This window comes from Dasypus novemcinctus, chromosome 25 (assembly GCF_030445035.2).
Source record: "Dasypus novemcinctus isolate mDasNov1 chromosome 25, mDasNov1.1.hap2, whole genome shotgun sequence".
In the NCBI taxonomy this organism is placed as follows: domain Eukaryota; kingdom Metazoa; phylum Chordata; class Mammalia; order Cingulata; family Dasypodidae; genus Dasypus; species Dasypus novemcinctus.
The window spans coordinates 46,730,346-46,802,434 of record NC_080697.1 but is presented as its reverse complement, the minus strand read 5'-3'; the positions used below and the strand labels follow the sequence as shown (position 1 = coordinate 46,802,434).

General features: G+C 37.8%; 1 non-coding gene across 1 annotated transcript; it reads right to left on the bottom strand.

Moving 5' to 3' along the window:
* Nucleotides 1–47,606: 47,606 nt before the first annotated feature.
* Nucleotides 47,607–47,798, bottom strand: LOC111762808 (U2 spliceosomal RNA). Its single transcript, XR_002795829.1, has one exon. It is a non-coding gene; the product is annotated as a U2 spliceosomal RNA (small nuclear RNA).
* Nucleotides 47,799–72,089: the final 24,291 nt, after the last annotated feature.

Sequence of the window (72,089 nt, the reverse complement as noted above, 5' to 3'; positions counted from 1 at the left end):
ATTGCCTCTCTTTTCTCTTTTACTCTCTCATAAAAACACTAGCCTATTAATTCATACCATATTCCACCCATATTCAGTCGACTACCTCATTATAGGTTCTCTACTTACTGCTATAACTCTACACAGCTTACATGAATCTAATATCCATCCTCCCAGATCTCATATTGTTGCTCTGTTAACATTTATAATCAATAATACTTTAAACATTTTCCTTTCTTACATGATTGCCTTTCCCTGGCTCTAATACTTTCCTTCAAAGTGAACTCAGCCAGCAATAAGAAATTAGAATAAGAAGAACAAAGTGACAAAGAGAAGATATAATACTTACACAAAAACAACAGCTAATTAATCCCCAAGACTAGACAAAGAAGCTAAGGAACTGATTAAACCCGTCAAGATAAAATGATGACCAGACAGCAACAAAAATCTACAAACCAAACCAGTAATCAGGAAAACATGGCTGAATCCAACGAACAAACTAAAAACCAGGAAGGGGAGCAGAACTTCGCACAAGTAATTAAAGATCTCAGAACATTTATCACTGACAAATTTAATGAAGTAAAGGAAGAGGTTAATAACATGAAGACAACACTTGGAGGGGAAATTTCAGACATACACAAAAAGATAACAGATATGATGGGAATGAACACCACAGCTCAAGAAATCAAAAATACACTCACAGCAAATAACAGCAGATTAGAAGAGCAGAGCAGAGAATTAGTGATGTGGAAGACAGTACATCGGAAATCAAACACATAGTAGAATTTTTTTTTTTTTGATGTCAGTGTCTTTACTCAATAGTCAAACGTGGAAGCAACTCAAATGTCCATCAACGAATGAATCAACTAAATGGTATACAGAGGCAACAGAGAACTCTAGAGCTGTAAAAAGGAAGGCAGTTCTGTAAAGAGCTGAAATATGGACGAACCGTGAAAGCGCTGTGCGAACTGAAGTAAGAGCAAGGAAAAGCACTGCAGAACTGCACTGAAAGCAGCTGGGTAAATGGTGAACTCCACAGAGACAAAATATCGATGACCACATGGACTTTGGGCAGGCGACAGGCAGTAAAGGATTTCCGTTTTGCGTGATGGGACATGTCTGGTAATGGTGGAAGGGGAAAAGAGCACAGCATTGTGAAGGTTAACAAGATGACAGTGTCGTGTGCTGTACTAATCAGCCAAAGGGGTGCTGATGCACAATTCCACAAGCCTGCTAGTTCCCACAAGAGGTATTGATATCCAGTAGGAGGTTACAGATACCAGGCCGTAATGCCTAAGATACTTCCCTCGACAAAGTCTGCTCCCATGTGTTGGAGCAAGAGGACTGGCAACATCAGCCAGGGCCAGGCTTCCTGGCTTCCTCTCTTCCCAGGTCTTGCTTCTCTCTGGGCTAAGCACCTGTTTGCTCCACAAGGGCAGCTGTGGGCTACGAGGCTCTCTAGGCATTGTCTCTCTGCACAAGGTCAGCTGAAAACAATCAGGTGAAGGGTTCTGCTTCTCACTCACCACAGGGATTCTGGCACGTTGAAGGAGCTGTTTCTATTCCTCTGTGTTCTTCCCCTGCCTCAAGTCCTGTCTTCCTGAGGCTTGCTTCTCTTTCCTCTCTGAGCTTACTTCCCAGGATTCCAGCTAAGGCTTCAGCATCAAACTCCAACTTTAACTCTGTCCTTTGCCATGCCTTTTCTCTGCCGTCACCACTGCCCATGGGATGGGGTCTCCGTGTCCTACTGATGTGGCCCAATCAAAGCCCTCCTCATACCTTAGTCTTTCCCAGGTTCGGATCAGATGACAAACACATTCCGATATCAGTTTTTGGAATTCATCATAATAGCGAACTTCTGAAGTGGAATCTGCTCACATGGGACAGCTCTGATTGTGGAAAAGTTGTGACAGGCAGCCAAAAGAGATTCAGACAATGCAGGTGGCTCCACATGCTATGAGTAGGCCCCACAGTGATAAAAGAGATCACTGACATGGAAGGAGTCTGTTGAGTGGAGCCTGGGGTTGAAGAGAACCTCTTCTATTGTGTCTTGTACTGTTGTTTTCTAATATCTGGTTGTGAGACTTTTCAGTGGAGATAATTTCTGCTCACTTGAGTCACTACGGTCAAGTGGGATTACAGGTCCTTGTGTTCCGTGTACGAGGTACATTATAAGAAGCCATCATGACCGTCAAAAGTGGTTGTATGGGTTGCTTTGGCATTGACTTGAGTAATAATGATCAGTTTCTTGGGCTGATGTCCATCACGGAAGGTATTGCAGCAGAAGTGGCAGCAGTTCTGTCCCTCCTCAGCCTCTTTCCAGTCAGGGCAGAAAGGCAGCATGTCTGTCACTTCCCTTCTCATCATTTGCGGCAGTCCCCCAGATAGTAGAATTGATTGAAAAAAAGGTAGAAAAAAATCCAGCTAGGACTTAGGGACCTGAATGACAATGCAAAATGAACAAACATACATATTATAGGCATCCCAGAAGGAGAAGAGAAGGGAAAGGGGTCAGAAGGAGTGTTGCAGGAAATAATGGCTGAAAACGTCCCAAATCTACTGAAAGAGACAGATGTACATATCCAAGAAGCACTGCGCACCCCAATCATCATAAACCCCAACAGGCCCACCCCAAGACATACACTTCTCAAATTATCCAACGCTCAAGACAAAGAGAAAATTCTAAAAGCAGCAAGAGAAAAGAAAACCATCACATACAAGGGAAGCTCCATAAGATTAAGTGCTGATTTCTCATCTGAAACCATGGAGGCAAGAAGGCAGTGGTATGATATAGTCAAGGTACTAAAAGAAAAAATTTCCAACCAAGAATGCTCTATCCAGCTAAACTAGCATTCAAAAATGATGGAGAGTTCAAAATATTCACAGATAAACAGAAATTGAAAGAGTATGCCAACAGGAAACCTCCCCTTCAAGAAATTCTAAAGGAAGTTCTGCAGGAAGAAAGGAAAAAACAGGACAGGCAGAGTTGGAGGAGGGTGTAAGAGCAACAAAGAAGACAAAAAGAGAAGAAAAAACAAACAAACAAAATATGACAAACACAAGTCCAATCAAAATATGGCTAACATAAATAATTCCTTGAAAGTAATAACACTGAACGTCAATGGATTAAACTCACCTATCAAAAGATTCAGACTGGGACATTGGATAAGGAAATATGACCCATCTATATGCTGTCTACAAGAGACACATCTTAGACCCAGAGATTCATGTAGGCTGAAAGTGAATGGTTGGAAAACAATCTTACAAGCAACAATAACCAAAAAAAGGCAGGAGTAGTTATATTAATATCAGACAAAATATAGACTTTAAATGCGAAACAATTATGAGAGACAAAGAAGGATGCTACATATTAGTGAAAGGGACAATCTCTCAAGAAGAAAGAATAATCTTAAATATTTATGCTCCTAACAAGGGCGCTTCTAAATACATGAGGCAAATGCTGGAAAAAGTAAGTGAAAGAATAGATGCATCTACAATTATAGTGGGGGATTTTAATACACCACTATCAACTCTGGACAGAACATCTCAAAAGAGAATCACTAAAGAAACGAAATATTTGGGCAGTGTATTAGAGGAGCTGGATCTAATAGACATATACAGATCATTACACCCAAACACAGCAGGATATACATTTTTCTCAAGTGCACATGGATCATTCTCCAAGATAGACCATATGCTAGGCCACAAAAAAGGCTTAATGAATTCAGAAAGATCGAAATCATACAAAATAATATCTCTGACCACAGTGGAGTGAAGCTGAAAATCTGCAAGGACCATAGGCCCAGATTTCACACCAAGATATGGAAATTAAACAGCACACTCTTAGAAAAACAGTGGGTCAAAGAGGAAATCTCAAAAGAAACCAATGCCTACCTTGAAACAAATAATAATGATAACACAACATACCAAAATTTATGGGATGCAGCAAAAGCGGTACTGAGAGGCAAATTTATAGCCATAAATTCATACATCAAAAAAGAAGAAAGAGCAAAAATTGAAGAACTAACAGCACATTTGGAGGAATTAGAAAAAAAAACAACAAAGTAATTCCACAGGAAGAAGAAGGAAGGAAATAACAAAGATAAGAGCAGAACGAAATGAAATAGAAAATAGGAAAACACTTGAAAAGATAAACAAGACCAAGAGCTGTTTTTTTTGAGAAGATCAATAAAATTGACAAACTTTAGTGAGACTAACAAAGAAAAAAAGAGAGAAGATGCAAATACACAAAATAAGAAATGAAAAAGGATATATCACCACTGACCCCACAGAAATAAAGACTATCATAAGAGGATACTTTGAAAAACTATATTCCAACAAAAATGACAATTCAAAGGAAATGCACAAATTCCTAGAAAAACATAAACAGACTATATTGACGAAAGAAGAAATTGAAGATCTCAACAAACCAATCACGAGTAAAGAGATAGAATCAGTCATTAAAAACCTCTCAACTAAGAAGAGCCCAGGGCCAGATGGCTTCACAAGTGAATTCTATAAAGCATTCCGGAAAGAACTAACACCAATCCTGCTGAAACTATTCCAAAATATCGAAACAGAAGGAACATTGCCGAACTCCTTCTATGATGCCAACATTACCCTAGTACCAAAGCCAAACAAAGACACCACAAGAAAGGAAAATTACAGACCAATTTCTCTAATGAACCTAGACGCAAAAATACTTAACAAAATACTTGCTGGTCATGTTCAACAACACATTAAACAAATTATACACCATGACCAAGTGGGATTCATTCCAGGTATGCAAGGATGGTTCAACATAAGAAAATCAATCAATGTAATACACCATATAAACAGATTGAAGGAAAAAAATCACATGATTATATCTATAGATGCAGAAAAAGCATTTGACAAAATACAGCACCCTTTCTTGATAAAAACACTCCAAAAGATCAGAATACAAGGAAATTTTTTGAACACGATAAAGAGTATATATGAAAAACCTACAGCCAACATTGTTTACAATGGAGAAATCCTAAAATCCTTCCCTCTAAACTCAGGAACAAGACAAGGATGCCCATTGTCTCCGTTCCTATTTAACATTGTCTTAGAAGTACTTGCTCGAGCACTGAAGCAAGAACCAGATATAAAAGGCATTCAGATTGGAAAGGAAGAAGTAAAAATTTCATTATTTGCAGATGACATGATCCTGTACATAGAAAACCCTGAGAGATCTACAACAAAGCTTCTAGAACACATAAATGAGTTTGGTAAAGTCGCAGGTTATAAGATCAATGCGCAAAAAATCAGTAGCATTTCTATACACCAATAATGAGCAAGATCAGGAGGAAATCAAGAAACAAATACCATTCACAATAGTAAATAAAAAAATCAAATACGTAGGAATAAATTTAACTAAAGAGGTAAAAAACTTACACACTGAGAACTATACAAGACTGTTCAAGGAAATAAAAGAAGACCTAAATAAATGGAAGAATATTCCTTGTTCATGGATAGGAAGACTGAATATTATTAAGATGTCTATCCTACCAAATCTGATCTACACATTCAATGCAATCCCAAAAAAAATCAACACAGCCTTCTTTAAGGAACTAGGAAAACTAACTATGAAATTTATTTGGAAAGGAAAGAGGCCCCAAATAGCCAAAGACATATTGAAAAAGAAAAACGAAATTGGAGGAATCACACTACCGGACTTCAAAACATACTACAAAGCTACAGTAGTGAAAACAGCATGGTATTGGCATAAGGAGAGACACAGAGAGTAATGGAATCGAATTGAAAGTTCTGATATAGAACCTCACATATATAGCCACATAATATTCGATAAAGCCACCAAACCCTCTCAACTGGGAGAGAATGGCCTATTCAACAAATGGTGCCTGGAGAACTGGATAGCCATATGTAGAAGAATGAAAGAGGATTACCATCTCACACCTATACAAAGATCAACTCAAGATGGATCAAAGACCTAAATATAAGAGCCAAGACCATAAAGACCTTGGAAAGCAGTGTAGGGAAACATCTACAGGACCTTGTAATAGGAAATGGCTTCATGAATATCATGCCAAAAGCATGAGCGGCAAAAGAACAAATAGATAAATGGGACTTCCTCAAAATTAAAGCCTCTGCACCTCAAAGGAGTTTGTCAAGGAAGTAAAAAGGGAACCCACAGAATGGGAGAAAATATTTGGCAACCATATATCTGATAAGAAACTTATAACTTGCATATATAAAGAACTCATATATCTTGAAAATAAAAAGATAAACAACCCATTTAAAAATTGGGAAAAATATTTAAACAGACACTTCTCCAAAGAAGAAATACAAATGGCTAAAAAGCACATGATAAAATGCTCCAAATCTCTAGCTATCAGGGAAATGCAAATCAAAACTACAATGAGATACCATCTTACTCCCATAAGATTGGCAGCTATGAAAAAAACAGAAGAATACAAATGCTGGAGAGGATGTGAAGAAAGGGGAACACTCATCCATCCATTGCTGGTGGGAATGCAGAAGGATCCAACCATTCTGGAGGACAGTTTGGTGGTTTCTCAAAAAACTACCATAGATTTGCCATATGACCCAGGAATTCCTCTGCTGGGTATATACCCAGCAGAACTGGAAACAAGGACACAAACCGATATATGTACACCAATGTTCACAGCAGCATTGTTCACTATCGCCAAAAGTTGGAATCAACCCAAATGCCCATCAACAGACGAGTGGATCAATAAAATGTGGCATATACACACAATGGAATACTACTCGGCTGTAAGAACAAATACACTACAAACACATGTGATAACATGGATGAATCTTGAGAACCTTATATTGAGTGAATCAACCCAGGCATTGAAGGACAAATACTACATGACCTCAATGATATGAAATAAGCAAGCTGCCTCAGAGAGCTAGAGACTGGAAGATAGGCTTACAGGAAATCAGGGGGTAGAGGAAGCTGATATCTACATGGGTGAAATCTATGATAAGCTGGAGGTAGTATGTGTACAAGGAAGGGATAAAATGGGGCATAGGGATACCTTTGGGTGGGGCTTTGGGGGTTTGAGGGGGGTTAGGGATGGGTGGATGAGTAATATTGCCCAAGAAATTGGGGGGAGGGTGGGGCAACACACGAACATAGGAGATTGTCAGGTGTTGGTTGAGAGTATAATGCTTAGAAAACCTTTTCAAAATGTCATTAGGAAAGTTAACTGTTTAAGATACTCAAAGGGGATAACCTGATGCAGGACAGTCTCCTAGGGAATATGCGAATGCTCATTTTGCCAGAGTGGGTTATACCATTGGGTAGAGACCCATATAATGAGAGTGAAGGTAGACCCACAACCTGGGGAGGACTAATGCCATCAAATAGAGTGAACTGTACCTCTCAAGAGAAATGGTGGCTCCCAGGGCATTAGGGCAGTTGAGTGGGTCAGGCCCTCAGCACTGTTGCAAGTGCAACAGTGGCTCCTCAGGAAATGAAGATTGACTGTCACTGTGGGCCCCAAGGGGAGGGGGAAATAGATATTAAATAGATGGAACCAGAGTAAATGTGAGGGGAAAGGAAGTGTTTCACAAGAGTGCACAAGGATGGATAAAAAACATGTAATATTACACCAAAAACATACAGGGGACGACAGACTAAAAATGTAAACCATAATGTAAAACATAGGATAACTAAAAAATTTAGAAAACTGTATAGCTAGAGTATAAAACACAATGTAAACACAAATGTTACCTTGTTTGAAAGCTATTGTCTCAATATCTGTACATCAGTTTCAGTAAATATGATATGAATAAGTTAAAAGATTATCTCTGTGGAAGGGAAAAGGTTTTATAATGGATATGTGGGAGTACTGTATATTGTATAGATGAATTACTGTGATCTAAGGCTCTTGTGAAGAGAAGCTCAATAATTAGGGAGAAAAGAAAAGAAAAAGATAGGATGCAGAATTTTTCCAAATCAATATATATTCTATATATCTAACCTTTAAACTCTTCGCTACATTCCATTTTACTATTAAGGGAACCTGACATTATATTGGGCTTCACTGTTCAGGAAGTTTTGGATCACAGAGTGGTTCAACAATGGCAGTGGAGGAATACTGGTATGGGATGTTATTGACAGGGGACGTATGGTTGACAGGGAGTTATACAGGGCATATGTCCAGGGTGCAAGGAAATGTTTGGATATACTCATAGTGGAAACAATGAAAAACAACAGCTGGGGGTGGGGGTACTGGGTTCCTGGCTGGGGAGGGGTCTCTGTCGTGGTCCCTAGGGGAGCAGCGGCAGTCCCCCAAGTGCAACGGCAAGGACCAGGAAGGAATGAGGGTCCAACAGCAACCCCCTGATACTAATGACTATGCTTGTGAACCTATACAACTGAAGTAAGAACAAGGCCTAGAGCAGCACTGTGCCTAGGGGTTCCCTCCTGACAGCCTCTGTGTTATTCAAATGTGGCCAGTCTCAAAGCCAAACTCAGCATGTAAATGCACTGCCTTCTCCCCAGCATGGGACATGACACCCGGGGATGAGCCTCCCTGGCACCGAGGGATCACTACCAAGTACCAGCTGATGATGTAACTCGAAAATGACCTTGAATTAAAGGTTCAACTCAGACCAGCAGAATATCCCTGTCTACATATAATAACAGGAGTTAAAAATGCTGTTTGATCTAAAGTAAGGGGGAGATGGAAAGGACAAATGAGTTTATATGGCTATGAGTCTCTAAAAAAGAGTCTGGAGATTGTCAGAAGGATTGCCTTATGCACACCTGAGCAGAGTCCCAGAGACAGATAAAGTAGATACAACCCCAGGAATTGGTTCTTTTGAGGACTAAAGAGACCCACAGGTTCTATGGTCATGGCAGATGGAGTTCACTGCCATGTCGGTTGGCCCTTCTTTGGAGCTGGTGTTTCTGTGTGATGGAACTGGACTCAGATGTGATCTCTTTTCACAAGCCTTTCATGCTACTTTACTGGAATTGTATTTGGTGCTGGGGTTTAAGATATATCTAGGGGATTTGAATCTCTGGACTGACAATATGATAGCCAGGCCCTGAGCCTCAACAGACTTCAGTTCCTACACTCTGATTTATTGGACTTACCCCACTCAGCTAACATGGAGTTGAAGAATATCAACCACCACACCATGGAGCCTAGAGTGCTTACAACTGAAAGCAGGAGAATTGCATCCAGTACCCATGTGGAATCTAAGCCCCCTCTTGACATAGACGTGGAATGGACACAACCAAGCCAAGGTCCACAGGAAGGAGGAATACAGTAAGGGTTAGAGTGGACTTACTGATATTCTATTCATGAACTATTGTGGTTAATAATCGAGAAAATGTGGCATTGGTGTGGAAAAAGTGGCCAGGGTGGCTGCTGGGGGCAGGGAATGGGAGGAAGAGATGAGATGTGGAGGCATTTTCGGGACTTGGAATTGTCCTGAGTGGTGCTGCAGGAACAATTGCCTGACATTCTATGTCCTCCCATGGCCCACTGGATGGAACGTGGGACAATGTGGGCTATGGTGTGGACCACAGGCCATGGGGTACAGCGATGCCCAGAGATGTACTCACCAGATGCATGGATGTGTCATGATGATGGGGGAGAGTGTTACTGTGGGGGGAGTGATGGGGTGGGGGGGGTGGGGGTGAATGGGGACCTCATATTTTTTGAATGTAATATTTTTTTAAAAAATGAATAAATTGAGTAGAATTTTAAAAAATAAAATAAAATAAATAAAATAAAAGTAGTAATTGTTAAAAAAAACACTGCAAAATAGGAATAGGAGGAAACTTCTTCAACATGATAAAGGATATATATGAAAAACCCACAGCAAACATCATATATAATGGTGGAATTTTGAAAGAATTCTCTCTAAGATTAGGAACAAGACAAGGATGCCCACTATCACTGTTTCTATTTAACATTGTGTTAGAAGTATGCTCAAGCACTTAGGCAAGAAAAAGACATAAAAGGCATCCAAATTAGAGAGGAAGAAGTCAAAATTTCACTATTTGCAGATGACATGATCCTACACATAGACAGACCTGAAAATCTACAACAAAGCTTCTAGAATTTTTAAATGGTTTCATTAAAGTCAGAGGTTATAAGACCAGTGCACAAAGCCAGTAGCATTTCTGTACACCAGTAATGAGGAATCTGAGAAGGAAATCAAGAAAAAACTCCCATTTACAATAGTAACTAAAGAATCAAATGCCTAGGCATAAATTTAACTAACAGTGTAAACGTCTTATACACAGAAAACTACACATCACTGTTAAAGGAAATCAAAGAAGACTTAGAGAATATTCCCCATTCATGGATGATAAGACTAAACCTCAATAAGATGTCTATCCTACCCAAACTTACCTATGAATTTAATGTAACCCCAATAAAAATCATCAATCATTTTTTACCAAAGCACCATGTCACACCTTATACAAAAATCAACTCAAGATGGATCAAAGATGTAAAAATAAGAGCCAAGATCATAAAGACCTTAGAAGATGATGTGGGAACTATCTAGAGGACCATGTAATAGGATATGGTTTCATGAACTTCATACCCAAAGCATGAGCAGTGAAAGAAAAAATAGATAAGTGAGAACTTCCCCAAATTAAAACTTTTTGCACCTCAAAGGAGTTTGTCAAGAAAGTGAAAAGACAGCCTAATCAATGGGAGAAAATATTTGGTAACCATATATCTGATAGGAGCCTATTAACAGGCATATATAAAGAATTCCTGTATCTCAAAAATAAAGACAACCCATTTAAAAAATGGGCAAGTGATTTGAAAAGACACTTCTCCAAAGAAGAAATACAAATGGAAAAAAATAACGTGAAAAGATGCTCAACATCACTATCTATTAGGGAAAAGCAAATCAAAACTACAATGAGATACCATCTTACATCCATTAGACTGGTGGCCATTAAAAAAAACAGAGTACTACAAATGTTGGAGAGGATGTGGAGGAATGGGTACCCTCATCTACTCTTGCTGGGAATGTAGAATGGTCCAGCAGCCATTGTGGAGGACAGTTTGGTGGTTCCTCAAAAAACTTACTATATATCTGCTATATGACACAGTCATTACATTGCTGGGCATATATCCAAAAGAATTAAAAACAAGGAAATGAACAGATATATGCACACCAATGTTCATAGCGGCATTATTCACTATTGCCAAAAGTTGGAATCAACCCAAATCTCCATCAACAGATGAATGGATAAACAAAATATGGTATATACATACAATGGAATATTACTGAGCTGTAAGAAGGAATACAGTACTAACACACAGGATAACATGGATGAATTTCTTTTCTTCTTTATTTTCTTTTAGATATTACATTAAAAAAATATGAGTTCCCCATATACCGCTCACACCACTCACACCACCCTTCCCCCATCAACAAACTCTTCCATCACTGTGGCACATCCACTGCACCCGGTGAATACATTCTGGAAAACAGCTGCAGCACATGGACAGTGGTCCACATTGTAGTCCACCCTCTCCCCCAGTCCACCCACTGGGCCATCAGAGGACACACAATGTCCAGCACCCATCCCTGCAGCACCACCTAGGAACACTCCAAATCCTGAAAATGCCCCCACACCATATCTCTTCCTTCTCCTGACCATCAGCAGCCATAGTGGCCACCATCTCCACATCACTACTACAATTTCTTCCCTTATTAATCACAATATTTCCCCAGCAGAACACCAGTAAGTCCACTCTAATCCATACTCTATTCCTCTGTCTTGTGGACCTGGGATGACTATGTCCAGTCCCCCTCTACATCAAGAGGGGGTTTCAATTCCACATGGATGATGGATGCAATTCAACATGGATGAATTTTGAGAACCTTATGTTGAGTGAAGCAAGCCAGGTATTGATGGACAAATATTACAAAACCTCTCTTATATGAATTAAGAAAATTGAGCAGACTCAGAGAGCTAGAGTCTGGAAGATAGTTTTATAGGAAATAGAAAAGGGAAAAGAAGGCTGCAAGCCAACGCCCATACAAGCGAAGTCTATGATAAGGTGGAAGTGAGTAGTTGTTCCTTGAAGAGATATGACAGGGGTGTAGTGATACTATTGGGTTGAGTAGTGATGAAAAGCAAAACGTCCAATTTTTAAAAAATATTTTCCATTATTTTTTTAATATCCCAATTTTTAAATTTTATTTTAGTTTTAATTTTTCTAAATTATTGTATATTTTATTTCTTATGTTTAAACCTATCATTTTTATTTCATTTTCCAATTAATTGCATTGGTGATATTCTTGGCTTCATTTTTGAAGAAGTTTTGGATCACAGAAGGGCCACAACCATGGCAAGGGAGGATCATTTGTGTGGGGGGTCAGTGATGGGGGATACATTTGAAGAAGTTCACCTGGACATACGTATAAGTGTATAAATGTGGTCAAATATTCATGGGGTATTGTCACAGTTGGTGGAGATTCACACAATAACTGAAGGAATATTGAATTCCCATCCTGGGGAACTCTGCCACATTCTCTAATGGAACAGCAACAATACCCCAAGTGCAGGGGCAATGACTAATGAAGAAGGATGGTCCGTTGATGGGTCCTTAATATTGACAGTTATGTTTAAGAGCCTTTGCTCTTGAAATTGCACCATAACCTAGTGCTGTAGGGTACCTAAGAGTTACCTCCTGAGAGCCTCCATGTTACTCAAATGTCACCTCTCTCTAAGCCAAAGTCAGCATATAAATGAATTACCTTCTCCCAGCATGGGACATAACTCCCTGGCACTGAGGGATTACCAGCAAGGATCAACTACCTATGCAACTGGAAAAAGACCTTAAAAAAAGGGGGGAAAGATAAAGACATATGAGTTTATATGTTTAAGAGACTTCAAAGTTAGTCAGGAGGTCATTCCAGAGGTACTTCTTATTCATGTCTCAGCAGGATCTCATACATGGCCAAAGTAGATACTACCCCAAACAGTGGGGCTCCTGAGGGCTACAGAGACACCCACGTCCTATGGTCATGGCAGATAGCTCCAGGGTTTGGTGCCTTGCCAGTGAGTCCTACTTTGGCCTTTGTGATCCTGAGTGTGACAGAGTTGGACTCAGTTGTGACTTCTCTACACATGCCTACACATGCCTTTTCTGTCCCTTCTATTTGAACCTGTAGTTTGTTCTGGAGTTGGTAGGTGTACATCCAAAAGATTTGAACTTTGGGCTTTCCATGTCCCAGCTGGGCCCTGAGCCTTGGTGGAGTTGCAAAACCTACTATACAGTTCATTGCACTTACCCAGGACAACTAACAAGGGGGTGAAGAGGGATAACCACCCTACCAATGAACCAAGAAAGTCTACAACTGTAAGCAAGAGAGGCTCACACATCCGCCAAATTAGATCAAGGCTCCCTCTCAATTAGAGATGAAGTGTGCATCACCATCCCAGAATCCTCAGGACTAAGGAATAAAATATGAACTAGAGTGGACTTATTGGTATCTTACTAAAGTCTTATTGTGATTCTAGCAATGAAAGAAATTACATCATTGATGTAGAAATAGTGGCCACTGGAGGTGCTGAAGGCAGGGAAAGGGAAAAAGAGGTATAATATGGGGCATTTTTAGGAGTTGGAATTGTCCTGAATGACATTGCAATGACAGATACAGGCCAACACATATCCTGCCATAACCTGAGTGGGAGAGAGTGTAAACTACAGTGTAAAGTATAACCCAGGCTTACTGGCAATGCTCCAAGTGTTTTCATCAATTGCAATGAATGCACCACACTAATGAAAGAAGCTGTTAATGAGGGGAAGGGTGGGAGGTGTGAGGAGTGAGGCATATGGGAATCCCTTATATATTTTTTATGTAACATTTCATGTAAACTACATATCTTTTAAAAATATATACACATATATATTTAAAAAAGAACAAATTCACTACTCCAAAAAGAAAGACTCCCCAATGCTTAGCATTCCTTCCCCAGCCCTACATAATCAGTAATCAAATTTCACCTTTATATATTGATTTATATTTACATTTTATATAAATGGAATCCTAAAATATGTGGTAATCTGTGTCTGGTCTCCTTCACTTAGTATAATGTGGGGTTTTTTTGTCTGATATTAACATTTTGTAGTATTAACCTACATTTGTTGAGCATCAAAGAAAAATGGTCTTTCTTGTGCAGTTTTATTCATATCATATTTCATATAAAATATGTATATTTCACATAATATAGTTAGTTCATAACAGTGCAATCATGAAGTATTTGTCCTGTTGGGTCTGGCTTGCTTCACTCAGCATAATGTCCTCCAGGTTCATCCATGTTGTCATATGTTTCACAACTTTATTTCTGCTTATGGCAGCATAAGATTTCATTGTGTGTAAACTCCACAATTTGTTATACATTCATAACTTGATGTACACCTGGGATATTTCCACCTCTTGGCTATCATGAATAATCCTGCTATGAATATTGGTGTGCAGATGTCCATTCATGTCACTGCTCTCAGTTCTTCTAGGTATATATCTAATAATGGTATTATTGTGTCACACAGCAAGTCTATATTCAACTTCCTTAGAAACTGCCAGACAGTCCTTTACAGTGACTGTACCATTCTACATTCCTACCAGTGAATATGCATTCCTACATCTCCACATCCTCTCCAATATTTAAGTTTTATGACTTTTAATAGCTGCCAGTCGAATAGATGTGAAATGATATCTCATTGTACTTTGATTTTACATTTTCCTAATTGCTAGTGATGTTGAATATTTCTTCATGTGTTTCTTAACCATTTGTATTTCTTCTTTGGACAGTTGTCTTTTCAAATCTTTACGCATTTTTTTATTCGGATACTGTGTCTTTTCATTGTTGAGTTGTATGATTCTTATAATCATAAATATTAAAGCCCTATCAGATATGAGATTGCTAAATATTTTCTCCCATTGAGTCAGCTGTCTTTACACCCTTTTGACAAAGTCCTTTGAGGTGTAGAAGTGTATTTTGAGGGGGTCCCATTTACCTATTTTTTCTTTTGTTGCTCGTGCTTTTGGGTTTAAGGTTTAAAAAACCACTGCCTACCAAAAGATCTTGAAGATGTTTTCCTACAGTACCTTCTAGAGTTTTAATGGTTGTTGTTTTCATATTTACGTCCTCAGGCCATTTTGAGTTCATTTTTGTGTAAGATGTAAGATAGGGCTCTTCTTTCTTTCTTTTGGGTATTGCTATCCAGTTCTCCAAGCACCGTTTGTTGAATAGACTGTTCTGGCCCCGCTGGGTGAACTTCACAGCCTTGTCAAAAATCACTTGACTGGGAGGAAGTGGCTGTGGCTCAATCAGTTGGGCTCCTGTCTACCATATGGGAGGTCTTGGGTTCACATCCCAGGGCTTCTCTGTGAAGGCAGGCTCGCCTGTACACCATGGAGTACCACTGACCCACAAGTGCCGGAGAGAGGCAGCACAGCAAGGTGATGCAACAAAAAGGGAGACAAGCAAACAAATGCAGAAGAGCATGCAGCAAATGGACAGAGAGCCGACAGCAAGAAAGCCACAAAGTGGGGGGAAGGGGAATAAATAAAAAGAAATACAGACACAGAAGAACACACAGTGAATGGACACAGCAGACAGCATGCAAAAAGCTGCAAGAGGGGGCGGGGATAAAAAAAATCACTTGACTGGGGAAGCAGCTGTGGCTCAATCAATTGGGCTCCTGTCTACCATATGGGAGGCCCTGGGTTTGCGTCCCAGGGCTCCTTGTGAAGGCAAGTTGGCCACGGAGAGCTGATGGTCCACACCCACAGAAAGCTGACAGCCCATGCCTCTGGAAAGCTGGCGCAGCAAGATGACATAACAAAGGGAGACAAGCAGACACAGAAGAAAGCACACTGAATGAATACAGAGAGCAGACAGCAAGCAAGTTGCGGGGGTGGGGGGAGGATAAATTAAAAATAAAAATCACTTGACTGTAGCTATGTGGATCAATTTCTGAGTTCTCAATTTGGTTCCATTGGTCAATTTATCTGTCCCTATGCCAGTACCATGTTTTTTTTTAATCTCTGTAGCTAAGTAATATGCTTTAACATCAGGAAGTGGGAGCCCTCCAACTTTGTTCTTTTTTTTTAATAGAAGTTTTTGGCTAATTGGGGCCTCTTACCCTTCCAAATAAATTTGATTATTGACATTTCTATTTCTGCAAAAAAGAATGTTAGGATTTTTATTAGGATTGTGTTGAATCTGTAAATCAGATTGGATAGAATTGACATCTGAATGATAATTAGTCTTCCAATCCATGTACATGGAATATCCTTCCATTTATTTAAGTTCTTTGTTTTTTTTACCAATGTTTTATAGTTTTCTGAATACAGGTTCTTTATGCCCTTCATTAAATTCATTCCTAAATACTGATTGCTTTAGTCGCTATAATAAACGGATTTTTTTCTGATTTCCTCCTCAGTTTGCATATCAGTAGTATATAGAAATGACACTGATTTTTGCTTCTGAATCTTGTACCCACCATTTGCTGAACTTGTCTTTAATTCTAGTAGCTTTGTTTTGGATTTTTCATGATTTTCTAGGTATAGGATCATGTCATCATCAAATACTGAAAGTTTTACTTCTTTATTTCCTATTTGTATGCCTTTTATTTCTTTGTCTAGCCTAATTGTTCTAGCTAGAACTTCTAGAACAATATTGAATTTACTCTGATGTACAATTTCTCTCTCTAACCTATTGTTAATATTTTTTTTCACAGCTCTTCTTTGACATTTGGCTCAATGTATTCTAAGATTTTAGACTTGCCCAGCTTAAGTTATCAAAATCATGCCAGGGACTCACTAACGGGGCACCAATTTTCTCCCAGAAGTTAGAGAATAGGAAAACCCAAGCACAGTTTTTGCCCATGCAATTTCCAGGCTGGCCAGCAGATGGCACTTGTTGGTGCACCTTTCATGGAAGTGTGTGTCTCTCCACTTTCCTTTGTTTTGGTCTGGCCAAAGCCAAGATTCAAAGCAGGTTCCACTGGCTGGATTCACTGAAGAAAAGCCCCTGACTCCCCCTCCCTTTTCCCTTGTAACAGCTGACAGGAAGGAATAGCTCTGCTCCCCTCTCAGTCAGCTGCAACTCAGTGAGGGGTTTTATTCCTAGTTAATATCTTGGGACAGGGAGGAAGGGAGTCCTTCCCTGTGGCTGGGAAGTTTGGTAACTCATGGTTTGCTGTTTCAGAGCCTTCCTCTCTCTGTTTCTTACCCTCCTGGGAGTTGTTAAGCACTGTCCTGGTTTGCTAACCCCCAAAGGAGGTCCCTTAGGTAGCTTTTGGCTCTTTCTCCATTGTTTTTGTAAGAGAACTGAATCTTGTCTGCCTAATCTGACACCATCTTCCACAATCTGTCAAAGGGCTTTTTGGTGGATTGGATATGAATTGTGAGGGGAAGAGAAGAATATGGATAACTCCAAGCTCTTTAGGCCTGACCAACTAGAAATTTGCTGCCGTGATTAAAATGGGGAACCCTAAGTGAGGGGAAGGCTTAAGTAGAGGAGGGTGTTGGGGAATCAAGAATTCTGTTTCAGACATTTTTTAGTGTTGGACATGTATAACATTCAAAAAGAGAATGATTTCATTTCATTTCCCTTCCCTTCTCTTCCTCCCTTCCTTTCTCCCCCCTCTCACCCCCCCCCCCTTACTTGCTAGGTCCACATTGCTTCATGATTCATTTGTCTGTTCACCATACCCTCAAAAATGTCAATAGTGTGGTATGTTTGTCAAGGTGGAAGGGGGAAATTGGTCATAATTAAATAACAGAAAAATAAATTCAAAAGATTTATGTTAATAAAATGGCATCTCAAATAAATATTACTTTCTTATGATACTGTAAGCAAGAACAATTCAGTCAATACTGAGTAATCTCATTTTTAAGGCAAAAAATATATAGAATGAATTTAATTGGCTAAAGTGAATCTAAATATATAAACACCTACTAAACTAGACAGATGTATATAGAAGTTGAAACATAATCTTTCTTTTAATTTGCAATTAACATGTCCCCAGAGTGAAGTGCTATTATGCTAACATACAGTGATGCTCTTCAAGTTGTCATTTTTTTGAAAACTTTTTGTAGATGTGTACCACCTTTCAAACTGAACCTTTATGTTAAGTTTCAGTTTGAACCTTTTTCTTTTAGAAGTCATGCCAAATATTTTCTATTTGCTTCTACAAAGCCACTCTTCACATTTTTAAAAATTCTTTTCTGTGCCCCAGACTCTTGTAGAAAGCTTCATTTTATCTGGTTTTCAATTGAATTTGACTTGTAAGAGCACAAAGAGAAGACCAGAAAGCAAGAAGATTTCTATCCTTGACTCTCTCTTCTGTGCTAAAGCTACTGTTCACAGCTCCCCTCCAGAAGCCTGACTCTGTGGCCACTCCCTCATTAGAGCTCTCTCCGCCTACCTTCCCTCCTCCTTCAGGTATGAGAGGAGTAACCAGGGCAGCATATCCCCTGATGGTTTCCCTTGACCTTGACCACACCTTCATCAACAGTTTCTGCACTAAACTTCTCCCAATTACCCCTTTAGAGAGGGCCATCTCTTTCCAGCTGCAGCTCTGACTGATGAGCTCTGTATAATTATCTTTCTCTCCTCCCTGAGCCTTTATGAGTTTTTTGACAGTAAGAACTGCTGGTGATGAATAATTCTCACCAATCTTTGAAATATCATAAACTTCAATCCTTTTCCTCTCCTTTGACCTTATACTCTACCATCACCATTGATGCATGATCTTGCTAGTTCATCCTGTTGGAGGGATTTTTACTTGATGGCATTTTCATACACATTTTTATTGGTCATTTTCTCTTATTCCACTTAACTCTTTCTTGTTGCCTAGCACTAATGACCTAGAAATCCACGTTCTAGAAATCATAAAATTGCAATAGAGAGAGGAAAAAAAAGCCTGGTTTTAAGTTGAAGCAACAATCATTCCTAATTTACTATCTCATAAGGGGTAAGAATTCTAGTCAAATGAAACTCCTCTAGCCTGTAAATCTGCTATTCCTACTTAATACTATTCTGACTTTCTAAAACCTTTAAGACCTTGCAGGGTCAGCTATTTTTCCCACAATGTTGTTGTGGGATATATTAATCTTGGTTTTTTTTGTTAGTAAGAGAAGTAAATCAAAATTTGAGCAAGAATGTTAAACTGGTGTTCAGCTTGATAAATGCAAAGAAAATTTAGAAGCGACTGTTTCCTCACAGACTGTGCTGCCTTGGGAATCCTCACCTTACTGGAATATCTGGAAAGGATGACAGTATTCTCCTTTATACTTTTCCATGCATTTTAAACCAATGATTATTCATTTTTCATTTTTTTTCCTGTAAATATGACTAATGATGTTCAACATTACATTTGAAATTTGAAAGGGCTGCATTTCAACAAATTAAAATGTTAGTGCCATGGCTTACATCTGATTTCAACACATTTCCCCACTGAAATGGATGCTTGATAATGCATTGGGGAGCAGATGTAGCTCAGGTGGTTGAGCACCTGCTTCCCATATAAGAGGTCCCAGGTTCGATTTCTGACATCTCCTAAAACAACACCAAAAAACCACCACTACAACAACAAAAACAACTCTTATTGGGGAGCAGATGCACCTTAGAGGTTGAACGCCTACTCCCTATGATATAGGATGTCCTGGGTCCAATCTCCAGGACCTCCTAAAAATAAAAAAAAATAATAATAATGCATTGGTATGTTTGATTTTTCAGAGGCATAAAACAATGACACATCATACACAGACATGCAGCCACCCAAAAAATTGAAGTGTGGTTATGTAGAAAATTTTCTATGTAGATTTTTTGCTTGTGGCTCCAGTGGGTAAAAATAAAACCAATAGATGCATGTTGCAGGGAGGCCAACTTCAATTTCATATAAAGAAAAAACTCTCTAAATAGATTTAACAGTGGGACAAACTGCCTAGGGATGGCAGTGTTTTTTCTATCTCTTAAATTGCTCTAACAATTAAAAAAAAAAGCCTGATATTTGGGCAGCAAATAAGAATTTTAACTTAATAACCTCAAGCAAGGACTGGATTTAGTCTCAGTTTCATCTTTGGTCTTCATTTAGAAATATAAGAAAGAGGCATATAGTATTTTTGATAAACATATACTAATGCTACTGTCACATTGGCCACTATATGAGAACTCAAGGGAAGTTTCTCTCATTTTGTAGTACCAAAGAAAATATGTATTTCTCAATAAAACCCCACAAGTTTTCTAATTAAAATTCAGATTTTTGTAGTACATGACTATCGCACTGGAATATTTTTCAGCTTTACGATTTAATGATTTTCTAATGTCTATATTAGGAGATTGTGGATATATTTAAATAATGTGCCTTGGTAGCATATTGAGATATTATCTTAAGATTAGAATGATCTCCTGAAGTTACCTAATTCGAGAAATTTTATTTCTTCTTGTTGACATACCTTACAAATTCCCAGAGTAATTTTTAAAATTGAATTTAAAGCAACTGTTAACTTAGTTCTAGATTGGGCCATTTACATATATTTGAAACATTTAGTATGCATTCTAAATTAGGAATTTGCAATGGCTATAAGATCACAGAAAATTGTGACAGAGTCATACAAGTAAGTTTCAATGTGGGTGTACTGCTTCTGATTTAATGTTAAGCACAGAGTAAGTGTCTAATAAATGCCTGTTAAATTGATTGAATGTCTTACTGCAAAGATTGCAATACCTTCTCTTAGTTCAAATGGGAATTCAATAGTTTTGGTCCTTGCTATGACCTAAGAAAGAGGCTTTTTTCTTCAATGCTTTGTATTGTTCCTTGTTATATGCACGGCTACAATGACTAATTTAGTTTGATGTGAATTTAATCTAATGTAAGATCGCCATTATAACCTGAACACATCCAATATTTTTTCTTGTTGGCAAAATAGCTATGCCTTGTATTTATTTTAAATTCTGAATTATTTGTAATAGATAGAAAATTAGGTATTCTGTCTAACTGAATGATCTAATTTTCTGATTGGAGCCACATATATAATATTACCAATTGTTAATGTTCAAATTAGAAGTGTCCTATGTGTTCAGTGACCCTGGAAAAGCAAATCATTTGAAAGAGTCAGAAGAAATTCAGATTTGTGCAGAACCTCAGGAGCTCCCTGAGGAGTGTAAATATCTCATTCCATAGGACACCAGGAACAATATGATATTCAAGAGACGGTATTGAATCATCATCAATCATTTGCATTTCGCATTTTGACAAATAAGAAAGATAAGCATGATTGTTTATATTGATTTTAGGGTTAGGTAAATATACCTCTATCTGTCAATTATTTTTTTCCCTTTCCAGATGATATCTGTGACTTCCTTATGGAGTTAAGATCACTGGAGTACAAATGAGAAACATGCAATGAATGATTTGTCCATTTTATGACAATATGGTTTTCCATTTATAAACTCAGATATTTAAAAAAATGTTAACCAATGTGATCTGACCAGAGCTCCCACCCCTCTAGATCATAGACATCCCACTACACCATCACAGGTCCTAGAACTGCACTATGAAGGAAAAGGTTCTTGTGCTTGCCAGAGTGACAGTGCCTCTAATAACCGGTCGATATTGTCACTATTCACACCCTTGTTTTCCATGCCCATAGTGGCCCCCAAAAGTCCAGCAGCTCTCTTTCCTGAGTACCACATAGACCATGCTGAATTGGGACCATGCTGGGACCATGGCTAGACCACCGGTTAAGACTGGGCTCCAGGACCCACTGTCCCACGTTCTTAGGTATGCTTGTCTCTGTTCCCATGGCAATCCGGGCGATGCTGGCACCACAGGCATCTTACCATTCCCAGGCTGGGTGAATCATTTTCTCTCTCTCCGCTGGTCTTATGATATTTCCACTTTCCACCTTTCAAATATCCTTGAATGAAGGAAGCACAAAAAGGTTTGGAAATTATCTCATATGGGAGAGAGGGGAATTTACAGGGAAAGCAAATATTGCAATAAATTACTCTGCTATTTTTGTCTGTTATCAAATCTGTTACCATAAAGTTTTAAATCTTTTATTCACATCAGGATGATAACTCATTCTGCTCATTGTACTCAAAGCAAACTATATCCTGAAAAACAATGGGCATTAATTTCTACCTCTACCTTTACAAATGAGGATATCATAAATAAATTAGGGTAGCAATTTTAGTGTGGGCTATATCCACCTTCCTGAAATATAAAACCTTTCATAATTAACAATAATTCATCTGAAGCACACTAATATAATTATGCTCATTCATATCCATAAAAGTAGTGAAGATGATATTTCATCAGAATGAGGGAGGGTAAATGTGCTGGAAAATCAACTTGAAATGGGAAATGTTTTTAAATATGTCCAGACCAGAAGTTTATTCCATCAATAAATGAAATCTGAGCTTTCCATCTTCTACTCCTTTTCTTCTCTTACTTAATAAGCTCTTTGACAGAAAATACATTCTCCACACATCTGACATTTTCTTTATCCAATGAAATATTCTTTTTTTTTTATTCTAGGGACACTGATAAAGCTAATGCTGTAATTAAGATGGCTTAAGGTAGTCATCTTCTTTAGCCAGTGTCCTTTGTTAAATTTGTGTAATCAGAGCATTTATTTAATTGTTCCTGTATGAATGCTGCACTTTCAAGGACATGTGGGCAAGTGGATACGAAGAGTCATCTTGGATTGTCACAACCTGGGAGTCCTTGTGAATCTGGATAGTTTCAGGTTAACTGGCTGCATTCTAGGTCAAAATTTCCAAAATCCCTTCTTTCTTCTCCTGGCAATGACTGTTTTTTGTGTTGTTTTGTTTTATAGGACTGCATTTTATGGTAATGAAAACAGTTGTGTTGGAATGGTGAGGCATTTAAGAGTGTGGCATTACTTTGGGATAAAGTAAAGGTTTAAAGAAGACACAATGCCTTGGGAAAGAAGGTCACTTGTACACTGCTTGCTCCTTTGATAGTCAGTGTAGTTTGAGTTGCAATAAAATCCTCTTCCATTATGCTGGTAGCTCAGGCATCTTTCCCTGGCACATAAAACTCTTGAAAATTGTTGTAAATAATTTTCTTCATTGTTCCATTTACGGTGAGTCTCAAATGTGCACTTTTTCACATTTTAATATCTCTGAAATCAGGATGTATCTTACAATAGCTATGACCAGGGGGATGTCATGACAGAGTTGTTTAAGCTATTATCGCCCCATCACAAACACTGAAAGCACCAGTCTCAAAAGTTACAAAATAAGTGTTAGAGACTTGGAAGAAATTCTCTATACCAGTAGTGGGGCACTCTTTTAGCCCCCACGTAACAAGTGATTGTTGGGAGGGAGTGGAGGATTTGGGGAATCAGATGTCTTTAGCACCACTCTTAAAACAGAAATTAAAATATTGACGAGTTCTACTTACTGTGAAGTATGCTTATCAACTCAGAACCAATGTTTTTTAAATTTTTTTGTTTTGAGAAATTACCTCAGTTCCCAACTATTACTATTTTTCTACATTTAGAGTTTTTTATTTTATTTTTTTCATTTTAAAAGATACTTAGATTACATCAATGTTACACAAAAAATATAAGGATTCCCATATGCCCCATTCCCACACCTCTCACACCCTCCCACATAAACAACATCCTTCATTAGTGTGGCACATTCATCGCAATTGAGAAATGCATCCTGGGGCATTGCCACTGAGCATGGATCACAGTTCACATTGTAGTTTATGTTCTCACCCACACAATTCTGCATATTATGGGAAGACATAAAATGGCTTATATCTGTCATTGCAATGTATTCAGAAAGATTCCCAAGTCCTGAAAAAGCCCCCATATTATACCTGATTTTCCCTCTCCCTGCCCCTAGAGCCTCCAGTGGCCACTGCCTCCACATCAAGGTTGTAATTTCTTCCGTGCTAGAATCAAAACAAGTCTATAGTAGAATACCAGTAAGTCCACTCTAGTCCATCAAGGTCCCCTCCTCAATTAGAGATGGAATGGACGTCAGCATCCCAGTATCCTCAGGATTGAAGACTGAACAATGGTTTTTAATTAACTTATGGAGTCCTTTTAAAATGATGCTTCAGCAGTGTTCCTGATTAGAGGTTGAAAAACTTTTTAAGGGCCAGATAGTAAATATTTTAGGCTTTGCAGCATTTGACCACTGTTGTTTCTACTTGAATCTGCAGTTGTAGCATGAAAGCACCCATAGACAATTTGTAAAGAATTTGTATGGGAATGAATGTGACTGTGTTCAAAAAAAACATCTTATTTATAGGCACTAAAATTTGAATGCCATTTAATTTTTGCATGATGCAAAATATTTTTGTATTTTTCAATCATTTAAAAAGGTAAAAGTCATTCTTAGTTTATAGGTCATACAAAAACAGACCAGAGTTGATCTGTGGGCCTCAGTTCGTGGATCCCTACTCTTGCATGTCAAAGGGCAATATTGGGTAGCAAGTCTCCAGTTTATTTATTCTATTTGGTCAGTTACACTGTTTTCTTTTATTTATTTGGCATATAAGTCAAGGTATTACTGTACACAGCCCATAGAAGTCATTCTGCAGATCTCTTCTAATGTATCGTGCCAGAGTGTACAAATATTTTCTCCTACACTATAGTATACAAGGTGGAAACCTGCGTGTGGCTTTGGAATGAGGAAACTTTGACCTCACACAGGAGAGCTGAGGTTTGCTGTGCCACATAATAAAAAGATAGGATGGCACTGAATATTTCTGCCAATAGCAGTAAGCTCCTTCTGGGAACATGAAAGCAGTAATTCATAGCCTGCTCACAGAAATATTTTCTCCAGATAAGGTGAATCAGGTGACAGGAATGATGAAGAGGTGAAGATGGAGAACCTTTAGCAGAGTCTCATGAGTGCTTCAGGCATGAGGGTTTGCTTCTCCTGCTTGGAGCCTGGCTCTCCAGGTCTTAGTGGGTGGTCTTACTGGGTGGCACTTCCACAGAGCCTCTCAGAATCTATGCCAACATGTCTTAGTTTGCCACAGGGCTGCCCATGAAAAGTACCAGAAGTGTGTTGGCTTTTATAAAGGGAGTTTATTTGGGGTCAATAAAGTCTACACTTCCGAAGCCAAAGTCAGCTACTTGTGATCCTGGCGTCCTGCCACATGGCGATCAGGCATAAGGCAGGGCTCGGCTCCTCAGCCCTGAGCTGCCCCCTCCACCCAGCCCCTCAGGGGCCTCTCTCCCTGCCTCTGTGCTCTGCTGAGTCCAGATCTGGGACCTCTGCCCCTCTGCAGCTGTAGGCGAGCATGAAATCCTCTCCCTTGCTCTACTTTCTCCTTCTCTCACATGGCAGGAGCAACATGGCGGCTTCCTTTTTCTGTGTTTCTCTCTCTCTGTTCATATAAGACCCAGAAAGACGGCAGAGCCTCAACCCAAGTCACGGCTCACCGTCGGATTCAGTCAAAAGGGTCTCACACCCACAGGAATGGATTAACTCAAAAACGTAATCTTTTTCTTGGGATTCACCAAATTCAAACTGTCACACAAGGCATGGACCCTGTAAGAGCAATAGGGCAGAGGCACTGACGTTGTGTTCATTGTCCAGGTTTTATGAGCGTGCAACCTCTGACCTAGTGCCGTGTTCTATGAATAACTGACTTCGCTATTCTAGAGAGTCAAGGGATCTAATCTGAGTAGCCTTGGCAAGGAACTTGACCATTCAGCCTTCGTCTGCTGGTTTGTCAAGCTGGACCAACAGCAGCTACATCATAGGACTGACGGAAAGATGAAATGCCTAGGACGACCTGGTCCATAGCATGCATTAACCCATGCACAACCTTCTACCTTCTGGAAACTCACCTTCTTCAACTGCAAAGTGCTTTATTTCCTTCTGCCTCCTTCCCCAGATTCCTCCTCTTCCTGCGTTTTCATCCTACATTTACCTGATGAGACGATTTCTATCGCTAGCCAAATACTTTCCTCCTAATTTGAACTTTTTTCTATTCCTTTGCAATGATATTCATTGTACAGTTTTGAACACTAGAGAATATGCATTGCCTGCCACAAATATTTCTCTCCAGCTCCAGAGCATTTTCAGTTCTCATTCCTGCCTGTGCCAAGAGGTGGATCATGTCATCTTGATACGGATGGATGGTTATCAGCGCAGGTGCCTCTCCACTGAACAGGGAGCTGCACGGGGAATCACCATTTATGTCAACATTTGCCATTACACTGTATGTCTCCATTTAAAGAGAGCTTAAACTGCAATTTACTTAAACTCTGTGAAATTCTGTCAAAACTCAATAGTAAATTTTAAAACGTCTCCAAGCAACAAAGAGCTTCTGTGGAGACTGAAACTTCACCATCTGCATATGAGAGAGCCCTGCTCTGACTTGGATCAATTCACAGAGTTTTGTGTAATGTACACAACAAACTGGGTTTTTTTCTTCCTTAGCCTCCCTTCTAGGGGCCCATTCCTAATTAGGATGCATTCCAGAATGCAGGTAGCAATGATCAGTAACAGCTCCCAGAATGGATGGCAAAGAAAATTACAAAAAGTAGGCAGAATAAAAACTGGAATCATTCAGTGTGTGTTCGAAAATTCCAGTAACGTCCAGAGGTGACACAACTGCATTAATTGATCCCAGTACATATTGTGCTAGCTTAGTAGTAAGGACAAAACTATACAGTTTTAATATACGCCATTTGTTAAATCAAGGAAATATGGAATATAATTCATACACACATGGGCACACAGCAGCACACATACAAGTTATTTACTCTCCTGAAAATATGTAAAATACCTTTTTTTTAAAGATTTATTTATGTATTTCCCCCCCCCCCCTTCCCCTCCTCCACCTGCCCTCCTGTTTTTGCTGTCTTGTGTTGTCTTCTCCTCTCATTTTCTCTCCTCTACGATTCACCAGGAATTGATCCTGGAGACCCCTGATGTGGAGAGAGGTTCCCTGTCAATTGCGCCACCTCAGTTCCTGGTTTCTGCTGCACTTCACCTTGATTCTTCCCTTGTCTCTCTTCTGATGCGTCATCATCTTGCTGCGTGACTCACTTGTCTGGGCACTGGCTCACCATGCAGGCCCTTGCGCTCACCATGCGGGCATGCTTTCTCTTCTTTTAAATCAGGAGGCCCCAGGGATCAAACCCAGGTCTTCCTGTACGGTAGGCAGAAGCTCTATCTCTTGAGCCACATCTGCTTTCCTAAACTATCTTATTAAATGTACCATGATTAGAGCTGAACTGCAGATTCCCCTGTCTTTTGAGCCTCTTCTCCCTTAAAATCTTTGCCTTTTTGTTAAAGGCACCACCATCCACTCAGAACATCAAGTCAGAAACTTTAGAGCCAGCATTGACAAATAAGCCTCTCCTTCTCCCAATCTACAGTCTGGGAAATTCTGATAAAAATAGTAACTCATAAAATACATGGCGCGTATTGTGTGCCAGGCATCGCTCTAATTACTTTCCACATGTGAACTCATTAATCCAACAACAGCCCTATGAAATAGGACCTGCTATGATTCCGTCTATACAAACAAGGGAGCTGAGTGACAGAGAGGATGGATGGCTTGCCTACTGTCACACCTTGGTAAGTTCCAGAGAAAGGCTCTCAACACAGATGGTTTTATTCTGGAGTCAAGGCTAATAATTACTAGGAGCCACTGTCTTTCAAGTGTGATTCTAGTCCTTTCTATTGTTTAGCACACAGAACTCCACAATTACTTACCTGGTCTCTTGAATCCATTCTTATTAATGATTACCCACACATAAGACAGGCTGATTATTTGAAATTTCAAAACTTTTCTTTGCAGGCTTTTCCCCTCCAAAGCTCATGATTCCTGATATAAATCCCAAACTCTTCACCACGGCCCACATTGCCTGGCCTGGGCAGAGCTAGCCTATTCTTTCCAGGATTTCCTCATATCTTGCTTCCCCTGCTCCATCTCCACTGGCTTTCTTCCAGACCCCACCACCACCACCACCAACACTGCATTAGGGCCTTTGCAGATGCCAACTCTTCTTCCTAGAAAACTCGGCCCCTGTTCCTGAGAAGAATGGGTTCTTTTCATTCTTCAGATGAAATATGATCTCTTCAGACCCCCATTTAAAGATGCCCCTCCAATTTTTTCAAAACCTATAAAATTGTATGGTGCAAAGTGTAAACCATAATGTACACTATAGACCATGTTTTGTAGCAATGCTTCAATATTTGTCCATCAATTGTAACAAACGTAAGATGTTATGAATGGGGGGAAATGTGGGAGGGGGAGGGGTTGGTGTATATGGGAATCCCTTATACTTTCAATGTAACTTTTCTGTAATCTAAAAGTTCTTTAAAAATAAAGTTTATTATATGAAAAAAACAAAAACAAAATCAATTGGAGGCAATGAAGCTTAGAGAGATTAAACCAATTGCCCAAGGTCACAGGCAGTAAACGGCAGTCCTGGGATTTGGAACCAGTTCTGCCTGACTATGAAGTCTGTAATCCTCCTACCAAATAATACTTTTCTCTGCATTTCTCTTTTCTCATCTGTAAAACAAAGACAGTGGAATAGGTTCCGTAGTCCTCTAAATGTTCTATGATTGAACTTGCTAAATGTGTGCCTATATTTTTTTGGAGTAACTTGAAATAGTTGGACTTCGAGGTGTTTAAATTCGCAGTCTTAATAATATATTGATTTATTTTTTGGCATTTAATTAAAAGCTGCAAAATGAGATTCCATTGCTTTGAAATCCTCTGCTGCACCAGTTACCATTTTTCAGTGAGATGACTTGACTGGCTTTGTCAATAAAGTACTGGCAGTGATTTTAAATTTTCAAGAAAAATTGGTTGCTAAATATTAACTCACCGAACATGTCAATCAATACTAGGTTATGTGCCTTGCCCATTTCCAAACGTAAATTCTGTTTAGAGGAGAAACACTTTAGCTTGACAAGTAGAGAGAAGAAAATCAATGTGTGGTTGCTAATGTTTTTATTGCTTGTATAACATATGGTGCAGAATTTTAAAAATATTAATCCATTTTATTTTATTCTTTCCTCAGATAAAATATTATATTAAGAAAATCTTCCTGGTGTCTTCCTAGAGTAAATAATGCCTTTCTTCTTTTCCTGTTTAAACCTAACATGTATCTTCTCTCTGAGGCATTTTGTTTTACTTCATCTCAGAGGTAAAAATTATACCATTACCTTATCCTCTTGCAGTAATTTCCCCCTTAGACAGCTTGTCAGGCTAAACTACATACTTTCATTCAGCTATAATCCAGACGAGGAGAAATAGCTGTCATTCCTCTAGAAAATAGTTTTTCCTTTTTTTTTTATTTTTAAAGACTTATTTTATTTATTTCTCTCCCCTTTCCCACCCCCGCCCCGGTTGTCTGCTCTCTGTGTCCATTCGCTGTATGTTCTTCTGTGACCACTTCTATCCTTATCAAGGGCACTGGGAATCTGTGTTTCTTTTTGTTGCATCATCTTGCTGTGTCAGCTCTCCGTGTGTGCGGCACCATTCCTGGACAGGCTGAACTTTCTTTCGCCCTGGGCAGCTCTCCTTACGGGACGCACTCCTTGCGCGTGGGGCTCCCCTACGCGGGGACACCCCTGCGTGGCAGGGCACTCCTTGCACGCATCAGCGCTGCACATGGGCCAGCTCCACACGGGTCAAGGAGGCCCGGGGTTTGAACTGTGGACCTCCCACATGGTAGGCAGACGCCCTATCCACTGGGCCAAGTCCGCTTCCCTCTTTCCTTTTTGATATACTAAAAATCCTTTGCTATATGGTGCTGTACCAATTGGAAATTATTAGAAAATGACATTCTGGTATTTAGTCCTAGGCTAAAAGCCTTGAAGGGTAAACTAGGTAATTTTGCTAAATATCATACCCAAGATGACCATTAGGTCAAATGCTGCTGACAAGGCCTTGGGCAAACTGGCTAAAAATATCCATCTTCCTTGGTAAATTTGAATCCCCTTTTGACAAAGCATAGACAGTTTGAATGATGTTGGAAAATAGAACTTTGTTAAAAGTCCACTTCCTCCTCATTAATCAGGTGATAATTACTTAACCTCTAAGAGTGTCATTTTTCTCATCAACAAAATTGGAATATTTAATCTACTTCTTAGGATTGTGCTAAGTATTGTTCAGATAACCTAGGTAACATTCCTAGCACAATGTCTGGGGCATGGTAGATGTCCAACACACATTTCTTGCAGCACTCTTCTCAAGATGATACTTGCCAGCTCTAACCCAGTGTCTTCACTGCCTGCCTTTGGCTCTCAGGAAACACCTATTCCAGGGCACCCAGGGCAGCTTGCCTGCAACAGATGCTCTTCTACCTGCCTAAATCATCTCTTGGCTACACGCTTATCCTATTGCCTTGCTATACTTAGATAAACTACATAGGAAGAAGAAAATCTGAATTTTGGATTATTCTTACTATTAATAAATGAGAGTGGCTCTGAGATTTTAATTCTGCATTTAGAAATGCTTATCTGCTTATGTCTCACCCGCCCATATTGGAGAGGAATTTCTTGCTTATTTACCCATCAGGGAAACACATCGGAGTCCCCTCTCCACCCATTTGCCTCCTTTTAGAGAAAGTAATAATAAAGATAATAACTCAGAAAAGCCTTAAGATATTGGCATTATTATTCACCTTTAAAGTGAGGCAACTTGAAACCGAGACAGTGAGGTTAATTAACTTGCCCAAAGTCACACAGGTGGTGAATTCTACAGCCTGCTTCTGGGGGTCACACTATGAACCCCATGCTAAGAAGACAAGTCATATGTGTCCTTGCCAAACCAGAGCTGAGAGTCACATGGACAAGTGTTGATTACAACCAGCCACTGCTCTCTCTTTTGATCTGTCATCCATCAGGTTGAGCATGGTTTTTTGTGGTTGTGATATATATAAAGTACCCAAACTGCCCTCCCTTGATTCTCAATTTTGGGGAGGTCCAGATTCTCCCTCTGAGTTATGCATCTGGGTAGGAAAGTACAAATATGGAGAAAGGAATAGAAAATCCTTTTCAAATGTGGTCCCAAGATGTTTTTCTATAATCCATCTTTATTTGGTAACTCGGTGCTTTAGCTCATAAAATAAATGGTGTAATTTGGTTGGTTAGAACACTGAGGGAAGGAAGTGTGATCTAGCTCTGATTAGCAGCCTCAAATGCCCAAAGCATGGTACCACAAATGTGACTCAAATATGAGTCAACTGGAAGACAATTCTAGGTAACATATTCCAGGGATTAAATGAATTCATGCTCCAGAGGTTAATAAATGAATTTATTGTCTTTCTCTAATTCAGATAAAACTTCTATTTCTGTATTACTCTTACTGGAACTACCGCTCACTGATTTCTGAGCTTACATCATGGGTTCATATTCAATGTACTCACATTCCTTAAGCTTTCCCAAATGATAAAAAGCCAAGCTGCTGGCTTACCCCTCAATATTTTGGCTTCATATTCTTCATTTACCTTCCTACTGTTCTCACCTCACTTCAGTTTGGCCATACTTATTAATTACCTACTTTCATGCCAGCAGGTATGCTAAGAATTGGGGAGACCAAGATGCATGAATCAGTGCCCATACTCTAACAATCACATGGAAAGACCTTTTTGGGTTGAATTTATATAAATGCTATGAAATGACTATGCAAATAGGGCATCGAGCCCAGAGGAGACATGGTAACCTCGCTGTAAGGCTCATGAAGAGTTCCTGGAGAAGACAGGTCATAAGCTGAGTCTTGCTTTATGTCTAAACTTTACTACTTCATGGCTGTTTACGCAAGGAGAACTAGCATTTGGCTTGTGCACTGATGCTCTGACTCAGACAGCATTTATAAAAGTAAACATTTCTTTGCCTAGCTTCAATTTATCTGCTGACTTATGTTATCCAGTTTGTCTTATTCTCACATGTATTTCTCTCCTATTCTATGTGCATTGTGTATCTAACATACAAAAACAAATATGCTGATTTCTGGCATAACTCATCTTTTTTTAGACTGTTTGCCTTCTCTTTTAATCCAAACAAACTTTGAATTTAGTGAGCTTTGCTTGATGTTCCACGGCCAACTAAACTTTTTCAAATGTTACAATAGCCACCATGTTTACCTGCTATTCCCTGCTTCCTAGAATTCAGTTAATGAGTTTGGCTGCAAGAGTATGAAGATAATTATACTAGCAAAATATAGCAAATAAATATTTGCCTAGGCTTAGTGTGTGAGTCTATATTTCTTCAGATTGATGTAAAATAAGCATGTGAAATAACTAATGTTTTGCAAGTGTAATAAATGGCAGCATGAACTCTCAACTGCCAGTTTGATTCATTAAATATTGATAAAGCTTCTACAACATATAGTTACATAAAATAAGTTAATTTCTATGAAAACCTCAAAATACTAAAACAATCACAAAAATTTAAAACTATAATCTCTCTCTCTCTCTTGCACACACACTCAAACACACTGTTTCTCTGTTTCTTTCACGTAATCATCCATTCTGCACTGGTCAGCATGCTTAATCTCCCCTCCATCTAGAATGTTCTCTTTTCTCCTCTCTTTCTGGTAAGTTTTTGGTGCTGGTACAAATGATCTCCACTTTATGAAGTCTCTCCAGAAACCCTGCAAATCATCAAGTCTCCTCTGTGCTTCTTTGGCAGATTGTGTGTATCTCTAGCATAGCGCTTATCACATTGTGTTGTAGTGATAGGTGTATGTGCCTTTGCTTCTTGCCTACACTGACCCAATGGTAATTACTTGGACACAGGAGTCAGACGGCCTGGTTTCAAATCCCAACATTTCCACATTCTTGCACTATGGCCTTGGGCCTCAGACAATCTACTTGGTTGATTGAGAGAATTAAATGAGACAATCTCTGTAAATCACAGCGAAAATATTTATTTAATGTTAGCCTATGCTATATCCCACTTCATTTAAATTCTTCAAAAAGGAGGGTCATTAATTATTTAGCTCTAAATCCATTCTTGGTTACCAGCACTGTTTCTGGGACATAGTTGGAAGTAAACAAATATTTGCAAAACTTATGTGGATTTGTTTATCAATAACACAAAGATAAAAGCTGAATTACCGGGAGTAGATGAGATAATAGAGAACACAAAGAGGTCTGATTACAAATATAGAAAACATATGCAAAGAGGCAAATAAGAGATGCAGAAGGGGAAGGAGAGTGCTGTGGCCCAGAAGCTGAGGGAAGATAGAGCTGCAAATAGAAGGAAGTGATATATCCTTGGGAAAAGTACATTTGTGCTCAGCCTTGTCCATGCACATGAGTACTTCTGACTTTGTGGTCTCTTGAAGTGTGCCTATTTCCACGTTAGCTCAACTACACCGTATTCGTGGGAAAATCAGCTTACCCTCTTCAAACCAATGGCGTCAATGACGTCATTATCTCACTTAAGCTCAGAGGAACTACAGGTCCCTGTACTGAACTGGAAAATCATAAAGCTACAATAATCAATATTATTTTCTTTGCCATGACTTGTAATTTAAAGGCTTGCTCTAAAGATGCTATTATAGTTTTCACAGTTTTTTGGATCTTCTTCTTCTGTAAATTGGTTAAGCATAAGCCTCAAGGAATCCACTTATAAAGATTAAGCTAATTCTACCAGCTCACTTGGAGGTAAATATCCATTAGAGTGTCTTGGCAGTGTCTGTAATTAGAGGACACCTTATAAGGACATAGGAACATCAATCTGCTCAGCCTACACCTAAGCAGCAAAAAGCACTGAGTCTTCCAATCAATTCATACAGAATAGGGATTAATAACCTGAGCACAGAGCTTTAAAGGGAAATGTGAAGCTTGATGAAGAAGAACTTCAATACTCATGAAAATGAAAGGAAATTTCTCATGTAAATGATCTGGGAGAAATTGCATATCATATGTTATGTCACCATCGAATGGGCCATTTTCTGCTTTTAAAGAGGAGGAAAACCCAAGTAACAGAAAACCCCTTTATTTCTGTCCAGCTTTATCATGGATTATTGTGACATGTTGACCATGCTTGCTCTGTTATGTATCTTTGTATCTCTCTTATGCTTTGCATACGCACACATTTAGGTCTCGTTTCCTCTGCTAGCCACTTGACAGGATGGAGGCCATCACTTAGCCTTGGATTTTATCTCTCACAATTCCTAGTTCAGTGAGGAAGAGCTTTTAATATTAAACAAATATTTGAACCCTATGGTTTGTTATTCAAAAAACAGGTAAAGGGGAAGCAGATGTGGCTCAATCGATTGGGCTCCCGTCTACTGTATGGGAGGTCCTGGGTTCACATCCCAGGGCCTCCTTGTGAAGGCAAGCCGGCCCACACCTGCGGAGAGCTGGTGCAGCAAGAAGACACAGCAAAGGGAGACAAGCAGACACAGAAGAATGCACAGCAAATGGACACAGAGAGCAGACAGAAAGCAAGTGGCAAGGAGGTGGTGATAAATAAATAAAATAAAACTTGAAAAAAAAACAGGTAAGGGATCTGAAATTTAAAGAAGATACAAAAAACACTTCCCTCTGAGAAAGAAGCAAAAGGAAAAAGAATAGGTGAAGAAGCAAGCTAAGATATCAGGGGTGGAGAGAAGAAAAGTGAAGGTCTTTCCTCAAAATTTCTTTATCTTCCTAATAAAGCAAGAGTTTAAGTCTTTCTGCAATAAATGAGATAGATAGCAATGTAGTTGGGAATTTGGAAAAAAGCAAGAACAGTTTGTGAGAACCACTTTGAGTATTTTGGCTTATACAATTTCTTGGGGATGAGAATTTGAACACAGAAGTGACAAGGTTTTTGAGGTCAGGTGATCTGGGGAATTAGGAAATGTTGATCAGCATGTCCTGACTTGGTAGGAAGGCAAGTGACTACAGAAGGGAACTAAAGATTGGAAGAAGAGGATATAAAAGAAGTCAGGAGGTCATAGTGAAAGCACGGGCAAGTTGATTAGAATTAACAGACTGCAAAGGTAGAGAGTGGAAGATTGTAAGCAAGAAAGGGTTATGTAAGCTTGAGAATTCCAAATGATGATAAAACAAAAGGAGGCCCTTTAGAGGGAATAGTGGTAAAAAGTCCAAAAGTTTGAAGGCCAAAACACCATGAAGCTAGTTATAGGAGAAGCCATTGACTTAGTTTCTGAGGCATTCAATGATAATGAGACAGAGAGAACCATTAATAAAAACAGTATAATGATAAGGGAGTAAGTGTGGTATAGGAAGATGGTACAACCTCAGAGGATGGGAGTTTCTTAATAATGGTGGTGGAATAATTGTCCAGAAGTGTCCATGAGAATCTAAATGAAGTTGCATTTCTTTTGCTTCCTCATGACTCAGAGAAAGTCAGAGAAGTGATTCCCTTTGCTGGGCAAAATGGTTTTCAAGGAAAGTCAGTTTTTACCTCATTAATTGATCTATTCACTCACCCATCAAACAGTGTTTTGAGAGTTTACTATTTGTGAAGCTGGTGATACAAAGATAAATAAGAAGATCTATGTCAGTGATGCTTTCACTCTGATAAGGGATGTATATATATAAACAGGCCATTAAATATAAAAAATGAATTTTACAAATGTATTTATGAAAAGCCATGAGAGCACATGAGGGTAATGAACAACTTAGACTTAGTAAAATGTGTGTTGAAAAGGAAGAACTTATAAAAGCATTTATTCAAGATAAAACGGATGTCCTTTGAGGCATATAAAATAACCCAGCAAGTTAGCCAGAAAAAAAGAGACAAAACAAAATACCTTTGAACAAGTCAGCTATTGGCGTGAGAAATTATACTCTGAAGAAAACTGCAGTCCATTTAAAACACTACACCTATGAGCTATAAACTTCTCCCCACAACTCCTAACTTATAAGTTGTGTTGAAAAGAGAATGACACTTTGTTTTCCAGTTCAATAATAGGCACAGAGCGGAACATCACAAAAAGTACAAGGGAATCAACTTTGTCTTGAATAGGATTTGATTAGTCCTGAGCAGGGCAAGTTTTTGCCTTGATGAAAGGAGCATAGCATTCGTATGCCTTGGTTCATGCTGCTTTCTCATGCTTTATAACCCTGTGCGTGAAGTGGAAAGGGGTCCAAGCACAGCTCCATATCCCTCAGCATTCTGCTGCATGGAAGTTGACCAGGACATGTGTGAATGGCTTCCAGGCTTGGGGTCTGTATGCCATCCTTCTTCTCAATCCTCTCCTAGACCCACAGATCTACTTTACTCATTCCCAGATGTAGGTCCTGAATTGACATATCGTAGTGCTTTTCTCTAAGAAAGCACACTTCTCCAGCCTGGAGACCCTTCACACTATGTCCATGCCATTCTTTACTGAGCACCCAAAATACTGAACCCGATTAAAACTGCATTCAATACAACCATCTCCCTAAGAGACTAACCTATGCCCAACTTTAAGAACCCAGCAGAACCTCTCTTGCAAATGACAAAAGTCATAAAGGAAAATTCCATACAGGCATTGATTTTAAAATGTCCAGGCAGGCTGTACTAATCTGCAAACAGCTAAGGGAAACAGTCAGTATAGAGCAGCATGGTTAAGATGAGAACTCCAAGTCAGATGACCTCAATTCTTATCCTGATTTAGCTACTACTGATTGTGCAATTTGGAGGAAGTTATTTAACCTCTCCAAATGAGATGGTGCCTGGTAGCTTTAGTCTGAAATCTAGCACATAGTAAATTTTCAATAAATGTTAGTTATCAATTTTTCCATGGAAATACTATGTTATAAAATCTTGGGCTGCATTTCTTCCATTACATAAGTATATATATATATATTTGTAAGTATATTTTAATGGGCATAGCATAAGTCATCAATTTTATATGGAGAAAATTAATTTGATAGCTCCAGAGTAAATTTTAAGGGGTCCTAACATATTTGTAAATAATAGTAAATGTCTAATAAATCCGCAAAAATTAATTACTGTAGAGTAATTTTAAAAATAGCCAGAGGTTTAGACATGTCTATTGTCAATATTATCAATGCCTTAGTATTTAGAACAAGAAGGGAGAATTGCTTGTTTGTAATTATTCTCTAATTAAAACTCTTACATTTATAGATGATGGCATTGAGGCCCAAAGATGGAACATGAGGTACCTCAACTGACACATTCAGTGGCATAAAAGTGACAGAATCCAAGCTTCCTGATTCCTACTAAAATATTCATATCCAATTCCTAGTGCCTACCAACCCTGAATAATTCAAAACCCTATGAATAAAAACCTTTCCTTCCAGCTTTATATTTCCTCAATATCAAGGCAAATTCCCCACACAAGTCTTATAAGTTCTCAAGAATTGAACTTGATAATTATTTCTACTATTTTGTTTGATAATAGAAAAAGGTTAGATATAAAATGCATTTAGATAGCAATCCATGGAAGCATATGTGAGCAAACACTGGATTATTCTCATGGGTTGCATATGCCATCTATATAATTACAACTGTCAACTTTTATTTTAAAATGGGGAAAAGAAACATCCTGTGGTTAGTAGTTGTAACTGTACATGGAATTTTGAAGCATCAAAATGTTAATATATTCTGAACTACATGACAACTCCTTGAAACTGAAAGTTTTTATTTTCTTAATGTCATATATTTTCCAAATTTTAATATAAATCACCAAAAGTAGACATACATACAATTATAAATGGAAGTTGGCAATTTTTTTTCCCTATTTTTCCTCTCTAGAATTCACCTCAAAGTAGAACACCATGAGCTAGAATGGCTGAGCAAATGTGGGAAACATGTAGCAATTGACACTTTATTAAAACATTACAACTGTTCTGAAAAATTTTAATATCCTATTATTATCCTGATTCTTATGTCAAAAATAGACTACTAGTTTTTCTCCTAAAAAGTTACACTAGATATTCAAGTGTTGACACAACCCCATGTTTTTGTTTGCTTTACTTATAATTAGCATAATATCCTAGCCAGTGTAAGGAAGAATGGATCTGTTGACTTCCCTCATTCTTCCAGGGAGTTGTAGAAATGAGTTTGGTAAAGTCAGAAAGGGGGTCTTGGGCAAAAGGAGAGTTGGAAAAGAAATACCCAGCAGCTCCCATCTTCAAAGATGAAATAATGCACATATTTTGGTGGTGGTATTGAGAGAATAGGAGGCAACTCTTTCAGTGATACAGGTAAAGTACTTTCCATAACTGCAGGTGTGGTCATGAGTCTTAGGTGGCTACAGAATTGTTTTTATGTTTTGGGGTGGCCCACAATCAGCTCTAGTAGACTGGATAATGGAATTACCTTTAAAGTTGACATACCACACAGCATGACTTTCTCTTGATTCCCTTCCCCGTAAGCTGCATTTTTCTCTTCCTTTCCCAAAAGTCTAGTGGCATTAAAGGAAATGAGTTACTACATTAGACTCGCCTCTCATAGTCCGTGGGCCACCATGTAGCAGTTGACTGAATATGCTCAGCTTTGCCTCTGCAGCTCTGCATTCTCTCCTGACTACCAGGCTGGTGCACTTGGTCTTTGTCCGGCTGGATTCAGTCAAGTAATGAAGCTCTTCAAGGGCTTTTAGGATGTGAAGAACATAACAGAGGCTTACACATGTATTAGAAGCATTGTGGAAGCAAAGATCAATTAAGGGTCAAGATAATCAGGAGATTCAAAGACCCAATGTCCACCACTGATAATCTCAGCACCATTCTAGGAGGACATCCAGAAGCCACTGGACCAACTTCACTTTGACTCTCCCATGCCTGCCCACATTGCCACTATGGAATAATGACCTATTCTTCTCTTCTGTCTTCTAAATGTTACACAAATACCTCCTCTTAGCAGAAACTTTGTAGGAAACCTGATGGCAAGGGTTTATGGGTAATCTATGCTCAGGATGTCAGCCCCAGAGGTACAGAACAGGAATTGTACCGAGTATCAAGGGACAATATCTGACAGGGCATTCCAACAGAGGGAATATCTTCCAAGCAGGAGACACCGCTCAACTCTGTGGACCTTATCAGCATTAGAGGACAGAAAGTATATAAAGACAAGGTTTTTTCGCCACCTCTTGATCCTCTCCTACCTGGAAGCTTAGAAGTAGACTACATCGGTAGTTTTTTAAAATATATATATCACCTTATTTAATTCTCATGACAATTATGCAAAGTAGGCATTCATATTTTACAAATAGTTAAAAAATGAGATTCAGAGGTTAAATAGCTTGCCAAAGATTGGTCAACAAGGTAAATGGTGCAGCTGGTATAAAAACCAGTAGGTTTTACCTCCAAATTTTATACATTTAATAATTTAACAAACTCTATTCTTAGTTGAGACTGTAGTCATAAGATAGAATGAGCTAAATCAAGTTTACTAAACACACACAAAATAAACTTATACACCTGAATTTCTCACCTATCTCTACTACTTACTAAATATGTAATGGTGGGAAAGTCACTTAACTTATCTGTGTACTTTTTTCAGATGAAAATCTAGAAAATAATTGTATAACCTCTACAGGATTATTGTAATAATGAGCAAAAGATACACAATATATACAACTTTTCTAGAATTTTCCCTATTAATACAGAGTAACCCATATATGAAACCTGCTGTAGCCATTACATTATTTATATTATTATATTAGATAAGATGCTGATATGAAAAAAATATAATGTTATAATATTTATCTGTATGTTTTATGTGAAACAATATTCTCAAGAAGAATCTTATATGGTAATATCTTAACTAGTACCAGGAGTGTTTTTTGCCTTTGAACAGGTTATTTAATTTCATTTTCCCTCTGTTTTTGCATGTAAAACAGTAAAACAAGAAGGAATGCTTGTTCTGACCTTATAATATTGTCTTGTGGACTGTTATCATAATTATAAGTCAGACTCATTTATCTGCCTCTACAAAGTCAGTTCTGCTTTCTGTTGCATCATATTTCCCTTCCCTGCTCTATTACATAAGCACCTTTGCTAAATGACTTTAGCTGCCCTATCCATTCATCAGTTTTGATAGAAGATTACGGAGGAACTCAAAGTTAAAAATACAATTAGGATTTTTCAGTTGCATATCAATTAAAGTTTCTGAGAGCACAACAGAACCCAAAGAAGAATTAACTGAAGCATATAGTTAAAAATTGTGGTTAAATCTGGACTCATTGTTTGAATGCAGAAACATTACATGCATTTTTAGAAGAAGAGAGCCTTTCATTCTTGAATTATACTCCTAATAACTTGCCTTTCTTGGGAGTAAGCATACTTTGGCCCCTCATCATGCTGGGAGACAGAGAACGCAGGAACAAAATTGGATACGTCAGTGAATCATTCATAGAAGCTTAATCCACAAACCTGAAAGCTAATATACATATGTAGCCACAAATACAACTATTTTTGACAATTTTTAAAGGTACTGCTAAGTTATGGTTCAATAACATGCAAAGATTTTAGAATGTAAATATGATAATCGACAATACTTGTACTTTACATGTTTATTTCTTTTTTAAAAAGTCACTATTTAATAAACTTATTCCAGAATCTAGAATTTTGTTGCTAAAAGGAGCTTTAGGAATAAACTGCTTAGTGAGCTAATTTATTTTATAGATAGAAAAATATACCTAAATATCAGAGGGTTAGTAATTTTTCCAGAGGCACACAATGAAGTATCTTTATTTTTATATGTAGTAATATAATTTTACATTATGTAGTATTCTAAAGTTTTCACATTCTACACTGATATATTGAAGACAATTTTTGCACCACCACCTGATAGTCCTGCCATTGTGTCCACAAATTGTTCTACAAATATATTATTATTACTTGTATATATTATACAATACATCTCAGGCATAGGAAAGAACCTAAATACCAATTAAATTTCAGGGGATCCAATCAGCCTCATGAAGCAGGAATCTTTTCCCACAATTTTTCTTGGGTTTTTAACTGCAAGGTTGTGTGTATGTGTGCATGTAAGCTGAGTGAAATCACTAAGGATAATTCCTCACTGATAGGCATTGCGACTGCACAACTGATGACAAATGTGACCCAAAGTATGGTTATTCCACTACATTCACTCTAACTTCAAAATTTTGTACCTTAGAGAATGTAACAGCTCCTGGGTGACTATCTTGTTAAAACTCAGAAAATGCATTCTCATACATAATTTTGTATGTGATATTTACTGCATCTCTTTTAAGTAGGTGTTATAGGAGACTTCGTACAAATGAGAAAACCAAGGTTTAAGCAAGCTCTAAGTTACATCCACCCTTACACAGCTACTGGGTAGCCCTTCTAATATCAATTGCTTTGATCTTTTAGGTGCCTTTCATGGGTTTGTTTGTTTTTTTCCTTATTTTTAAAAAATGTTACATTAAAAAAATATGAAGTCCCCATATACCCCCCACCCCCCTCACCCCACTCCTCCCACATCAACAACCTCTTCCATCACTGTGACACATTCACTGCACCTGGTGAATACATTTTGGAGCACTGCTGCACCACAAGGATAATGGTTTACATTGTAGTTTACACTCTCCCCCAGTCCACACAGTGGGCCATGGCAGGACATACAATGTCCAGCATCTGTCCCTGCAGTACCACCCAGGACAACTCCAAGTTTTGAAAATGCTCCCACATCATATCTCTTCTTCCCTCTCCCTATCTTCAGCAGCTACTGTGGCTACTTTCCCCATATCAATACTACAATTTCTTCCATTACTAAGCACAATAGTTCTCCAGCAGAACACCAGTAAGTCCACTCTAATCCATACTCCATTCCTCCCTCTTGTGGACCCTGGGGTGGTTATGTCCAGTCCTCCTCTACATCAAGAGGGGACTAAGATTCCACATGGATGATGGATGCAACTCTCCTGCTTGCAGCTGTAGGCACTCTTGGCTCCCTGGTGTGGTGTTGACCTTCTTCACCTCCCTGTTAGCTGGCGGGGGTAAGTCCAATGAACCAGAGGGTAGAAGTTGCAAGTCTGCTGAGGTTCAGGGCCTGGCTGTCATATGGACAGTCCAGAGATTCAGGTCTCCTGAGTATACACCAACCCCAGCACCAACCACAGGTCCGGTAAAAGTTACAGAAAAGGCATGTGTAGAAAGGTCATATCTGAGTCCAACTCCATCACACTCAGGAACACAAACTCCAAAGCAGGACCAACTGACATGGCACTGAACTCCAGAGTCATCTGTCATGACCATAGAACCTGTGGGTCTCTGTAGCCTGTAGGAGAACCAGTACCTGGGTTTATATCTACTTTGGCCGTCTCTGGGACTGAGGCATGCATAAGCATTACCTCTCTGATGACCTCCCGACCTTTCATGGTTTTGAAGTGTTGCTCGGTGGTAAACCCTGTGCTAATAAAGTACTCTATGAAAGCCTGGGATACTTGTGGGCGTGGCAGAATAGGGGAAGCTTCCAAGTACAACAAAGTACGAAAGAAAGGAAGACACATAAAAGACATTAAGGACATTATAAAACTGACTTTCCATGTTTGGAAATATCCAGATATACCTGGATATTAAGGGAAATATTTTGAATATTTGAATTTGAATGCTCTGGCTCCTTCTAAAAACATTCTACTAATTCTTTTTTCTCTTGATTTTATTTCATTTTTTCATGTCAGGTAAATGGGAAGCAAACAAACAAAAAATCACTTTGAGTTGAATTCTTCCTAATAGATGGCTTTACTTATTTGTAGTCTATGGAGTTTTAAGCAGAAAAAGCTGATATTTTATTCATCTAAAGCATATATTATTTGCATGACAGTGGCATTTGCTTAAACTAAAACAATGAATTTTAAATTTCCTTAGCCAATTTTTATGGTTCTGAAAATACAGGAATAAGTAGATGCTTTCTATTTCTACTTTGTTACTCAGAATGAAGTTTGATCCAATCCCATTGGACATTTGGAAGAAATGAAATTAGTTGAGGAAACAAAGAACTCAAAGTTAAGGGGGAAAAGACAGTGAAAAATTGCATCCTGAAGATGTCACTGAGCTCTGAGTGCTGAACTATCCAAGAAAAGGCACTGTAAGAAATGAAGATTAGTTCAGTTTTCATATAAAGGAAGAAAATATTAATTAATGTAACCTGGCAGCCTATTGCCTCAGTCTCCCTATCCTGGGTTAAGCGGGAACAAAGGAAACCAGCTTACTAAGCCAGTTCTATAGGCAGTAGAAAAGATGCCCAAGAAAGAACTAAGTCAATACCAATTCAGCACTAAATTCCATTCCTCATTTGGCACAGGGCAGCAGGTTAAAACTAAAATGGTTGGAATGTGATGGGGGAAGCAGTTAAACACAAATTTTTGCGTGGGAAAGTTAGATCTTCTTGGATAGGCTGTAACTTCTGAAGTATCCAGTCTATGGAGAAACAGAGGAAGGGCTTGCGTGCTAGGCTTAGGGGTGTAAATTGTGTCATTTTTCTTTGTTCGGGGCGCCAGCCATGTTTTCTGGTTGTGTGCTCCTTCTTGCAAGATTGAGAATAAATTCTTTTCTTCTGCACAATCAGATGAGCCTTATTTTCTTCCAGAAGATTTCTTTCTTACAGGCACCATAAAAGTCTTATGCAGTCCTTGGGAAATAAAGCCAAGCCAAAACATAAAAAAAGTAAAGAAGAGTAAATAAGTAAATAAAAATAGCCTAAAAACTCTTCTTCCTCCAAGTAAATTATTGCCACCATCATTCCTGAATGAAAGTATAAAGGATAAAGGTGAACTTTCAGGTTATAAAGCTTAGAGTGCCCCTGAACTCCACGTTGTGTGATCTGGGTTGTACTGGCAAGTGAGTGCTAACCTCGTCTGTCAGTCAGCAGGCAGGAAAGAAAATAGGAGCTGCTCTAGGCGACTGACAGAGGAGAGGCAACCTCTGCTGAAAATGCCAAGCAAAACAGAGATGGGGAGGAACACCTTGGCTTCTTCCTTATTCTTGCCTTCCAGTCTCCTGCCATCAGCCAAACCTGCATGGAAGGTAGCTGACAAGTGAGGTGGGAAAACCAGGCTGCAGAAGGCGGCTCGCTGTGCCATGCACAGAGCTGGATAAGGGCAAGAGAAGAATCTGAGAGCCAAGAGGCAAGTGATGAGTACAACTTCCAAGTAGGTTGTGATTTTTAAAGGATGATAGAATTAAATAGAAACTGCCATTGAATAGTGTCCCGCAAAATTCAGACTTGCTCAGCACCTCAGAATTTGACCTTACTTGAAAATAGGGTCTTGGCCCATGTCATTAGTTGGAGATCTCGAGATGAAATCATCCTGGATTTAGGATGGGCTCTCAGTGCAATGACTGATGTCCTCATAAGAAGAGAAGTGGAGGCACAGGTGGAGAGATTGGAATAATGATGCCACAAGCCAAGACACCCCAGGAGCCGCTGAAGCGGGGAGGAGGCAGGGAGAGGTTCTCCCCTAGAATTTTTGCAGGGAATGCGCCCGCAGAGAGGCTGAGTTGGGACCTCTGGATTCCAGAACTGTGAGAAGAACTCCCTGTTGCTTTAAGCCTCTCCGTTTGTGATACTGTGTCACGGCAGTCCTAGAAAAGCAACGCCGATATCCTGAGGTAGAAATAAGAAATACTCTAATCCTCCTGAACACTCTCTGATGGCTTTGCCTGCTTCAGAAAGAGGCTATGAAGTCAGTCCTTGAGTCTCTGTTAACTGACAAGGAAAAAATAAAATTGTGTGAGTGTGTGTGCGCGCATATATACATATATTTATTTATATATTTATCTATAATTATATAAAAATCACCTCAAGACCTGGATTGGATCCTAGGCTGGGAGAAAAAATAACTATAAAAAAAATTATTGAGGTTGCAATTGATAAAATTTGAATATGAATTATAAAATAATCATTTTTATCAATTTTATACTTATATTTCTAATTGTGGAAGAGGATGGCAGTGATCTTGGGAAATGCCCTCAAAAGTATTTAGGAATAAGGACCATAATATCTCAAATATTCTCTCAAGTGGCTAAGAAAAATAACATAAATGTATGTAATCTATATATGTGTGTGTCCATGTCCACAATTGAGACAGATGCAGAGAGTTAAAAAGAGAAATGGATAGCTATTTATTTGTATTCTATTGAGTTTTACCTTGAAAAGGAAATATTTCGTTTACCTGAAGCACAATTATTTTCTGATAGTGACACTGGCTTGAAGGAAGATAATGAATGAGTTGTTAGCTTTGCACTTACATACCCAGTGTTCATGGTCCTGCTGCTTTCCACATCTGTTTTGTCCCTTCACACTCAGATTGACATTTGATCAAGTCTGAGTGGGCACATGAAAGAAATAAAATTAGTTGAGGAAATAAAGAAGTTAAAATTAGGAGGGAAATGTTAACAAATGGTAAATGCAGGTAAAGGATTCTATGTACTATTCCTGGAATTGTTCTTTATGTTTGAAATTATGTAAGAATAAAAGTTTACAATAACAGAGCTAGAAAACAGAAAAGAGGACTAAATATTTGAAGAATGTTTGAAGAAGAGTGGAAGTGATTAGATTGGGAGAGCAAAGAGAACAGAGAAAACAACATCCAGAAGGAAAAAGGATTACAGAGAAAAGACACAACATATCCAAAAGAACTTTAGAAAAGGAGCAAGCATGGAGGCATCAAGCAATGAAAAGCTACCCTGGGGTTGAGGTGATCATCAGAGGAATTTATTAAATGAGTCTTCATGGAAGTTCTGGGCCAGCTTTGTTCCTTTTTCCTGATAAATCAGTTTGCCTTTCCTATACAGGTAATGATTACCATGAATTTTGCATTAATCTTTCCTTTGGTTTTCTTTAAATTTTTACTGTACAGTTAAATATTCCATACAATATTTTGAAAGGTTTGCATGCTTTGACCCTTAGATAAACTCATATTGTGTGTATTTTCCTTCTTTTAAAACTGAACATTGCTTTTGAAATGTATCCATGCAGTTTGATTGAGGAATGCTAATTGATGCATGTGGCTATGATTCCTTCATTTTTACTGCTGGGTAGTGATGTGGGCTATGGGTGGGAGGCTCTTTGTCTCTTCAGAGATAACCTTAACCTAAGCTGTCTGTCCTGACTTGTGGGTGTGGAATGGTAAGAGGCTGCAGTCCTGCACTTGGTGACCATGGCAACGACTCCAGTCCCAGGAAACAATGCAAAGTCTATAAACTTTAAATATTCAGGGCAAATGCAAACCAAACGTGCTAAAAGTTTATCTAGAATGTATGAAGTCCATGCTAAAAGCTTACCTAGTATGTGGAAGATATATGCTAATTCAAGCCTATTGAGAACTGAAACAAAAGGACCATTTGGCCATTCCTCTCTGTATAAAAGGGACTCAAAAATCTTGTTTGGGGCTCGGGTTGGAACAGAAAGCTCCCGAGTCCGGCCGGCCGTCAATAAATCATTTTTCCTTCTCAAAATCATTCCTGAGTCCTGACCTTTCTATATGCAAATAATTGAACCTCTCTCAAATTCTACAACAGTAGGATGAATATAACATCTTTACCAAAAATGTCTGACTTATAAATCTTTTCTAAATTCAGTTTCCCTGATTATCAGTGAGTATGAGCATGTTTTAATATGTTTATTGTGAATATTTTCCTCTTTGGAGAATACCTATTTATGACTTGTTTATATTTTACTGAGTTATTTCTCTTTTTCATTGACTTATAAGAGTTCATTTTAAATTTAAAATTATTATTTTGGTGATCTGTGCTTAAAATGTTTTGTATCTGTCGATCATCTCCTCATTCTTTTTTTCTTTATTAGGGAAGTGAGTTTACAGAACAATCAGGCATAAAATACAGGATTCCTATATACCACTCTAATATTAACACCTTGCATTGGTGTGGAACATTTATTACAACTGACAGTAGCACATTTTTATAGTTATAATCCATGATTTAACTAGGGTTCACTGTTTGCATAGTGTAGTTCCACGGATTTTTAATTTTTTTAAATTTTGTTACCATATATGTAATCTAACATTTCCCCCTTTAATCACATTCAGATATATATCTGTACTGTTAATTATGATCACAATTTTGTGCTGCCATCGCCACCATCCATTACCAAAACATATCCATCATTCCAAATAGGAATCTTACGTATTTTTAGCCTTGGTTTCCCATCCCCTATTCTACCTTGTTCCCTGGTAACCTATATTCTAGATTCTCACTCTGAATTTGCTTATTGTTTCAAAAACAGTGAGAGTATACAATATTTGTCCTTTTGTCCCTGACTTATTTCACTCAACACAATGCCTTCCAGGTTGATCCATGTTATCACATGTATTAGAACTTCAGTCCTTCTTATGACTGAATAATATTCCACTATATGTATATAACACATTTGTTTATCCATTCATTGGTTGATGGACACTAGGGTTGCTACTATCTTTTGGCAATTGTGACTAATACCTCTATGAACATCAGTGTGGACCGAACATCCATTCAGGTTCCTACTTTCAATTCTTTTGAGTATATACCAGTAGTAGTATTGCTGGGTCATATGATAATTCTATACTTAACTTTCTGATATGTCTTTTGATGTACAAGTATTTTTAATTTAAGGCAGCTTAAATGAACTTATTAATTTATAGTTTGTATTTTGGTGTGTGTATATATAAATAAATAAATAAATATATATATATTTTTGCACCATTCCTAGAAGTACAGCAATACTAGGCTGATGTGTGGAGTGGATAGAGCAAACCCATTTTCCACCTCCCTGTTCCAAAAGCCAATTTAATATAATGGCCTCAGATAGAGGACATATCAGATATTAAACTGATAATAACAGATAACTACACTTGATCTGAACAAAGAGTCCCAGAAGTGATGGCAATATGTTTTTAAAATTCCATACCCTGAGGTCAAACAGCATTCTTCTGTACTGTTTTCCTGAATATTTTGAAATTTTGTCCTTCACATTTAAATCTCTTATCCATTTGAATTGATTTTGTATATGTTGTAAGGTAGAGATTTATTTTCATTTTTCTCTGCAGCAATAGTAATTGCTCTGTACTTTTTATTGAAAAACCCATCATTTTTCCTATTAATCTACAATTTCTTGTTAATTTTCAAGAGTTCTTTTTTGTTTTCTGAAGGTATTTTTATATCATTCTGTTCTTATTTCATGGGTGTTACATTACTCTGTAGCTCTAAACATATTAATAAGGAGGATTTTGTTTTTTTTTTTTTTTTTTTCTTTAGGTCTTATTTTCCTTGCAGGGCCTAATTTTTCAGAGTTTCTTTTTTGATTGAATATTTTGAATTTTTCTTCCATATGAGAATCTTTCCTGGGGGTCCTTGACTCGGTCATGATTAAGAATGAGACATACAAAGTTAATTAGTAACCTTCAGTGCATGATTGGAAATGGGATTTACAACTGGATGATCAACTTTGAACCCAGATCTCAGTATACTTAGTTCTTTTCTCTTGTACTGTTTTAATTTTCCCAGAGAAAAAATCATCCATTTTCTCAATTAGAGGAGAAGAAGGCCTTGCTGACACTCTGTGAGTTGAGTGGGTAAAGAAAGCTGAGAAGTCTCTCCAGTTACTTTATTACTTTTCCATGTCATAAACCTACCCTCAAGGGTGCCAGAAACCCCATGAGAGAATAATCATCTCAGGGAATAAATTTACAATCTTCTGCTGGCGAGGGAAAGAAGAAATTCTCTTACTGTGCAGAATGGAGAAGGAGTTCTGAGCAGTTAATTACCTTCCCAACATTTTTTCCACCTATTCTCTTCTTTTCAACCCCCTTCACTCCCACTTCCAAAGATACCTAATGCTACCAATTTCTGAACTGTAATGGGTTCTGCAAGTAAAATAGGTTGACTTTTTGTCCCTCATGACCAGTCTTGAACTGAGACTTGTGTCAGCATTTAGTCAGAAAGATGTTACCCTCAGAAAGAAGTTACCCTATGTATTCCACGCCTGAAGGTATTAGAATTATGGACTTAATGGGAAAGTTGGGGAAACCTTAATGCATTATGCAGCTTGGAGTAACAAGAGGGTATTCTCAACAGCACAGTGGGAAGCTGTTGCCAATTTCATATGCCCTGTGTCTGATGGCAGGAGACCTGGGGAGTAACATGTCTCTCACTTGGGCTTATCACATGTCCTAGGGATGCTTCTCCTTGGCAAATTCTAGCCAGGAAACACATGGAGAGGGAATTTCAGGACCAAGAATTCTGGCCATTCTCTACTTCCCTTCCCAGAGTCTTTAAAAGGGGGTGTAGCTCTGATGTTGACAGCACAGGCAATTATCACTTTTTTTTTAAGGTTTGCATTTATTTCTTTATTTTTATTTTTTAAAGATACCAAGGCTACATAAAAGTTGCATTAAAAATGTAAAGGATTCCCTTATGCCCCACTCCCTAGCCCTCCCATACTTTCCCAATTAACAACATCCTTCATTAGTATGGTACATTTGTTACAATTGATGAACACTTTTGGAGCATTGCCACTAAGTGTGGATTGTAGCTTACATTAAACTCTCTCCTGCAAAGTTTTGTAAGGTATGACAAGAAATATAATGGCCTGTTTCTGTTATTGCAATATCATGCAGGACAATTCCAATGTCCTGAAAATGTCCCCATATTACACCAATTTTTCCTCTCTCCCTCCTTTCAGAACCTCTGGTGGCCACTACCTCCACATCAATGATAGAAGTTCTTCCATTGCTCGAATCACAATAAGTCTATAGTGGAATAACAGTAAGTCTGCTCTAGTTCATCATTCATTCCCCAATCCTGAGGATTCAGGGATGGTGATGGCCACTCTGCCGCTAATTGAGAGGAACTTAGATCCCATGGGGCAGATGGATGGGACTATTTGGCTTGCAGCTGTAGACTCTCTGTTCCTTGGGATGGTCATTGTCCATCATCATTTCCTTGTTAGTTGTTCTGGATCACTTGTCTTTAAGCAACTTGTGGATCACAGTTGTACTTGTGCTTACATAGAGATATATGCCCTTGCAGTGAATGGCTTTAAGCAAGATTAATTAATTTGTTAGAAAGTAGAAGTGTGCAATGGAGCAAAGAGGACTACTCTAGATATCCATCTAGATGTCCATGGTCTGTGACCCTCGATTCTAATTGCACTTTTATCACTATTTATGAGCACTATTTTTTTGTAAAATGGGAAGGTTGAATTGGAAGATTGCTTAGACTCCTTCTTCAAATTCCTGTATTGATAGGTCTAATTCTATTCTTTTAGTTGACTCTAATTTGGGGTGTATTTATCAATGACTCCGTGTTCTGTAACATTTACTTTATATGTATTGAAGCACTATTACTAAGAGTGTACAAATTTGAAATTATTATACTCTCTTTGGGAATTAAAGATTTTACCACTATATGAATATTTTCTTCATACCTACTTTGTTTTATGCCTTAATGTTTATTTTATATGCTATTAGTAAACCAGCTTTGTTTCAGTGAGTATTTGCTCAACATAGCATTTTCAGTCTTTTACTTAAAAATATCTATAAATTTATGTATAAAAGTGCCTCTTCTTAACAGGAAATGGAAAAAAATGTTGAGACAACTTAACTCTCCAAAGAAGTTAGTTCTCTGCTTGGAATTTTATGCATCTATCAGCATTACATTATTGGGTAGAAAATATTTTTATGTGGTGTTAATTGAGAAAGGCAATTATATATACAATTTATAAAGTACTTTAAAATGAAACATACGAAATTATTCTCATTCATTTTATTAAAGTCCATTTCTCTATTTTTCAAATATTATTTAATGTGCTTGTACACCTTTAAAATAAAAATTAACTTTATAAAGTAATAAACAATATTAACAAAGTGCTAGAGATAATGGAAAAGATGGTGAACTACACAAGGTTTATATTATGTGCTCTTTGCATTTATAACTGAGAAAACACAGGATGAAAAATTAAATGAAATTCTGAGAACAATATTTACTCTGGATTCATGAGTAATAAAAGCCTCTGTCAGTAATTGTACATTGTTATTGGGAAAATATTTGTTTTCTGTGGAAAAAGATGTGTAAAGCCTTGTTGCTTTGCCAGTATGCATTTTAATTGTATTTATGATGTCTGCATTATGTAACTTTAATTTTATTGTAATTAGCTCAAACAAGGTGGAGCATTTTCATAATCACCTTGAGTAAATATTTTGTAGTTTGTTTCTTTTTTATCTAATTAGATGCTGCTGTTTATTTTTCTACTTTCCAAACAATTTTTTGAGCTTTTAAGATATTTTCTGATAATATAGCCATGATTTATTGTTTTATTGTTTTAATTAGGTGATGAAATTATAGGGAGTTTTTTGTCTTGAACATCTTTTGCTATTTTAATATTACTTTTGTAAGAAATAAACACAAGAAAAAAAACAAAAAAAGGAATAAACATGAATTTTTCCTGTCTTTTTATGGTGACAAAATATTCAGTTTAGAATTTATTATATCACACATCTATAAAAATCAGGCCATTTCATGCACTGATATCTCTTAAACATTTACTTAAAACATTACAGTTTAGAAATTATTTATATTAATTGTCACATTTGCTAATTGTGACAACACTGTCACATAACTTAAGTAATTTTACTCAAATAATATAACAATTGAAGAAAGGGAAATAAAATAACAATATAAACACTGTATAAACATACTAATAAAATATTAAAACTTCAGATTTCTGATTTAAAGTCCAATGTTATTTTTACTACACATTATAGAATAGATCAAAGATCCCTGCCCACATTCAGAGAAATATATTGTGCCACTCAATATCATTAAAGTGATTAACTCTGGCCTGATAAAAATAAAATAAACACCTTTTTGGTTATTTATTCTACTTACTTACCTCATCTCACATTGTCTTCATGATTGCAATTTATTTAACTACCCTGTGATTCTCTATGATTACCTTCTTCTTAAAGCTATGTTTTATTCATTTTCCATTCATGAACTCATTTATTCATATAGTCAATATTTATTCATTTATTCTACAGATTTATTGAGTGTCTGTTAAGAAGTAAGCATATATTCATATACTTAGTCATGTTTATTGTCTATTAAGTATTGGCATTGTGTGTTCAAGCAGCTTCCATTTGCCTACTAAGAAATATGACGTACCAAGATCACATCTCTCCTTGACTAAACACCAGCAGGGCATATTATCTACATTATACTAGTAGATCTAGAACTCTGTTTAATTCTGTAAACTATAAAAATATGACTGCGCTATTAGTATCTAAATCTATGTCTCAGCTTACTGAAGTCATTAAGGAAAACTTCTTTCCTCCATAACCTGAAGTAAGCAAGAAGTTCACTTTTAAGAAAGCTTATGGGAGGACATTATTACCTTGTTTGTATAACAGAAAAGAAATAGGACTTTAAACTCCACATAGTCACACCAAATCTAGGAAAGCAGAAATAACTACACTAATAGCAGGTAAAATAGACTTCAGAACAAAATTACCAAGGACAAAGAAAGACTTTAGTTAATGATGAAAGAGTCAATCTACCAAGAAGACATAACAAAAATTGATAAAAAATACTAAACAAAAAAATCAGAAAGATTATAGAATAATTCAACAACATCATCAACCAGCAGTATCTACTAGCATTTGCAGAACACTTCACTAAACAACAGCAGAATACACATTCTTTTTAAGTTCCCAGGGACATTGATCAAGATAGACCACATACAGAACCAAAATACAAACCTCAACAAATTTAAAAGAATTGAAATCATTCAGTGTGTTCTTTGACCACAATGGAATGAAACTGGAAATCAGTACCAGAAGGATACAATGAAAATCTCTAAACACTTGAAATTAAACAATACACTTCTAATTAATCCATTAATTAAAGAGCAAATCTCAAGGGAACTTTTAAAAATATATTAAATTAAATGAAAATGAAAACACAACATAAAAATTTGTAGGAAGCAGCTATATCAGAACTGAAAGGTAAATTTATAGTGCTTATATTAGAAAAAAAGAGATGTTCTCAAATCAATAATCTAAGTACTCACCTTAAGAAACTAGAAAATGAAGAGCAAAATAAAACCCAAGCCTGCAGAAGGAAGGGAATAATTATAAGAAGTAAAACAGAAAAACTATTAATAGAGATAATCAATGAAATTAAAAGCTGCTTCTTTGAAAGATAAATAAAGTTGACAAACCTCTAGCTAAACTGAAAAAGAGAAAGGAGAAAAGACACAAATTAGCAATGTCAGGAGTGACACAGGAGATATCACTACAGAGCCATCAGCAGCCAATTACCCCAGGAATTCAGGAAATGGCTGCCTCTGTCCTAAAGGGGGAGATATGAATGTCACATCAGATTATCCACTGCAATTTCTAATCTGCAAAATGAGGTCAGAACAGATCTTTCTGAGGTCTCCTCCAGGTCAAACATTATGGGATAATAATAAAAACAGTTCTTTGGATATATAATATCATAATTGGAAATCCTGATAACATTTCACTAGAAATTATTTCTATTGTGATTTATAGCACATGCCAGAAAAAGAAGATTGCTAAATTTCCTGAAAACCCATTTTTTGTGAATATGTGTTTGCATCCATGATTCAGATAATGATCCAGAACTTATTTATTTTCTTGTTATTTGGTACATGTGATTTAGATAGCTACATGTAAGATGATAGGATGTTTTTTGGAATGTTAAAACTGTAAAGGTTTACTCTATTAATTTAAATCCTTTCTTCATTGTTGGGTGCTTTTGGATGATAACTTCCCCTTAAAACTCTTCTGGGGAAAGAGATGTGGCTCAAGTGATAGAGCTTCCATCTACCATATGGGAGGACCTGGGTTTGACCCCTGGGGCCTCACGTGAGGCCTCCTGGTGAAAAAGAAGAAGGGAAAGCGTGCCTACACAGTAAGCCAGTGCCCACACGACTGCCTGTGTGGTGAGTGCAAGTGCCCAGGCAGTGAACCAGTTCCCATACAAGTGAGTCACACAGCAAGATGATGACGCATCAAAAGAGAGACAAGGGGAGAGTCAAGGTGAAGTGCAGCAGAAACCAGGAGCTGAGGTGGTACAATTGACAGGGAACCTCTCTCCACATCAGGGGTCTCCAGGATTGAATCCTGGTAAATCCTAGAGGAGAGAAAATGAGAAGGGAAGACAACGCAGAGAGCAAAAACAGCAGGGCAGGAGGAGGAGGGGAAGGGGGGAAAATAAATAAATAAATCTTGAAAGAAGAAAAAAAAACTCTTCTGAAGTTTTCTGCCAAAAATCTTAATAGCCCAAAAATCTTAATACCAGCGTATTAACCCCACTAGAAGATGTGGTTTTAGCAGCATGGGACTGAGTCTGCCTTGCATACTGGTTCTGCCTTGGGATGTTGCTAAAACAATGAAACTTTTCCTTGGTTATAAACAACTCTCATAGACAGAGCTGATTGTTTTGCTGTCAAGTTCTGTTTTACCACCAAATTTTAACTTGTAGTATATGAACCTGTTGAACCAAATTCACAGGAGATGTATTTTCAACAGTAAGAAGAATCTTACTGAACTGAATCCCAATTAATATCAATTGCTGGTTCATAGGATGTGTAATGGAATGGCTAAGTATAAACAGATTTGCCATTTAGACTATCTCATATAGTCAATTTGTGTTTAAGAAAGACAGCTAATTCTAAGATGGAACTATTATTTGGTTGAATAATTTCAAAAGCAAATGAACTCACAAAGTCTTTTTAAAGATTTTTTAATAAAATCACAAAGTCTTATGCATTATCTTATGGGATTCCATGGGACTCAATATTGAATGAGAAAAATATAAGCCTTGACTATGATGACTTGAATAAGAAATATGTAAGAATAATAGTCTCTCTTCTTGAAACACATTTTCTTTCCAACCTATTCCAATGATTTTGCAACTCTTCTGATAGAGGCATGGGTTAAACTTCTATTCCATATTTACTCAATTGACAAATATTAATACATACTATATCCTACTCAGTGACATTCACTATTCGACCAACACCTAACAAAACAGACAAGTATCTCTGCCCTTGCAGAACTAATATTCTAGTGGATATCTAATCATTTGTTTTAGACAACAGAACAAATCTAGAAAATCATAATCTGGGAAATGCTATAAACTTTGGTGGGCAAATAGTTTTTGCTGATTTTAAAAATTAATTGGAAATTTTATTATTATTTAGATTGCACAGAATCAGATTCTTTTTATTTGTAAAGAAACATCACAAAAATAATGAATAATTTTTAAAAAATGAATAAGGTGAGATGAAGAGGATTATGTGGCTATGTTTCTCTATTTGCTTATATTTCCCTCTTTTCTACCTCATCTTCACAAGAAAAGATGAGACTAGATTGAAGAGACACAGCAGAGGCAGATGAGCTTTCATGAAAACCATGTAGCCAAAATATGTACAAAAATGTGAATCTGAAATTCATTAAATAAGTAATACTAATTATTAAAAGGCCTTTTATAGCTATAGGCAATAATATTAATTAAATTTCTATGTGTGCCACACACTAATCTAAAAACTGGACATACAGAAGTAAACGAAGTAGACACAGTACTCTCTCTCATGATTCTTATATTCTAGGGGAATAAATTGAAAATAAACAAATACATAAATATGTTAACTAAAAATACCTCATCCCATTAATTTCTGAAAAGTACATTTAAATGAGAAGTCACTTTCATTTTCAAGATCGACAATAATCAATGTCGGCTAGCATATACAGAAGTGAGCATTCTCATGGATTCTCTGTGGAGTGACTGGTAAAACCAAGATGATAGTATGTAATTGTGCAGACCCTGTGACCAAGCAGTTTCACATCTAGGGCTTTACCTTAAAGAAATATTAGCAGTAATGTGGATAGATGATAGATTAGACAGATAGATAAACATATATAGAGGTTGCTCATAATAATATTATATAAGAACAAAGCATTGAAACAAGAGAAATACCTATCAACAGAGAATAACTAAATGATTTATAACATAACATAATAATGTACAACAATTAAGAGAGAGGCTGACATTGTTGTTGCTGATATTGTCTTGTATCACTTGATTCCTTTTTGTGTCTCACCTTTCTGCCCGAACCATTTACTGGTCCAAGAATTCATCTGCCCAAATACAGACCTAGTCTAGTCCCTTGTTTCTCTCTCCTCTTCCACCTCTGATTTCTAAGGTACCATCATCTCCACCTGGACTACTGAAAAAGCCTCTCAACATATTTCTTTCCTTTCAACCTTGTGCCAGGATCAATCCACTTTCCTTAGTATAGCAAAAATGATCTCTATAAATCAAAAATCACATTACAGAGACAATTTTAGGGGCCACAAGGCTGTTGATCTCCTTTGTGTAAAACAAACTTTCCATCTTTGAAAAAAGATCATATTACATTACTCCCTTATCTAAAACCCTTTAATTCTTTTCCTTTATGCTGAGAATAAATCCAAAATTCCCACATGGCTTACAAACCACTACATGATCTGGTTCCCAACTTCTTCTCCAACAACTCTTTCCTGTTCCCATTGTTCTGGCACCATATTGGCCTCTCATTGTACCCTCGTGAACTTAGAACTTTTGTTCTAAAAGCTGTTCACTCTTTCCAAAATTCCCATCGTCACAAATTTATCATATGTGGTATCATTTTGGTCATTCATATTTTGGCTTAAATGTTAATTCCACAGAGAAGCCTTCCTTAAATATCAGCCTAAAGTAATCACTTATTTACTCTCTGTCCGACCAATACATATTTTAATTATTCTCCTGTAATGTGTGCTTCATTTGTGTCACCTTGTTCAGAACTATACCCCAAGTGCAGAGGGACTTAATAAATTTTTGATGAATGAATGAAAATATACTGTTAAGTAATAAAAAGAAGTAGAATAAAGAAGATGATTCTATACTGTGTGAATTGTGTGTGAGATGTGTGTTTATGTAGCATATGTGTGAGCATGCCTAAGAACATGTAAGTTCTCAAGCAAAAGGGAAAATTCCTGATAATATACAAAGCAAAATTGTAACCACTGGTAAGTGGTTTGCATGCAGAGGTTGGGGTAAGGGAATTAGCATTTTATATACTTCAAAAGAAGTAAGGGAGAAAAAAAGCAGGGAAAGAGAGGCAAGGAGAGAAAAAGGATAGTAAAGAAAGTAGATAGCCATATTAATAGTGATTTTAATTTTCTTACTGTTTTTATTTATTTTCCAAAATTTCTACAATTACCATGTATCACTTTCTCATACTTAAAAATGTTATCAAACCTAGATGTAATGCAGTCAAGCACTTGAAAATAAAAGATAAAAGAATTTGAAGGGAGTGGATAGGGCTCCAGTGGTTAAGTGCCTACTTCCCACATGGGATGTCCCAGGTTTGGTCCCTGGTGCCTCCTAAAAACAACAAGCAAACAAATTAAAAAACCAACTCAGGAAAGCTGATGTGGCTCAGTGGTTCAGTGCTGGCTTCCACATACGAGGTTCCAGTTTTGATGCCCAGCTCTGGTACCTCAAAAAATAAATAAATAGTATTTGAGCAAAGTAAAAGAAAAATAACCCATCACATCCAGGAGAATAGAAATATACTTACTGGCTGATTACTAACAAAAACAATGGAGGTCAGAAGACATTAGAATGACATCTTTAAAGTCAGCAACCTTCAAATTGAAAGTGAGGACTTTTGGTCAACCAACATAGCAACAAAAGATGCTCCAGGGTGCTGTTCCCTACAGAATCTTTGAACAACTAGCAAAACTTAGCAGAATCAACTTCCTCAAAACTCCAGAACAAAGTTAAATGTTGCAGTAATCAAGAAAATGCAAGTGCAGAATCAAGAAAATGCAGGTTTGAAAAATAGTAAGAGAAGCTCATGGTGCCCTTGCTGGTCCCTCCTCATCCCCTCCTGGTGTGCAGTGCATGATGTGGAACAACCTGCACTCCCAGTGTGGGTCCCTGGACCTTTCTAGAGGATGCAGGGTAACCCCTGCCAATCTATTTTGTGGCGGCTTTAAAACTGAACCAGAAAACTTATCTCTGACTCACCCTCCCAGAATTTGCCCTGTAGACAGGAATACATTGCAGAAAACTAAAGCACTGTGAAAAACATTAAGAAACAATTCAGTCAAAGAAAGGTGGGGCAAAGGATTGCCTGATATAAGATTTACAATATCACAGCTAGGATGGGAAGAATGTTTCTTTCACAGGGAATAGAGGGGCATTTGAATTCCAGGGAACATGGGAATTCTCAAGGACACAAACATAAGCCAGTACAAAGATGTAAGTTCAGAAAAGAGGGAGAGGAACTTGCATTTTTTTGCCTTGGACTGATCTTCTTGATAGGAGAGCTAAACTCTGAAGAAAAATAGCAGCCAATGTAGAACTAATTTGCAAAGACCGTAAAAGGTGATTTTTTTGTTTTGCATTCATTTGTTTGTTTTCATTAGCTCCTGGCACCCAAGAAAATCTCTTCATATCAATACCTGAATACAATGTAAGGAAAAGACAACTCAGGGGCTAAATCCAAGGGTTAACACTGTAAAATATTAAAGTGTACAATGTGAAACAAAATATTTCAAGACAAAAACCAGAAAATGATGGACCATTCAAAGGAACAAGACAGAAATCCAGAATCCATCAATGAAGAAGACTAGATGTTAGACATACTGGACAAAGACGTTAAAAAAAAGATCCTCAATTTGTTCAGGAAGATAAGTGAAAATAAAGAAAAGAACTAAAGGAAAACAGAAAAACAATGAATGAACAATATGAAAATCTCAATAAAGAGATAGAAATTTTTAAAACAAACTAAACACAAATACTGGCATTTAAGATCAAAAGAAATGAAATGAAAAATTCTCTAGAGTACTTCTATGACAGACTGGTATGGGCAAAAGAAAGAGTTGGTGAACTCAAAGACAAGACCCTTGAAACAATATAGACTAAGGAGCATAAAGAAGAAGGAATGAGAAAAAGTAAACAGAACTTAAGAGACTGGGAACACCAACAAGCATAACAAGCATTGTGGGAGTCCCAGGGGGAAAGAAAGAGGCAGAAGTAATATTCAAAGAAATAACAACAGAAAATTTTCCAAACTTAACAAAAGATATGATATTAACATTCAAGAAGCTCGAGGAAATCCAAATAGGATAAACTTAAAGAGAACTGTGCCTAAACACTTAGTAGTCAAACTGTCAAATACCAGGGACAAGGAATGAACACCAAAAGCTGCAAGAGAAAAGCAAACATGTTAAGTACAAGGTAATCCCAATAAGTAATTTCTCATCAGAAATGACGCAAGAAAAACGGCAGTGGGACAAAATATTTAAAATGATGAAAGAAAACAATTGCCAACCATGAATTTATATCCACAGAGAATTTCTCTCAAGAATGTGGGCGAGATTAAGATAGTCCCAGATAAACAAAAGCTGAGCAAGTTCAACACCACTAGGCCAGCCAAAGGAAATTCTTCAGAGTGAAAGGAAAGGATACTACATTGTGCCTCAAAGTAGCATTAAGAAATAAAATCCCCTGGTAAAGGTTAACTATACATGGGTAATTATAAATGTCAGTGCTAGTGTATATAACTTCGGTTTTTACTTCTTACAGGCTCTAAAATTCAAATTCATAAAAAGTAATGATACATTTATGGTTTGGGATATACAATACATGAAGATATAATGTATAACAACTACAACAAAATGGTTGGGGCAGTGGGTATAGGAATAGTGTATGTGTATGCTATTGAAGTTAAGTTGGTGTAAAATCAAACAAGAGCATTATATATTTAGGATATTAAACTCCATGAAAACCACAAAGAAAATATATGAAATATATAGATAGGCAGAAATGAGAAGGGACTTAAAATGGTACATTGCAAAAATTCAAAAAAAATTGAGAGTGGACATTAATGAAAGAATTCAGGGAACAACAAAGGTATGTCTTGAAAACGCCAAATAACAAAATGGCAGAAGAAAGTTCTGCTTTATCAGTTATTACTTTAACTGTAAATGGGTTGAATTCACCAGTAAAAAGGCATAGACTGGCAGAATGAATTTAAAAAGGATTCAACTATGTGCTGCTTTCAAGGAAATCACCTTAAATTCAAAGACATTGTTGGTTGAAAATGAAAGGAAGAAAAAATAAACTAAGAAAATAGTAACCAAAAAAGAGTTAGAGTGGTAGTATACTAATAAATAGACTTTAGTCAAATCAGATAATAAATAGACTTTAAGTCAAAACTTGCTTTGAGGGACAAAATAGGTCACTATATTCAGATAAAGAGGACGATTCAATAAGAAGACATAGCAATTATAAATATATATGCAGCTAATGGCAGAGGCCCAAAATATATGAACCAAATATTGACAGACTGGGGAGAAAAATATATGGTTCTATATTAATAAGTGTTAAAAACACCACTATAAATAGTGGACAAACCATCAAAACAGAACATCAATTAGGAAATAGAAGACTTGAATGATATTATAAGCCAATTATCTCTAACAGACATAGCCAGAACACTTCACCCAGCAAAATACACAATCTCCTGTAGTTTTCATGGGTCATTCTTCAAGATAAACCATATATTAGAACACAAACCAGTCTCAATAATTTAAAAAATAATTAAACCATACACTGCATCTTCTCTGACCACAATGGGATGAAGCTAGATATGTAGATTCAGTGGAATGAAGCTAGATATCAGAGGGAGAACAGGAAAATTTACAAGTATGTGGAAATTAAAAAAGAAATGAGTCAATGAAGAAATCAAAAGGGAAATTAGAGAATATCTTGAGGCAAATAAAAATGAAAAAGAGCATACCAAAACACATAGGATGCAGCAAAGGAAATGCTGTGAAGGAAATTTATAGCTCTAAATGTTTACATTTAAAAGGAAGAAATATCTCAAATCAGACATGTAACCACACAAGAGGGGATGTACAAAAAGATGATCTAACTAAATCCAAAGTGAGCAGAATGGAAAAAATATGGACTAGCACAGACAAAAATGAAACAGAAAAAATAATAGAGAGAATCAATGACACCAAAACTTTGTTACATGAGAAGATCGATAAAACTGACAAATCGTTAGCTAGATGGACAAAGGAAAAATAGAGAAAGGAAACAAATAACTATAATCAGAAATGAAAAGGGGACATACAATTGTTCATAGATGATACTATGATCAATTGTATGTCAATATAATTTGTTATGCTACCTTGGAGAAATGAACAAATGCTTAGAAACGCAAAAACTACCCACACTGACTCAAGAAGAAATAGAATATTTCAATCGAACAATAACAAATAAAGATAGAATTGGTAATCAAAAACTTACCAACAAACAAAAGCTCAAGACCAGTACTTCACTGGTGAATCTACTAATAATTTCAAGAAGAATTAACACCAATCATTCTAAAATTCCTCCAAAAAATTGAAGAAGAGGGGGATACTTCCTAAATTTTTCTAAGAGGTCAACATCATCCTCATAGCAAAGTAAGATAAAGACACCACAAGAAAAGAAAATTACAGGTCAATAACTCTTATGAATATAGATGCAAAAATCCTCAACAAATTACCAGCAAACTGAATTTAATAGCCCATTAAAAAACTATACACTGTGATCAAGTAGGTAAGTGTAAGTGTGGTTCAACATAAAAGCAATTAATATAATGCACATTATTAGAATGTAAATCCCTTGCCTGGCACCCTAACTCGGGACACAATCTAGGTTGCTCCCTGAATCTGTGCTCCCCAAATTGCAATTTTATGACCCCAAATAAATACCTTTATTGCTTTACAGCTAAGTTGGCTAATTCCCAGTCAACAGAATTATCTTTTAAATAAAGCATTTTAGACAGTGTAAATAACACATCATCAATAGCTATAGAAATTGAAAGTAAAAGCCTTTGAAATGATGCCCATGAAATCTGTAGCAGAAAAGAATTATATTTGCTATATTACTCTCAGAAAAACTAGACTTTAGACAAATAATGTTAAAAGGGTTAATATAGCAGGAAAACATAACTATTATACATGTATTTGAAACTATAACAGAATCTTAAGATACATGATGCAAATAATGACAGATTGAAAAAAGGAATGACAATCAACATTCATCACTGGGGGGATCTCAAAACGTCTGTCTTGTTAACTGATAGAAAAGGAGACAGATAATCAGTAATGATATAAAAGATTTGAACAACAAACATTATATAGCCCAAATGGCATCTAAAACACTGTACTCCAAAACCATTGAATTTATATTCACTTCAAGTGCATTCATATTCAATTCATATTCAATTCAAACAGTCAGCAGGATAGAGGCCATGTAGGTCATAAAGCAAGTCTCAATAAAATTAAGACTTAAAATCATAAAGAATATTTCCCCTAACCTCATTAGAATTAAGGGAGAAACCAAGAAAAAAAAGATATCTGGAAAATATCTAAACACTTGGAAAAATAAGTAGCAAACTTCTAATTAACCCAGGGTTCAAAGAAGAAATCAAAATAAAGATAGATAATATTTTGATCTCAATAAAAATGAAACAAACATATCAAAGTTTATTGGCTATTGCTAAAGCAAGACTTTAGAGCAGGGTTTCTTAATCAGGGGTTCTTACCAACTGATTATCTTACCAACTGATTTGTGGTCAAGAAGTACATGGAAGGAGTTCAGGGGGTCTGTGAGTTTGAGTTGAAAAAAATCAACTTAGTATCTTTATTTTCTCTGACCTCTAACTGAAATCTACATTTCCTTCACTTATGAATGCCTGCAATAGATAAATCACAGTAGTATTCATTTCACCTGACTGGCAAAGGAGTCCATGGAACAAAAAGGTTAAGAACCCCTGCTTTAGAGGGAAATTTATAGCAATATATACCTATATTAAATCAATGACCTCAGCCTCCTCTTTAAAACAACTAGAAAAAGGAAAGCAAATAAAATTCACAAAGGCCAAAAAAAGGAAATAATAAACGTCAGAGTAGAAAGCAATGAAATGGAAAACAGGAAAATAATAAAGAAAAATCAGTTAACCCTAAAGTTCCTTCCTTGAGACAAACAATAAAATTGATAACCTCTATGCACATTTAAATACCAATAGATCAGAAAGATAGCAATATGGCAACCAAAGATAATTTAAAATTGTTATTAAATAACCTTCGCTTCTACTTCCCTGTTTTCCAAAAGAAGAAACTAGCTAAGGAGATAGAACAAATTGCACAAATTCACTTCCTGATTCTCCAATCTTGCAAAAAGGCCTGTTCCATTACATGGAAAATAGAGGTGAACGGTAGCTTGCTACTTTGAAGGAAAGGATAGAACTTAGTGATGTCCAGGCAAAGAACCTAGCCTGGTATGGACTGCATAGAAGATAATCAATAAATATTAATAACCTTATTAAAAATGTTGAATGAATAAAAGAATGAGTGAATGAATGAACATCGAGAGTTTTTTTACCTTCAACAAACGAATCCACTCTTCAGAGATATCAGAGTGGTTGTTTAGTTATGGACAAAGCAGATAATGTAAAAATTTATGCAAGAATTTCAGTCATCTTTTTAATCACTACCAATTCCTACATCCAAATTGACCATAAATCAGTTGGTAAGATAACAATAATGAAGAGCTGGATTGTTCTACAGTTTAAGCACTCTGTGCATAGAGAGCTTTCTGATTATAACCTAGAAATATTTTAAGGGAAGTTCTTATTTCTCCGTAGAAAATCACCATCAAACTCTTGAATTGCACTTTTGGAAATTGATGAACCTTTCTCTCAATTATTATTGCTTTTTCTTTGGGGGATTTCAGCCTCCAGCTTCTCTTCCTGGTTACATTTTATTAGTTTGTCTGGCTAATCTGAACAGGAAAATCTCTGATCAGTGAACTTTGTTTCCTTCACAGTGACCAGCTGCCATTCTAATAAGAATAAATAATAACCCACGTGAACTAATTGTAACTGATGGAAAAAAAAATGTCAAGTGTTTCATCAGCAAACCTTAGGCAACAGCTGCATGCTTTTATGCTCTTAATAATGAATAGGGTGTGAAATTCTTTGCTTCATTCCAGCCCATGCAGAATACTAAATAATACCCTCAGGAAAGGATTCATGGATTTTGCTCTGACTTCTGATTATTTTCAGTACATCGGATAAAGATAGAATGGGAGATATTCATGATGAAGTTAAAATGATGAAGCTCCTTTCCCCCTCCATGCATTCATTTCCTATAATCCCCATTATTATGGGGGGTTTGACTGATAGCCAATGTCACTGCAGTACACGGATCTGTCGGTGGTTTGAAGATAGGTGTAACCAAGTGTGACTGAAGGTGACTCCAGAACAGTGAAGGAATTGCAAATGGGCATCTTGCTTTGCAATGCAATTTGCTTTTCAGTGCAGAATATATGCCCGCAGAAGAAAGATAATTCTCACTAATAGGTGGGCATAGAATTTATAGAAATTCATTGAATTCCTACAAAAGATGTGGAAGTGAATTGTGAGGTCTGTTGAGAGGAACCCCTGTGTCATTCTACTGGAATTTAATAGAGCTAGATTGATTAAAGCTATCCTGGAACCCAATGTCAAATGCAAATATCTCTGTATTTGTGTATCTATACACACACACACAGAGTTTCTATTAAGATGGAAAAATAGATTTACAAGGAGAGAGGGATTTAGAATATGACGGAAAGATAAACAACATAAATAGCTTTTTCGTAGCTTTAAAAAATGTTTTCCTATCTGCTGTTAGTTATTGTCTGAATTTGGGGGATTGTCTAAATACTGAGATTTGTTTGTTCCTCCCAGGTGGTTGTTTGTTCACATACTGGACAGGACTGTTTTATCAGAAGAGGCATGAGTGGTTTTTCTGATAACAGCAGAGCCGCTACCTTCAGCCTTGCTTCTCATTATAAAGTGACACAGCTGACTGACTACCACCTGGGGGTGTAGAGATTGCTGAGAAAAAAACCCAGGAAGTACCAACAGTCCCTTCTGCTCTGATCTTTGCTTTGTTATTGCTGCCCTGTCTTGCAGGAAGTGCTGGCCTAGGTGATCACCTGAACAGCGTGATGAGAAGTCAATGGGAAGGCCTCTCCAGAGAGGACACAGATGTCTCCAAACTTCTCACACCACCGGGAGTGAATCAGTACCGCAGAGGAACAAAATTCACTTTGAAAATGCGTTTCTGCTGGGAAGACAAACACCCTGGTATGAATCACTCGTGCCTTTGTGAGTGGCCACCTAGAATGGGAGAGAGTCAGCCCACGGGGTCCAGCTTCTCCCATGACTGGTTGCATGCCTTTCGGAACCTGCTTGTCCATCATGACCTTCCATTCCCCCAACTGTGAAAGAAAGAAAGAGTGCCTACTTCACAGGGTTTTGTGGAGCTTCAATCCAATACCATATCAGCAGACCCCTCAAGTACCTGCCCTGTCACATGCTCTTGACTGAAAGGTATAGGGTAGGTGACAAGGACGTGAGGGAAAGGGAGAGGCGAGACACTCAGAGGATTTTTCTCCCATCACAGTGCCTCTGAGGATCAGAGGCTACTAATTCTCTCACCTCAGGGTTTTGGCTCAAAATATCACTCACTTCCTTTAAGTTCTTCTAAGCCTTATCTGCCTTGGGCCACCTTTGGGTTGTACCACACTGGAACATAAGGGACTAGAACTAGAGAAAGGCAACTGGCATAGAAGAGGAACAGCAACACTTCAATGTCAAAAAATCAGAAAAAGTCAACGCACTGGTTACCTGGCATAGGCTACTTTCTCCTGCTTCTCTCTAAGATATCCCCGCTTGAACTTCTCTCACCGTGGGAGCCGATTACCGCTAGAGGAAGACCATTCTATTTTTTCCCTCCCCCCTCCCCCCAGTTGTCTGCTCTCTGTGTCCATTCGCTGTGTGTTCTTCTGTGACCACTTCTATCCTATCAGCAGCACCAGGAATCTGTGTTTCTTTTTGTTGCGTCATCTTGTTCTGTCAGGTCTTCGTGTGTGCGGTGCCATTCCTGGGCAGGCTGCACTTCCTTTCATGCTGGGCGGCTCTCCTTATGGGGCGCACTCCATGCACGTGGGGCTCCCCTACGCGGGGGACACCCCTGCGTGGCACGGCACTCCTTGCGCGCATCAGCACTGTGCATGGGCCAGCTCCACACGGGTCAAGGAGGCCCAGGGTTTGAACCGGGGACCTCCCATGTGGTAGGCAGATGCCCTATCCATTGGGCCAAGTCTACTTCCCAGGACCATTCTATTTTGACCAACTTCAACTGCGAGGAATGTGAAACATGTAGGGGAGGGAACCACAGCTTAAGGGGCCCCAGGCCCTTTCCCACAAGGATAAATCTGCTCACACCCATTTTGTGAGTCTCTCACCTTTGTGACTTATTTTCCCCTTTAGGAAGGTAGTGGCCATATAGCAACCCTGGGTTTAAACCCCATTCTTTTTCCAGGAAATAGATGACCTGAGATGGGCAATATAGTTAATCCTTGATTTTATCTCTCAGTATCACTGTAAATAACACCCTATAGAGTTGCTATAATGAGTAGTTGAACCGAAGCAGGCCAGCTTTCTTCAGAAACTGTTTACTGGGAGATAGTAAAGTGGACCATTTGATTTCATGGGCTCTGGAATCACAGGCTTAGTTATAACCCAGCCAGGCCCTCTTTTTTATTGTGTGACCTTAAAAATGTACTTAATCTCGTCAAATGTGTTTCCTCTTGTGGAAAATGAGATGAATCCCACTCCAAGGAGTTTATGTGGAAAATCAAATGCGGAAACGCATGTAATGTACTTATACCATCGGCAACGCTTCAGTGCAAATAGGGACATCAGAGCTTGATTTTGCGCTGTGCCCCAAGTCTACCTCACAAGACAGGCGCAGAAACTCCCCAGCACCCCATTCATGGTCAGGGGATCCCCTGGTATGTGTCCCGGAGGCCCGAGGGGAGTTTCCTCATGTGGTGACTCAACAATTGGGCATGGGGAACCTCCAAGCCACAGCAGCGCACCATCCCACCTAGGTGTCCACGGCAGCCACCGTGCAGGGTGCGGCCTCCTGGACGCCCTGGCTCCTGAGCCCCAAACCACCCACGTAAGGCTCTCCCATTCGTTTTTGTTTTCTACCTGTGCCTCTGCTCTGGCAGTTCTGGGGCATCACGGTAACTGAAGACGCTCTCTTGCAAGCACGGAATTCTACACCTGAATCTTGGCCCCAGCCCCAGTCAGTATCTCACTTCCTCCCAGGGTCTTCCAGTGCTCCAAGCTGTAGGCTCATGCCCTTAAGCCTCATTAGAAACTCGAGTCTGATCTCCTCTCCCTGAATGGTTAGGAAAATACTTTCTGTTTCGTCCTGAGGAGACTGCTGTCCTCAGGGACAGGCAGACGGTCTTCCCTCTACAGCAGCAGAAGAAATGGAACGAAAGCAACATCAGTTGACTTCTCCGCTTACTTCCCTGCTGGTATGTCTCTGGCAGATGGATGTCTTGCTACATGCAAAGCAGAGACTGTCTACTTTATAAGTCCAGAATCAGATCCACAATTCTACTCTAAGCAAGAGCCTGCCTGCAGGTTGGGGGTAGGGAGCGCAGTGCCATTTATTGGTACAATGGGTCCTCCTGAGAAGTGTTTTTTAAATGAACTTCACTATAGTTAATGGGTCATGAAACCAATTTAGTGGGTAGTGAACAACATGCTTTATAAAATGAAATGGTAGCTTAAGATTAGAATGAAAATATCAGAGTACAATGCAGATCTATACCATATATATTTATATATAACGTATGTGCGTCTTTGTACGCGTTTTAGTTTGCTAAAAAGGTGCTAGGAACAATATACCAGAAATGGGTTGGCTTTTATGATGGGAAGTTATTAGGTTAAAGTCTTACAGTTCTGAGGCTGTGGAAATGTCCAAATCAAGGCATCATTGGAAGGTGGAAGATCAGCTGCTGGCAATCCTGGACCCCTGCCACATGGCAAGGCACAATGGCAGCATCTGCCAGCCCGGGTCTCTGCCTTCTCCTCCAGGCCCACTTTCTCCCTGAGCTCAGCTGTGAGCAATCCAGCACATGGCAAGCACAATGGGTCCCCTTGTCTCAACCCTCTGCCCCAGGTCTCGTTGTTAGCTCTGCTTTGGGTTGGTCCATCTGTGGCTTTTCTCTCTCCAGGTTTCCTCTCTGAGCTCCTGGATTCTTCTCTCTGTTTTTGCCACTTTTTCTCTGTGTGTCCACAGCTTTTTTGTCCTCGATCTGTAAAAGACTCCAGTAAAAGGATTAAGACCCATCCTAGGTCCATCCTTCTAATCACAGACCCTTAACTGAAGCAGTTTAATCAAAGGTCCCGTCTACAATAGGTTCCCAGGCACGGGAATGACTTTATGAGGTCCACAAAAGACTCAAACCAGCGCAGTGTGTGTGGGATGTTCAGGTTTACGTGTGTGTGCATATGTACTAGATCTAATATAGACTGGTCATGTTTGGTCATGGTCAAAAATATCTGAAAGCTTCTGATTGGTCACAAAGCAGCTTCAGGATGTACCTCACCTCTAACACTTCAATTAAAAATTAGAAAGGAGGAGTCCAAAGAAAAGTAACATTCCACCCCTGTCTTCCAGTAGCTTATAGTGCAGTCAAAGTAGCAAACACATAAGAAAATCACATTATACAAAACATGATGAAATGAATCAGAATTAGTTAGAGCAGCAGGGACTTTATTAGTTCTGGTTTGTGTGTTTGGGCGACTGAGGAGAGAAGTATAATAAAGGAAAGCTTACCTCATCACTTATAAATGTTTTAACTTCCTGGCAAAACTTTCCCCCCTCATCTCCAGCTCCTTCGAAGCTAGTTATGTGTGTGTGTAATTTGTGTGGGGGAGAGGATAGGGGAGAGGCAATGTGTGATATAGCTAACAACATGGAGTGTGAAGGCAAAATTCTACAACCCTGTCTATTAACTACATAACCTTTACCAAGTTTTTTAATACCTTTCTGAGTGTCTGCTTCTTTATTAGTGAATAAGGAAATAGTGTCTTTCTAATAGTGTTCTTGTAAAGTTAAATGAAATCACACATTTGAGGTACCCATAGAGTGCCTGATTCAGTGCAGATATTCAACAAATAGTAGTCATTAATCTGTTCTGGTTAGTGCTATGCTTCCAATAGCAGGAGAGGTTCTTTTTTTACCAATTGAACATAGAAAGAAATGTGACGCCACACAAACAGCTTTTATGAGTACTCATATTCAAAATGGATGGCGGTGCTCTAGAATGGACAGATGGACAGCTTATTTTGTCTGCATGACCCATAAAGTGAGCTTTCATGAAAAGTCCTATATTATTCCACCAATAGAGAACATCTTTAGGAACAGCAAATCACGAGAATTATTGGCCACTCCTACTTTGATAGGTTTAACAACTTCATTATATAGAAACAAACCATGATTATTCTCATGACCTCTAGTCTATATTCTTCCATTCAAAAATATTCAAGGGCTTTTCAAGGGCATTCTTGATAAGGACTCAGGGTGCATCTCGGCATCTTTCTTCTCCAGAATGTGGTGCAAGGTATCCTCTCAGGGTTGCTAACTTTAGTGGTATTTATGCAATTTTGGCATTTATAGCTGCACGTTTTCCTCTTCTATAAATCAACAGAACAGTGAATTCTTGATCTCAGAACAGTTACGCGTGATCACTTCTGCCTTAAACGGTATCCTACCCGATGCCAAGCATGACTGCTGTTTTACGTTGGCTTAAAGTAACTGCCATGTATTCGCAGAGTGAAGTTGGTGAATCCTGGGCTTCTTCTTGGTTACTGTGGTATTTAGTGACATCTAGGGACTATTTTGAAAAACTGCAGTTTACAAAAGGATTTCCCCAAACAATTACGATTAGAGAGAAAAAGTTAAGAGAGGACAACTTAATCTCGATATCAAAAAATCTTTCACGAGAATCGCAACTAAAATCTATTGAAATTCATGTAAATTTTAAACTGTGCCAACTTGAGCAAACTGGGTTATTAGAAACAGAAACCTCAACTCAAATAAGCAGAAATCAGTGTCCAGTCAGTAAAAGAGAATTCACTCCAGTTTATTTCAAAGAGAGGAAAAAGTTTATATAGAGAATTAAGGTTTTGGAAGGACACGAAGAGCCAAGGGAAGAGAAGAGCAGGAGAAACCACAAGGAGAAGAGGCCTTTCCCTTAATAGTAAGATGACTCTGCTGCTGGGTTGGTGCCCTTGAGCCTGAACTTCGCCCCCGAGTTGTTGGAAGAATTGCCCCAAACTTTGCTGTAGGAACGATGCTGCCGACACTGGCCAGGAAGTCAAGAGGCTGCCCTTTCTTCGAGGCTGCGGAAATGAACAGAGGTGCTCCACGAGCCCGGATCTGCCTACGGTTCCCAGATGCCAAGCACTGCCTCTAATGCTGCAAAGGAGTTGGAGAAATAACAGGCTGCAGATTTTTAACCCCGGTGTATATAGCAGAGACTAGAAAGGCAAGTGTGGAGCACAGAGAAAATGAGGAAACTAGCAATTATAGTTTGCATAATGAGAATTCTAAAGGTAGGGCAGACAACGGGGTTGTTGGACTGGGCATTTCAAGAACTAAAGTATTTTTACAATGAGCTACCATTTCACACCGTATAGAATGGCCATTATTAAAAAACAAACCACCACAAAAACCAACAGAAAACTACAAGTGCTGGAGAGATGTGGAGAAATAGGAACACTCCTTCACTGTTGGTGGGAATGTAGAATGGTGCCACTTCTGTGGAAGACAGTTTGGCAGTACCTCAAGAAGCTAAATATAGAACTGCCATATGAACCAGCAATCCCGTTACTGGTAATATATTCAGAAGAACTGAAAGCAAGAACCCAAACTGACATTTGCACACCGATTTTCAGAGCAACATTATTCACAATTGCTAAAATATGGAACCAGTCCAAGTGTCCATCAACTGATGAATGGATAAACAAAGTGTGATATATACAGACAATAGAATATTATTCAGTTGTAAGAAATGAAATCAGGATTCATATGATGATGTGGGTGAAACTTGATGGCACTATGTTGAGTGAAATAAGCCAGACACAAAAGGGCAAATATTGTATGGCCTCACTATTATAAACTAATATGAGTAAATTCACAGAGGTAAATTCTAGAGTATAGGTTACTAGGAAATAGAATAGATGTTGAGAATGGAAACTGATGCTTAATGTACATAGAATTTTTAATAAGGTTTATTGTAAAATGCAGAAATGAATAGCGTTGATGGTAACACATTATAGTGAGTATAACTAATACTTTATAAATTTAGTATTTATATGTAAATATGATTGTGGCTGAATGGGGTAGTAATAGATGAAAATGTCATTTGAAAAGAAGCTAGAGAATAATCTAGGGACTGAATAACACAGTAATTTTGGTGGTGGATGAAGATTGTGTGAATAGTATAAATACAAGAATGTTCTTCTTTTATGAAGTGTTGAGAATATGGTGATACACATGAAAATTACAACTAATGTAAATTATGGGCAATAGTTAACAGAAATACTGTAATATTTTTGTAGCAATGGCAAAGAAAATATTGCATCAATGCTAAGAGACAACAATAGGGCAGTGTAAAGGATATGAGATTTTTCATTTTGGAGTAATGAAAACATTCTAAAATTGACTGAGGTGATTACAGTACAACTCTGTGATAAAAATGAAAGCCATTGAGTGCACACTTTGAATGCATTATACAGAGCATGAGACTGTATAACACAGGGAATCCCATGGTAGAGGATGGACTGTGTTTAACAGAACAAATATGAGAACATTCTCTCATGAACTATAACAAAAATATACTAGTAAAGGTGTTACTAATTGGGTGACTTGGGGGAAAATTACACCAAATATAAAATATGGGCGATAGTTAGTAGGAATGTTTTGATGATGCTTTTCCATAGTTTGTAACAAATGTTTCACAACAATGCAAGATTGCTGGTGGGGTGATATAAGGGAGCCCTGTATGAAGACATGCATGTTTGTTTTCTAATTTCACAATTCTTACTATATACTTATTGTTTATGCATGCTCATATTTGAATGATACACTTCAATAAGATTTTTAAAAGAACTGAAGTTTTTTTTCTATCTCCCTTTT